The sequence below is a fragment of the Corylus avellana genome, chromosome ca3, assembly GCF_901000735.1.
Source record: "Corylus avellana chromosome ca3, CavTom2PMs-1.0".
Classification (NCBI taxonomy): Eukaryota; Viridiplantae; Streptophyta; class Magnoliopsida; order Fagales; family Betulaceae; genus Corylus; species Corylus avellana.
Genome location: NC_081543.1, coordinates 38,218,801 through 38,288,473, shown reverse-complemented (window position 1 = coordinate 38,288,473; position 69,673 = coordinate 38,218,801). Strand labels below are relative to the sequence as shown.

At 35.9% G+C, this 69,673-nt stretch overlaps 8 protein-coding genes, 1 long non-coding RNA gene and 1 pseudogene across 11 annotated transcripts in view; 7 read left to right on the top strand and 3 right to left on the bottom strand.

The window, feature by feature from the left end:
- Positions 1-1,790, top strand: part of LOC132175318 (probable serine/threonine-protein kinase WNK11) — a 1,846-nt gene extending 56 nt beyond the window's left edge. The window contains exons 1-3 of the mRNA XM_059587211.1: positions 1-74; positions 463-966; positions 1,128-1,790. The exon at positions 1-74 is cut by the window's left edge and continues 56 nt beyond it. Of these exons, the coding sequence (XP_059443194.1) occupies positions 463-966; positions 1,128-1,520 (897 nt within the window). The 5' untranslated portion in view covers positions 1-74 and the 3' untranslated portion in view covers positions 1,521-1,790. The remainder of the gene's footprint in view (positions 75-462; positions 967-1,127) is intronic.
- Positions 1,791-4,754: 2,964 nt separating this feature from the next.
- On the top strand, positions 4,755-7,443 carry LOC132174600 (probable inactive receptor kinase At2g26730; annotated as a pseudogene).
- Positions 7,444-11,844: 4,401 nt separating this feature from the next.
- On the top strand, positions 11,845-15,837 carry LOC132175858 (heterogeneous nuclear ribonucleoprotein 1). 3 transcript variants are annotated; one of them, XM_059587933.1, is made up of 5 exons: positions 11,845-12,098; positions 12,237-12,358; positions 12,649-12,870; positions 13,200-14,397; positions 15,301-15,837. In XM_059587933.1, exons 3-5 carry the CDS (start codon positions 12,649-12,651, stop codon positions 15,312-15,314), a joined length of 1,434 nt encoding a protein of 477 aa, XP_059443916.1. In that variant the 5' UTR covers positions 11,845-12,098; positions 12,237-12,358; the 3' UTR covers positions 15,315-15,837. The 3 variants fall into 3 exon arrangements, with proteins under 3 accessions (XP_059443916.1, XP_059443913.1, XP_059443914.1); XM_059587930.1 differs by having other exon boundaries at positions 12,644-12,870; XM_059587931.1 differs by having other exon boundaries at positions 11,845-12,358; positions 12,644-12,870.
- Positions 15,838-19,611: 3,774 nt separating this feature from the next.
- Positions 19,612-24,699, top strand: LOC132175145 (protein TORNADO 1). The gene is made up of 3 exons (XM_059586988.1): positions 19,612-21,341; positions 21,470-22,708; positions 23,176-24,699. Exons 1-3 carry the CDS (start codon positions 19,836-19,838, stop codon positions 24,562-24,564), a joined length of 4,134 nt encoding a protein of 1,377 aa, XP_059442971.1. The 5' UTR covers positions 19,612-19,835; the 3' UTR covers positions 24,565-24,699.
- A 342-nt stretch (positions 24,700-25,041) lies between these two features.
- LOC132174917 (uncharacterized) lies at positions 25,042-27,806 on the bottom strand. The gene is made up of 3 exons (XM_059586670.1): positions 27,704-27,806; positions 27,518-27,626; positions 25,042-26,588 (listed from the first exon to the last, which is right to left on the bottom strand). The coding sequence occupies exon 3, from the start codon at positions 26,563-26,565 to the stop codon at positions 25,270-25,272; it is 1,296 nt and encodes a 431-aa protein (XP_059442653.1). The 5' UTR covers positions 26,566-26,588; positions 27,518-27,626; positions 27,704-27,806; the 3' UTR covers positions 25,042-25,269.
- Positions 27,807-36,753: 8,947 nt separating this feature from the next.
- On the top strand, positions 36,754-43,097 carry LOC132176341 (kinesin-like protein KIN-12F). The gene is made up of 17 exons (XM_059588520.1): positions 36,754-37,169; positions 37,259-37,321; positions 37,434-37,559; positions 37,869-37,952; positions 38,065-38,190; positions 38,283-38,342; positions 38,430-38,483; positions 38,567-38,659; positions 38,792-38,887; positions 39,143-39,291; positions 39,595-39,744; positions 39,971-40,100; positions 40,202-41,164; positions 41,252-41,347; positions 41,431-41,514; positions 41,604-42,386; positions 42,573-43,097. The coding sequence occupies exons 1-17, from the start codon at positions 36,879-36,881 to the stop codon at positions 42,822-42,824; spliced, it is 3,600 nt and encodes a 1,199-aa protein (XP_059444503.1). The 5' UTR covers positions 36,754-36,878; the 3' UTR covers positions 42,825-43,097.
- Positions 43,098-43,742: 645 nt separating this feature from the next.
- On the top strand, positions 43,743-46,185 carry LOC132175159 (chloroplastic import inner membrane translocase subunit TIM22-2). The gene is made up of 5 exons (XM_059587005.1): positions 43,743-43,987; positions 44,746-44,810; positions 44,941-45,013; positions 45,088-45,141; positions 45,725-46,185. Exons 1-5 carry the CDS (start codon positions 43,810-43,812, stop codon positions 45,982-45,984), a joined length of 630 nt encoding a protein of 209 aa, XP_059442988.1. The 5' UTR covers positions 43,743-43,809; the 3' UTR covers positions 45,985-46,185.
- Positions 46,186-49,465: 3,280 nt separating this feature from the next.
- LOC132175393 (probable cytokinin riboside 5'-monophosphate phosphoribohydrolase LOGL9) lies at positions 49,466-52,302 on the bottom strand. Its single transcript, XM_059587335.1, has 4 exons — positions 51,836-52,302; positions 50,554-50,682; positions 50,157-50,341; positions 49,466-49,935 (listed from the first exon to the last, which is right to left on the bottom strand). Exons 1-4 carry the CDS (start codon positions 52,037-52,039, stop codon positions 49,539-49,541), a joined length of 915 nt encoding a protein of 304 aa, XP_059443318.1. The 5' UTR covers positions 52,040-52,302; the 3' UTR covers positions 49,466-49,538.
- A 1,359-nt stretch (positions 52,303-53,661) lies between these two features.
- LOC132175009 (small ribosomal subunit protein eS8) lies at positions 53,662-56,738 on the top strand. Its single transcript, XM_059586800.1, has 5 exons — positions 53,662-53,767; positions 53,868-53,940; positions 54,715-55,048; positions 55,911-56,086; positions 56,489-56,738. Exons 1-5 carry the CDS (start codon positions 53,764-53,766, stop codon positions 56,562-56,564), a joined length of 663 nt encoding a protein of 220 aa, XP_059442783.1. The 5' UTR covers positions 53,662-53,763; the 3' UTR covers positions 56,565-56,738.
- Positions 56,739-61,133: 4,395 nt separating this feature from the next.
- Positions 61,134-61,863, bottom strand: LOC132175011 (uncharacterized). The gene is made up of 2 exons (XR_009439383.1): positions 61,675-61,863; positions 61,134-61,582 (listed from the first exon to the last, which is right to left on the bottom strand). It is a non-coding gene; the product is annotated as an uncharacterized LOC132175011 (long non-coding RNA).
- Positions 61,864-69,673: the final 7,810 nt, after the last annotated feature.

Below are 69,673 nucleotides of genomic sequence, written 5' to 3'. Positions count from 1 at the left end.
TCTGTAGCTTTTTTGTTAAAGCAAAGCGGTTGAAGTTTAAAGCGGAAAACTTTCGGCGTTTTACCACTTTTACGGTAAGAGTTCTGGGCTATTCTATTCTGTTCTTCATTGCTTCTTCATATATGTTCTTCCGTTAATCAATCAAACGCTTCAAACCCATCAAAGATTGAAACTTTGTTGATTTTTTTGTCAAACTCTCATCTGGGTGTGTAAGATTTCCACTTTTTTGTACTTTTTTTTTTCCAGAAAATTTTATGTTAAGGTTTATGGGTTGAATATTGAAACTTAATTAGAGCTTTGATAAAATAAAAATAAATAAAAAATAAAAAAAACTGAGTCTGTTGAGTGTATCAGTTTGAGAATCTGGATCTTTATTTATGGTATGGGGTTTCAAATTTCTTGTCCCAAAACTTGTGCATATGTAGTGTTTGTTTGAATTATTTTGCATGTTTTTCTTTGAAGATGCCTAGTGTCAACCCTGATCCATCTGATAAGGACTCGGAGCAATTCGTGGAAATTGATCCAACGGGCCGCTATGGCCGCTACAACGAGCTGCTTGGGTCTGGGGCAGTGAAAAAAGTGTACCGTGCGTTCGATCAAGAAGAAGGCATAGAAGTAGCATGGAACCAAGTGAAGCTAAGAAACTTCACCTACGATCCCACCATGATCGACAGGCTCTACTCCGAGGTCCGGCTACTGAGAACCTTAAAGAACAAGAACATCATTGCCTTGCACAACGTGTGGAGGGACGGGGAAAACAACACCCTGAACTTCATCACCGAGGTGTGCACGAGTGGGAACTTGAGGGAATATAGGAAGAAGCATAGGCATGTTTCGATGAAGGCGTTGAAGAAGTGGTCTAAGCAGATTTTGAAGGGGTTGGACTACTTGCACACCCATGAGCCTTGTGTCATTCATAGAGATCTCAATTGCAGCAATGTCTTTGTCAATGGGAACGTTGGTCAGGTATGCACCTACTAACATTTTTAGACCATGTAGCCAAGCAATCAAATTTAGCCTTAATTACTTTCAATTTAAGCCTTTTTCTACGATATGGTTTAATAACAAGAAAACTTTGTCCTTTAATTTGGTGTTTCTTACTTTTTGAATTGGTTTTGTTTTGATAGGTAAAGATTGGTGATTTGGGATTGGCAGCAATAGTGGGGAAGAGCCATTTGGCGCATTCGGTATTGGGGACGCCGGAATTCATGGCACCGGAGCTTTACGAGGAGGATTATACAGAAATGGTGGACATCTACTCGTTTGGAATGTGCATACTAGAGATGGTGACTTTGGAAATTCCATATAGTGAGTGTGACAACGTTGCTAAGATATACAAGAAGGTGTCATCTGGGGTGAGGCCTCAAGCATTGAGCAAGATCAAGGATATGGAGGTGATGGCATTCATCGAGAAGTGCCTCTCCCAGCCGAGGGCTAGACCTTCTGCGGCGGAGCTCCTAAAGGATCCGTTCTTTGATGAAGTTGATGATGATGAAAATGATGAATTCTTTGCTTCATGATGAGCAATATTGTTTTCCAAGTGTGCTTAAATTTACAATTTGTTGTTTCAGTCTAGTTCTTTTTCAATTGTATTTGTTCATTTTTATTATTTGTGGTTTTTGGAGGGGCATAAGGAGGGTGGGTTTTGGCTTTGAAATCATATTCATTTTCTTTCTCTTTTAAAATGGAGGAATTGAATATTAGAATAGGGGAGGTGTTTAATTGGGGATGCTGTTGTTTTGTACATTGGATTTGATGTTTGAACACAACAAAAGTTGAAGTTAGAAAAGATTGAGTTTACTACTAGTGTTTGCTGCTTATTTATCTTAAAAGTTTAAGTCGACAGAATGTGGTAAATTTAATTATTCAAACACTCTTCTTTACGTGGGGACTTCTACATTGATACCACTTTAAATATCCTTAAAGTTTAAGGAGATTTAAATGGAGCATATAGCCCCATTATTTTGATGTTTTCTTGAAACAATTTTCCAAAGTGGATTTCAAGCATGTTTATTTTAAGAAGATACTGTTATCACACTTATCACAATTCAAGATTTCAACTTAATGGAATAAAGGGCAAAAAAAAAAAAAAAAAAAAATTGAAGTCAATGGGTTGATTTGGTTCTAAAGACTAAACATATTCTTTTGTATCTAATAAAGTGCCAACCTAGAGATTATGACATTCAGAAGCAAGTGGCCTTTGAGATTCAGTAAAGTGGCTATTCGCATGGGGCAAAGAATAATGACTAGGGGAAGTGGGGGTGGCCCAATGGCCTTGTGGGTGTGCTGTTGCCTCACTGGCATAGGCAGAGTCCTCTATTTTCTTAAAAGAAAAAAAAAAGGGTTGAGAATTTGGCATCAAACTTTGTCAATGCTGATAGGTTTTATAATATCTTAGGCCTGTGGACTAGATACCTCATCCATCAATTAACTGACTCGAGAACAATTGCACGGTACTAATGTTACACGGGATCCCTTTTTTTGGCACGTTAGCAACCGTCTCCATGATTTTCGGCACGAGCCAATCGCATGACAAGAGTTGTGGGATGTATGGAGTATTTGCGATTGGGAAGGCACATGGTAGACGGTTATAATGGCAAAATCTACTATAAAGAGCGGCTTAGGTAAAAGAAGACTTTTTTGTCTTCTTCCTTTTGCACACTATCTCTGCTTTTCTTAAGAATATCTTCTTTTGAATTATACTGATCTAAGCATCGAAAGAATCCCTGCTAGCCCATGCCAACAACTCTTAACTCTTTTGCTAAGCTCTTCTTTGTTTGGAGGTACTTTCGATTGTTATCTTGACAGACAGTCAACTGCCCTAACATAATGTATAAATGTAGTGCTTAGCAAAAAGAATAGGTTAAGAAGTATGAAACAAATTAGGAGAAAGTCTAAGTTTTGTAATAAAATAATCGAATATGATTAGTGTGCAAGTAACGTGCTTTACGCGTAAAGAAGCGAAGGATTATTTAAGCATAAATTGTGATAATTAACAAGCCTTGTATAAAATAAATCATTTCCTCAAGTTTTTGTTGGGTGTGCTTACTACAAAAGAAATCATATATTTTAAGAGTATTAGGTACGTATGAATGAGTGTTCAAAATGTATTGATATGAATTATAAGGTTAAATATGTTAATATATTGATTAAATTTATTCTTTTTTATTAGTTTATATTAAATTTTTAGAATAAATAAAGATTTAATATGATATCAGATTTCAAACCCTAACTCTACAGATTACTCTATTTTTAGTTAAATATTTGACATGTTCAACCTCACTTTATTGAGAGAAAGTTAGAGCTCATAAGAATGAGTGTTAATATATTAAGGAAAGAATGCTCAATTGGACCATTGGTTCCCGAGGTATGGTTTTTTTATCAAATCGTTCCCTAAAAAGTTGAAAATTGATAAATTTATTCCTTAAGATTCAAACATTATCAAATAGATCATTTTGTCTACTTTCTATTAAAAATTTGGGAAAAATGTAAAATTAGTAAATGTGGTTTACCTGATTTGCAATTAGCTCATTGTAGTATCAAAATAAATTCAAAAGCCCCTGAGGTATGCCAAAAAAATAATTGAATCTCTAAAGTCAAATTATGTTCACTGACTTAACAGATTTTGATAGCTTGAAATGTTAAGAGCCAATAAAATTGTGATATTTGTCATATTTAAATCAGTACCATACTAACGAAATATATTAAATTAGTGGACGAAATTTAACTGTAGAGACTAAATTATTTTTTTGGCATATCTCAAGGACTTTTGAGTTCATTTTGATACCACATGTAGTTAATTATAAATCAAGTAAACCACAAGGACTAATTTTACATTTTTCCCTAAAAATTTAACCGTGTCATCACGTTATGACCGCAGAAACGACATGATATACCTAAGTGTGAAAAAGATGTAGGATACATAAGGCGACACAAATAAAGAAGATGGAGTGGTTTGTCTCAACATGGTTGACGTTAACAAGAAGGAATTACAGAAATCACAATCTGAGTGAATGAACAGAACAATGAGTTACCTCTCACGACATTGACAAGAAACAATGGAAAGATAAAACAAATGAAGATTAAAAAAACTGGACAAAAGGGCCTCCATGTGGCCGTAAAGATTGAACAGAACAATGAGCCAGCAATCTTTGACAAAAGGGTGAAGACAAATTTATATATATATAATTTTAATTTTTTTCTTATCTTTTATTTTTATGTTTTTTTATAAAGCCAGACATGTGTCGTTATCTTCATTTATTACAAAAGTTTAAGTCAATAGTTGAAATTGTGGGTACTGTTGAGTCAAAATTCGAACACTTCTGTTTTGATACTATGTTAAATTACTATGGATAAAAAAAATTGAATTTAATCATTTAATTAATACTCTGACAACCTTTTAATGCGGTCTTTAATACATGTTATACTTGGTCTGAAAACACTAGACATAGCAAACAAAAAAAGGAACCAAACAAAGGCATAGATGGCAACTGGCAACTTCGAAAGTGCCACTCTTTTAAGTTTAGAAGATCCAAGAAAAACATAGAATTCTCTGAATACCGTATCAGTATTTTGCTTTGATGATGTCATTTCTGATGTGTCTGCTTATTCAAACATCATCTGCTTAATGTCATGACTGTATACATGAATGTGACATCACATAGAAGATAACTAATTAATGTATATGTATGAAACATTGGTGATGTCGCATACAGAAGAAAAGATAGTCATAAAAACATTGGAAACTATGAAGGAAGATGTCCTCATCTGATGTATCAAAACAAAAGGAGGAGCAGCAATATATAATGATTCGGAATCTGTGATTTGAGATGTCTTAAAGAACAAAGAAAGAGTTTTGATGATCCAAAATAAACATCACAGACTAAAATATGCAGAGCCAGAGGGTGTTCAATCTGTTTTTGAAGAGGGTAGTTGTATGCATTGCTGTTCTTCCTCTCCTGATGGTGCTCTCTAATGGAGGTCAGTTATCAGAATCTCAATCTTTGTTCAGTTTCATTAAAGCTGTTGATCCACAAAATGTGCTGAGAATTGAGTGGAATGGGTTGCTGCCACATCCCTGCATGCATGAGTTGAAGGGTGTAAAATGCAATTTACAGGCTACTGCCATAGAAGAAATCTGGCTTGAAAATTTGAATCTTAGTGGCATAGTTGATGCTGTTACCCTTTGCAGGCTCCCAAATCTGCAAGTTCTAAGCTTAGCAAAGAATCACATCAGAGGAAACATCCCTTACTCAATATTGTACTGCACAAGGCTGACTTATTTAAATCTAAGCAACAATCTTCTGAGTGGAAGGTTGCCTATGGCTGCTCTAACAGAATTGAAATATCTCAGGACCTTGGACATCTCTAACAATCGTTTTACAAGCAGCATGCCATATTTGATGCAGGAGCTCAAGAATCTCTATACATATTCCTTGAAATCAAGTGCATTACAGAAAGTTAGCAGTGGAGACAAGGTAGAGGCAAGGGAATTAATGGACACACCTTCAGAAAGCCCAAAAAGTAGCAGTGAAAACTCAAATAAACACTACTGGGTAAACGGGGGGATTCTAGTTCTTGTCATTGCATTCTTTCTGTTTTGTACCTACTTAGTGAGAAAGAGGATCAATTTAGCCAAAGAGAGGGAGATTCTGAAGGGCCTTCAGGACTCTCCTCCTCCCAAAACACCAACCCCCAAGGCTAAAGAGGAAGTTGAGGCAGTCGAAAGGCGGTCAGAGCTTGTGTTCTTTGTTGAGGAGCAGGAAAGGTTCAAATTGGAGGACCTCCTTGAAGCCACAGCTGACTTGCAAAACCAGACACTTTGCAGCACCCTTTACAAGGTAATACTTAAAAACAGTGCCCTTTTTGCAGTCAAAAGATTGAAGAAATTGCAGGTATCCTTTGAGGAGTTTGGCCAAACAATGATCCAGATAGGGAACTTAAAGCATCCAAACATTCTGCCCCTTGTTGGTTACCATTCAACAAATGAAGAAAAACTTTTCATCTATAACTATCAAAGCAATGGGAGTCTGCTAAACTTGCTAGAAGGTAAGTTGAGATCTAATACTTCCAGACATGGCAAGTCATCCTGTGTAACCAAAGCAGGTCATAGTCAGGCTGTCCATCACTCAAACACAAAAGAGAATTTGCTTGCCTTTTGGCTTGCAAACACATACACACCCACCACACAGCTGCACTCATGCATCAACACAAAATAAAACTAGAAAATTTTCTAGGCCTTTGAATAAGGAGTTGGCCTATTCTAGTTCTGAGAGCATTCATATTTGGCTAGTTAAAGGTTATTTTAGCTAACCATGATGCAAATTTGGGTGAAAAATCACCAATATTGATAAAATTTGCTGAGTTGGATGTAAATGCTCTAAGGCTTTTAAAATATAAAATAGATCTTCTAAAATGAGTTGTAGTGTCCGCGTTCGTTCTGATCCCAACCTAAGCTCAAATCTTGGAGTTAAGGAACTTGATTTTTGGCAGGAAAATAAAGAATAATGTTAGAATATTAGTAAAATAATTAAATTAACCATTTCTTATCAGTTTAAGTTTTTGGGATAACTGGTAATTTAATATGGTATGAGCCAAGTTCTAAGTTCGACGATGCATGTCTCTATCATTTATTCATATTTCAATTAGATATTTCATGTGTTGGCCTCCTATCAACTTAAGTTTTGGGATAATTGTGATTTAACAAATAAAATAACTTTTGACAAATTCAGGAACTCAGCAATCAGATATGTCTTCAGCTCTGCTAACATTTTTGGTCTCTGCAGAATATATTGAAGATAAGCGGGACTTCCCTTGGGGACTTCGGTTGTCCATAGCAAGTGGGATTGCAAAGGGTTTGGCCTTCATCTATCAAAGTTCTGATGAGCAGGAGGAGATAATCCCCCATGGGAATCTTAAGCTATCAAACATACTCCTGGATGAAAATAATGTACCACTGATAAGTGAATATGGGTTTTCAAGATTTCTTGACTCCAGCAAACTCTGTGTCTTGAACCCCATTAGTGGTTATACAGCTCCTGAGAAAAGCTTAACAGAAAAGGAGATGTTTTTAGCTTTGGAGTGATTCTCCTGGAGCTACTGACAGGCAAAACTGTGGAGAAGAGTGGGATAGACCTTCCTAAATGGGTGAGGGCTATGGTGAGGGAGGAATGGACTGGAGAGGTCTTTGACAAAGAGGTGAGCAAAGCTGCAACTCACTGGGCATTTCCCTTGCTGAATATAGCCCTCAAATGTGTATCACATTCTCCTGAGGATCGGCCAACCATGGCAGAAGTTTTGGAGAAGATTGGGGAGGTTGTGACTGTGCAAGGAGACCATTCTAATTCACTTGATGAATCTTGTTTTGGATCCAACCAACATGATTGCTGTGTTCTTCACACTATCATAACTGATATTTGGGATAGTCCTGGATCAAATTACTGAAGCTTTTGGTTATGATCTACATATATATTTATCATCTGCATGTTTTGTGTTACGTACGTCAATGCTTTTATATACACTTTAACGTGATACATTGTTAGGTTTTGAGGGAACCTAGACCCTTTAGATTCGTTGAAGGGAACCTAAAACCGTTTTAAATATAAAGTTTGGATTAATTTTCTTGTTGTTTTATTCATAACATAATGTCCTTTAAATAGGCAAACTATTACAATATTTTAGAGGGCTGAATCATCAACTCTTATTAGAATACAAACTAGGGCTGAGTCATCAAGACTTTTTCATGGAAATAAATAAAGACAATATCAAATAAAAATAAACACAATAAAATATTCTACGGTATTTATATTTTAATATATCATAATATTAATAAAACTCTATTCTCGTAACATTTTGTTTCTTTTAATTTAGAAGAACATAAGCTATCTCTCAGTCAAGCACAATGCTCAATTCATGTTAAACATTAACATATCAGTCTAAGTTTCCACTACATGATTGTGGGAGGTATAGCCAATCTGCCAACGTATGCATTAAGCATAGTGTAATGCCTTTTTCTTCTCTTTTTTCCAAGCTATAGTCCAAATGTTTATGAGTGCAGTTTTCTGCAGCAAAAAGAGAAAATAGAGGAGAAAAAAGGCTGCTGCAAATCTGATTTTTCTCCTTTCTGTTTCAACATTGGGAATTTATACATTGAAACACACCAATTTTTAGCCTAAGAATTGGACAACTCCATATCCTTAACTCATAACACAAACATATTCCAAAAGCTTAAGTTGATAGTTAATTATAAATTCTAACGGACAAATATGACAGTATGAAACAAGTATGCTATAAATGAACCATCTTATGTCAAGGACTTCCTGCAGAAGAGAAAGCAATTCTCTTGATCATGATCATCTTAAAAACGTTACAAAAGGTGGCGTTTGTAGTAAGAATAAAAGCATCTCTCTTCCCCCAACCAACAAAGCTGCCCTGTCAGATTCTTAACATACTGTAAGGAAATTGCTCACAAACAAAGTCATGGTTACCCTTAAATTAGAAGCCAACCCTAATTACACGGTGAGGTTTCCTCATCCACATGATCTTGACTAATAATTAATGGTTGGGACCTGCTGTGGTTTGGATCAGGAATTTTTACATCATCTTCTCCATTTCAAGTAAAATGGTGAGAAGTCATCTTATAATCAGAATTTTGTTTTATTACTTCTAACGGGATAGATGGTGTGTCTCATTATTTAAAATTTTTTAAATGTCGTAGCTAGTAACATATTTATCATGTAACAACATATATACCATTAGATTTGTAAAATTTAATTTTAATCATGAAATGAGTACTCTTCCCCATTTCAAGTGAAATTGAGAGAATCACGGGCGAAACCACATTGGGTCCTATAAATTTTTTTTTTCTTTTATTAAAAAAAAAAGTGCCCTTTGAGGGATCCTAATACTCAAGAATTCTTATTTCAACCATTCAATTTAAAAATAATGGTCTGGAATTGAGAAAATCTAGATGGTAAAATACCTTAAAAAATCTAAGTGATAGAATACCCTAAAAGATGTTGATCCCTTTTGGGTGTGTCACATCTTAACAATCATCTTGGATGGTATTTTTGTTAAACCCTAAATACTTACTCAACACACTAAATGATATAAGATGGGGACTCCTTGTGCCACCTCACTGTTGGGCTCCACCCCAACAATTATCATCAGTGCTTTATTTTTTTGCCTGAAAAGACAATCTTAGTTCTTTTAATATTTCCTTAAATCTGTTAATTTTGCTGGTTAGACCATAACCATCTGTTGCCTTTTGTTATATATATATATATAACAAAATATATATATTCCAATTGGATGAAATTGCTAGTTTCTTCAAGAAGGAAAGACTAGAGATTACCTCATAAAGGAGGATTTATTTGTAGCTATATTTGTGTTGGATCATATATCATTTGAACTTCTTTTTGTGTTATGCAACTCACACCCTTTCCATAGCAAATGGAACCTTTTTTATTTTGGGTAAATTCCACTTTACTTCCCAAACTTACACTCCATTTTCTCTTTGACATCTAAATGATGAATCACGGTAACTCGAGCCCACGAACCACCAAAATGTTATGAGTACGTTACCACCTATGTGTCACCCTTGCTAACTTCGACTAAAAAAAAAAAAAATCACCCCAATAGTGACATGTGAGTCGTAATTCATCCACCAATACTAGCAGTCAAATCGATACAATGAGTCGTAATTTAAAAGTTTGAAGTAAAAATGAGATATAAGTTTTGTGGGGATAAAATGTAATTTACCCATTTTTCTATTGCAATACAAGCTAGCATACACAAGGAAATTAATTACCAAAACAAGATTTGTTGAGGATTAAAGGTTTTGAGAAAATTCGGAAAGAAATTGCAATAATGAGTTGGCCCATATATAGGATTTTGATATTTTAAGAATGCCCATGTCCCCATATGTAGGATTTTGGTCCTATTATTCTTCTGGTTGGCTTCTTGCCAGGGAGGTTTTGTGAGTTTATAACGAGGTTGTTGTAGTTACCAACTCCCACTCCTTACGTTTCTTGGTTTTGGTATCAACGTCCACCTTCCATCTACTGCTTCTAGTTCTAGGCTCATGCCAAAGCCACGCGGTCCAACGGACCGAGACCTTCAGTAAATTTGTTGTCCGAATTAATTGCAAGCCAGGTACCAAATTGCCGAGGATCTGAATATGTGGTCAACGGGATTATTTTTAATGACAATGTTTTCGTCCAAACGCCAAGACAAGGTTTTTGTAATCCAATCTATTAAGAATATGTGATTTTCACGGACATTTTTAAAATGCATGTGATTTGTTAAGTGGTACCTGTATTTGGTATAGCCTTTAAAACGTCTGTGACAATTTTTCTTCTTTCACCAAACAACAAATGGTAATTCTCCAAAAGTAACTTTCAAAACGTCATTAACTTTAAGTGCAGTTCAAATCCGAAAAGATAAACAGTCAAAAAGAGAAATAGAGTGAATGGTCAACTTTTTCATGTTATGGTTAATTTTAATTTTTTATTTTTTCATGTTTTGTGCCCCCAAATTATCAAAATTTAACTACAGGCACCAAAGAAAGCATGAAGCAAAAATGGAACTTTTACTCAATTTCCAAGTCTCCAAAAGTATGGCCCAAGACCAAAAATGCAAAAGTCATACATTGTGTTTGCTTTTACATAAACAAAAAATATGCCAAACAAATCAAATAATACTGATATGGGAGTAAATAATCAAGGCCCCACTCAACACATAGAGTTTAAAAGTCAAAGAGCCGCGTGTCTCTCAAAATAGCTATTGCACAGCTACAAGCTTATTACTTGACAAATAAATTGATATGAATTTTTAGCAATTTGTCGCCTAAATTGCTAGCATTCTAGACAGCAAATGTGAGAGAATTTTATGGGCCTACTTGCCCAAATAAGTCTCAAGTTGCATGCTCATCCTTTCGGACAGCTGACCCCGTAGAAAATTTCTCACATTTGTTAACAATCTGAGCAACAAAATTGCTAAGAATCGATGTCCCAAATATACCGACAAGGCGACAACACTCACCAATGACCCCCTCTAATAAGTTTTACATAAACATGGTCATCATTATCGATCTCTTCATCCCTAAAACTCTCTATATTTATTTTTACTCTTATAATTCTTTATTGAATTAACTATCAGAGGCTTTCCAACCTCCCCAGGGTCAGCGTCTTTTCAGTGACCTTCTCCTTGTTCTGCATGAGCCCGTTATTCAGTCTGATCGTGCCAAAATATGGATCAACAAAGTACCAAGTTAAATGCTTATATGGTCTGGTTACATTAATTTATAAAGAATAAAAAATGAGAAACAATTTAAACTTTGAACCTATATTTGTTCAACAAAAATACAGAGAGCCCTTGAAATGTCATAGTGGCAATAACCAAATCAATTTCCCATGTCATTAGGTCCATTATTAACTGTCTACAATTAGGGAATATTGTTACCCAAGTTTTTATATGATTGATTGACATTCAACCATCTTTTAGTAAATCATCACCCTAATGAGATTTTGCATTCAAAGCAAGTAAAAAATCAAATGAAATTTATAAATACAAACATTTATAATTTCTTTACCAAAATGCAAATGAGATATTAACTTTACCCAAGTTGTCCAAAATAATATAAAAATGCTGAGGTCCAATATAATGGCTCTAGCCTCTAGTAATGCATTCCGAGCAAAAAATACTATTTGAAAGGCTTATATGGGCCTGGTTACAACTTATTACAATGTTTTCTAAATAAACAAATAAATTTTTTTTATTTGTTTTTTTTTGGTTAAAAATCATCATCTCCTGTCATTGCTCTTGGCTCCTCCAAATATTCTTACACCAGAGGATTTTGCCAGTCCCTCTCTCTCTCTCTATTTATAAATTGTCTCTCACCCATCTTCAGCTAGAAATTCCATTTCTTTTGATTTAATTAAGGGAAGTGGAATAACCAACAAAAAGATAAAAAAGACAGAGAGAGAGAGAGAGAGAGAGAGAAATATAGAGGATGAGCACATCCTCTGTTTCCATTACCATTATTCCTCTTCTTAGATCTTAGTTTTCTCTCATTTACTCATCTGGGTTCTCCTCATATGGTAAAATTCTCTTTGTTTTCTCTCTTTCTCTCTTTTCCTTGATCTCTCCTGGAAAATTGATTTTTTTTTCTAATACGGGTCCCTGATCCACCTGAATTTTGTAATTCTTTGCTCAATTTTGATATGTTGGGTCATTAGGAATTCTGGGTCCTGTTCTGATTGTTGCACCAAGGATCCGATGGTACTAAATCGATTTTGATAATACCCACTTCGTGTTTGATCGGGGCACCAACCGGGTTCTCTCTGAATTTTCATCGGAGGTGTGTATTTTCTTGCTTGGTTGTTGCTTCCGCATTTTGATCATGTTGTGTTCCTATTTTTGAGAAAGATTGAATCGTTTTGGTTGTGTAAAATTGTAATATTTTTAACAAATTACTTAATTATATGATTTTAGATTGGTTCTGATGCTGAAAGTTATGGATTCATTGTGAATTATGAATATCTTTGATGGATTGTTCAATTTGAATTGATTTGGGTGCTTTAATTTGAGTTTTGTAATTGTTTGAGTAGTGGTTAACGTGGTACATGATAATGGTTGATTGTAGAAAAGATGGAATCAGATCTTGGAAAGCTCTTCATTGGTGGGATTTCTTGGGACACAGATGAAGAACGTCTTAAAGATTATTTTAGGAAATATGGGGAAGTGGTGGAGGCAGTGATCATGAGAGATCGTGCCACCGGTCGTGCTCGCGGCTTTGGTTTTGTTGTCTTTGCCGATCCTTCTGTTGCTGAAAGAGTCATCATGGATAAACACATGATTGATGGCCGCACAGTGAGTTGTTTCTTTGCAAATACGTACTTTTTGCGTCGTGGATGATTGGCATTCTGTTAGTTTTCTTATTTTATGCTAGAGAATGTTCAATCCTTGATTTCTAGGACTGTTCCCAACTAGATTCTGAATCCACATTCTTCATACTGAGTTGCAGATTAGATTCATTTGTTATTGCTCTCTATCTCTCCGACTAAGTATCAAAGAGTTTGAGTCTTGCTGTAGATTTGACTTACTGCAATCTGCATTGGACAAACTTTACCCCTTTTGCTAATGTGAAACCAAAAATGACATGCCATTGTTTAATTTAGATACTGGTCTGTCAATTTCAGGTTGAAGCAAAGAAGGCTGTTCCTAAGGATGATCAGAACATTTTAAATAGAAACACTGGTAGCTTTCATAGTTCTCCAGGTCCTGGACGTACCAAAAAGATTTTTGTTGGAGGTTTAGCGTCTACAGTCACAGAGAGCGACTTTAAGAAATACTTTGATCAGTTTGGCACAATTACCGATGTTGTAGTGATGTATGATCACAACACCCAAAGACCAAGAGGTTTTGGCTTCATCACCTATGATTCTGAGGATGCAGTGGATAGAGTGCTGCATAAACAGTTTCATGAACTGAATGGTAAAATGGTTGAGGTGAAGAGGGCAGTCCCCAAAGAGCTATCCCCAGGCCCCAGCCGAAGCCCTCTTATAGGATATAACTATGGTTTGAGTAGGGCCAATAGCTTCCTTAACAGTTATGTCCAGGGTTATAATATGAGCCCGGTTGGAGGTTATGGAGTCAGGATGGATGGTAGGTTTAATCAAGTTCCTAGTGGTCGAGGTGGGTTTTCCCCATTTAGTACAACTGGTTATGGAGTGGGTTTGAATTTGGAGCCAGGGCTTAGCCCAAGCTATGGTGGCAATTCCAACTTTGGCAATAGTCTTGGATATGCACGGATGCTGAGTCCTTATTATAGTGGTAATTCAAATAGGTACAATACACCTATTGGGTATAGTGGGGGTAATGGAAGAAGTGATTCTCTTATAAGCTCAACGACACGGAATGTATGGGGAAATGGGGGTCTTAACAGTGCTGCAAACTCTTCCGGCCCTGGTGCCTACTTGAGCTCTGGAAGTGGGGGTTTTGGAGTTTTTGGAAATAGTGGTGCAAATTGGGGCCCTTCTGCTGCTTCAACTCAAGGTGGAGGGAGTCCTCCCGGTTATACTAGTGGGAATATTGGTTATGGCAGTGGAGAGAGCAACTTTGGGTTGGGTGGGGGAGGGTATGGACGAAACAGTGGCACAGGTGTAGCCCAAACATCATCATTTGCTGCATCAACTGGAGGATATGAGGGGTCCTATGGTGACTTCTATCGGAGTGGTTCAGTTTATGGTGATTCAACTTGGCGGTCTGCTACCCCCGAGCTAGAGGGCTCTGGCTCATTTGGTTATGGGCTTGGCAATATATCTTCAGATGTCACAGCCCAAAGTTCTGAGGGTTATATTGGAAGTTACAATGTTACAAGTAGACAATCGAATAGAGGTAACCCTTTGGCTTCATTAAATGATCTTTGGTTATCTTCTTTGCACTTAGTTTGGTTTGTAAGCAAAAAAACGCAATGGAAAAGAAATCAACAATCTATAAACTTGAGTTTTAAGTTATGCTTGTTGACTTCAGAAGCAGTTCAATTTCTGGAAGTTGAAAGTAGACTTGGTCTAGTATTTACTATACAGTGATTCATTGGCTCATGATCCTGATGACTGCATTGACTTACCTTATGATCGTGTCTATTTTCCTTGAGTCCAATCAAATCAGCCCTTAATTATAGTTTTGCAAAAAGGATTCTGAGGCTGGAGTCATGCATGATGCTTATATCCTTAGATATTATCTTATAAAGTAGCTCTTATTAATTTCTGCAAGTTTTTGCTAGAATCCAGATAGATGTTTGGACTTGCTTACCCCATGTGCCCCTTCAATGCTTAAAATTTGATTCTGTAAATGTTTATGAGAACTTGAACTTTTGATGCTAAAACGTAGAAGCAATCTGCTATTCAAGTTAAGTTTTTTTCTTGCTCATAATACATACTCACATAAATCTCTCCCTCTCTCCCCCCCCCCCCCTATTACAGAAATTTAGAAGCTGATGTTTTGCATGTCCTAGGCATTGAGTCCTGCACTTCCTCTAGAAAGTAGTATACTCATTATACTTACAAATTTGATGCTATTTTTCCTCATGCTGCACAGGTTTGCTGATCTAGTGCTATATATTTCCCAGTTCTTGTTTTATTAACAAAATATGCAATTGAATATTTTGATTCACACAAAAGTATACAAGAAAAAATAAGTTTCTGCCAACTGTACAATTGTAAAAGTTTGCACTTGGGTTTTTAGCTCTATTTTTGGCTTATATATATATATGCACTGATATGACATCCCTTGCTTCAGGAATTGCTACGTAGGAGATTTGTTATATGGACATCATATGGTAACGGTAGGTGAAGAGAAACTGGTCAAACAGGTGAAGGCTTGTGAATTTCATACATCTCCCTTATTAAGATATTTTAGCTTACAAGGAAGCTGATCATATAATGCTAACGGGGTTCCTTGATTTGAAGTATACATATTCAGAGAGAGAGAGAGAGAGCAGTTACAAGGTATTTTGTGTAAGGTTTGGGATTTCTTTTTTTTTCTTTTTTTTTTTTTTTTTCAGAACTTAGGTTCCTTTCTTGGAATTTGGTTGAGGTGTAAAATCAGATTGCGGGATATATACTCAGGAAGATTGGTTCCAACTAATGTATCGTGCATCTCTGGTGAGGCGCACCAGCGGTAGTGTGTTAAAAAAAGTAGAGTATTAATTGTTTTTTTTTTTTGGAAATTTTTTCACTGCTGTAATGCCTGGCAAAGTTGCCGGTTCTTGTCCTTATATTTCTTCCTCTGTTGGGATTTGTTTCTCTCAGCTTGTATGTGAGGTTCAGTTTGATTTACCAAGTGTGAAACATTAGAGGGATACCCTTCTAGGATCCCCATCAAATAAGTTACTGAATATTTTGATTTATTTTTTAATTGAACATTTTACACACAAGTTTAAACTTACATGAATGTTTCATTTAGCTCCTGTTTTCTACTGGTGATATTCTGATCAATCTGCCTCACCATTTGAAATTTTGAATGCTAAAAGCAAATTTACAGCTTTTAATTATAGGTGTATCTTTTACAGGTTTCCCTTTTGGTAATAGATTTTCTGTTTCTGATATTTTGAGTTTACTGTAGCTTGTATGTGGTCATACTCACTCTTATCCTTCCTTTCAAGATTAGGATATGCTTTGCTTTGCTTGAGCTTTCATATCACTTTCATTAAAACTTGCATGAATGCAATACATGTGGTCCTCTCTCTTTCTCTCTCTCTCTCACACGCACGCACGCACATGCACGTTAGGATTTGATGAACTATTTCATGGTTAAAATTTAATGTTGTTGCATCTAACGTTGCAAATGATATTACTTGATTTAAATTTTTTGCATGGTGTACCAACATATTTATCACGTGGCATTATTTACACCGTTAAATACAACACCGTTAAATCATAGACCAAGAAATGATTTGTGTCATTTTAGTGTGAGTTTAAAAGGAACTTTGACTAAATTCATGAAATTTGTGGTTCACCTCCACGTTTGGAACACAAATTTCTGCCGACCAACTAAAGAAATACAGGCCCTACTGTGTACAATGTTGAAAGGCATGCTTGAATTGGAGACATGATTGTCATTGATGGTTAATGTGGATAATTTTCGTTGGGGTTGTCATTGTAGGTGGTCCTTAAATGTTTTGGTCTACATGATTTGATTGTACAATTATTCCTGCTCTATTTTCAACCTCAAGAACCAAATAATGTCTTATTTATTTATTTATTTATTTCTCTAAATTTCATAAACGGATCCTCATGAAATTTAACTGCTAAAAACAGAATAAGATACAGCAGTCCCAAATCATGCTGATAAAACTTTTTGAACAAAAGGGTAGAGAGGGAAAAAATAAGGGGAAAAATATTTTGTGTTAAATTTCTAGCGGTGTTGTTACGCCATACTTAATAAGAAGGTGACATGTATCTCCTTTAATTAAAAAAATAGGACTTGGCTATTTTGTCTACTTCCATCCTTTTTTTTTTAATATATATATATATATATATATTCAACCATTGAATTTTTAGGGCTCACAGCTTAACCCATGTGGGTTTTACAGATATAATAGTTGATCTTTTTTTTTTTAATTAATTAATGGGAAATTGATGTGAGAATACAAAATGACATTTATCTTAAAAAAAAAAAAACATTTGCTAATAGAACTTTTATTTTGTGTTTATTAATTAATTTTGTGAAAAATAAATTTTAGTTTTTGTTTATTAATTAATTTTTAATAAAATTTAATAAATATAAAAAGTTCTCATATTATTATTTTTATTTTTTAAAAAAGTGTGTTATTGAACATATTACATATAGATGTCTTTTGTTGATGGACATGTGGGTTTAAAGGGCCCACTATATATGGACAATAGACATGAGGGCCCATTGCCTGCCAAGGGGAGCAGAGATGCCATTTCTAAGTTGCTGCCAGGAAAGCAAACCCTTGTTATGGCATGATTAATTAGCCAAAGTTTATTAACTCCTGGGGGCTAGGGATCGTTTATTTGTTAGTTGTACAACACTTTTTTTTTTTTTATAAAGAAAAAGACACCCATCATTTTCATTTGCCCTGTACGATTGAATACGACAAGTCTATGAAGTTCTTCTCCCACTTGAAATAAATTCTATAATTAGTTCTATAATTTGTATTTCACAATTATCGCATAATAATGTTAACATTTTACTTTCAACCAACTTTTATATTAGTTCTTGTTTAAAAAAAAATTAAGAGTTAGTTGGAATTGCTACGCCAGTATTGTAAGATAAAAATATAGTTTTTAATATTTCTCTTTCATAATTTTGCCTTCTTGGGTATCTATGAACGTTTCATACTATGCAAATTGTTTGAAAGGAAAAACTACACTTACCTTCCTCTAATTATCAAGCAATTTGCAATATTTTCGTTTAGTATTTTAATTTTTACAATTTACCATATTCGATCTACCACTTAATTTGCAATATCTCATTCAATTAGAATCTTTTGTTAACTCAATCAGCAAGCGCATCACCTGACATAAAATATCCTTACTACAAGATAAAATTCGTAAAAATACAACTATACCCTTAATTATTAAAAATTAAAAAAACTCGTTGGGAGGTGAGAGATCCACTACCAACTGTAGGAGGCCTTTTTCCCCTGAATTTTTGGCTTTTTGCTTTTTTGAATTTTTGATCTTCTGCAAGGCTATTTTGCCATTTCCAATCACGTGAAATGTCCATTATATCCCCATCATTGGAATCTAGCAAAAAATTCAAGCAGAAAGAGGACATTGCCAAATTGTATGGTAGAGTGGTAAGATACATTGCAAAAATGAAAATATTAAGAAAATATTGCAAATTGTGTGACAGTTAAGAGAAGTAAGTTCCTTTGGTAACGCTTTTTGCTTAAGCCACCAATAAATCAAAAGCGTTAACAACTACTCAATACAAAAAATACTCAACACTACTTCTACCTTGACATCAAAGTTCAACCAAAAAAAAAAAAACACCCTTCAAAAAACTTTGCCAAACGAACTCGAATCTCTTTGTTTTTAACTTATGGGTTCATATTCGGCGGAAAATAATAAGAGGATGATTAGTCCAAGCATGCATCAAATTCAAAGTAAACAGAGATGATTGAGATTCCTTGAAGAGAGGTTAATTTGTCCAACATACAGTCTGGCCACCACTTTATAGGATGCCCCACTCTTTAGTCTTTACAATGGGAAAAGAAAGAGTAGGATTTATAGCATTGCAAAAAGGTCAAAAAAGTAGACACCCCTACTTTGTCACCATTGTAAACTTGACTCAGGTCAAGTATAATAGCTCAACTGTTCTTAGGGGTGAGTTCCCACCTGAACCCCCCTTGTCCAAAAGAGCACGATGATCAGTTCTGAGATAACCAATATGGGAGGTACTTTGTGCTCCTATATTGAGTTTGAGTTTGAGTTGTGTTGATGCATATGTATAAGACTGTATATAAATCAATTATAGACTGGCTCATTTAAATAAACAGATACGACTCGTTAACCATAACCCTTTAAATTTGTGTTAGATTCGCCGGTCGTGTTAAAAATTGTCAACTATAAATGTTGCATGTCGGGTTCGGGTCATGTTGAGGCATGAGTATAAAAAACTAAGAATATATAAGTCAATTTTAACCCGATCCTTTTAATTAAATAATTCAGACCATTTCATTCTAATCCGCTAATTTCGGGGTTAAGTTTTTGGATTTTGTCAAAAATTGCTAGCCTTATAACCAATCAATGAATTCGGATATAGTTGACTGTCGGTACTAATGCACCATCATGAACAAACAATTAAGTGCAAAATATAGACAGGAAATATTTTGTATGAAAGAATCATACCTTTTGGGAGAAGGGTTTGGAGGAAATATTTTGCATGGAAGAATCATACCTTTTGGGAGAGGGGTTTGGTTTAGGGTTAGTGAAGAAAAAAAGGTTACTTCTGCAGAGGGTTGCTCACAGGAATACCTTTACTTTTTGGGAAAGTGCTCAAAGGAATGCCTTTAGAAAGAAGTTGAGAATATGACATAAAATAGCATCTATGCATGAGAGGCATCATCAATGCTTTCTGTCATGGATAACATTGTCAATATCAGATGCAGAAGGAACAATTCGGACAATTCAGCCAAAAAAAAAAAAAAAAAAAAGAGAAAAAGAAACGCGGCATGCATATTACTATACCCAACTTTCAATGCCCTTGAATATATTGATGATGAAAAGCTCTTAGAGATGATGGCTTTCTAATCCCCCACCAAAGCAAACCAGTTTCTCTTGCCTTGAATTCTCACTGTAACAATGCCATCAAACGAGAACCTCAGAGATCTCCAGTGGGTTCTGCATGCAATCGGATCCGAAAGCATCAGCCTACACAACATCTCCTTCTACCTTTCTCAACCAACTTCAGGATGTTACCAAGAAACAGAAAACTCTGTGAACATAAACATTTCCAAGGACAGCCTTCAACAGTTCTCCCACCTCCTCACAGTACTAGGCACAGCCAAAAACATCCAATCTCTGAGAAACTTGGAGTTCCACCGGGTTGAATGGGAACTACAGCAACTACTGAATCTTGGGGTGTTGCTTGAGAATAGCTCAAACATCAAGCAACTAGTGTTTCGAAGAAACCGTTTCAGGAAAGAACATTTATCAGAGTTCTCTGAAATTCTGAAGAGAAATAGAGTGATCAAAGAGATCATGTTTTCTGAATCATCTATTGGCTATGTTGGAGCCGGGATTCTTGCTTCCGCTCTTAAGGTGAATGACAGCTTGGAAGAGTTACAGATATGGGAAGACTCAATTGGGTCAAAAGGGGCCGAGGAGCTCTCAAAGATGATCGAAGTAAACTCGACACTGAAGCTGTTGACAATTTTTGACTCAAATTCAATTACAGCAACCCCACTTATATCTGCAGTTTTAGCAAGGAACAGGACCATGGAAGTTCATGTTTGGAGTGGAGAAAATGGAGAAAAAAGTTCAAAGGTTGTCGAGTTTGTTCCTGAAAACAGCACACTTCGAATTTACAGACTCGACCTTTCAGGCGCCTGCAGGGTTGCTTGTGCTCTTGGGTGGAACTCAACAGTGAAGTCACTTGACATGACCTGTGTCCGGCTAAAATCTCGGTGGGCTAGGGAGTTCCGATGGGTTTTGGAACAGAATAAGAGTCTTAAAGAGGTAAACTTATCAAAAACTTGCCTCAAGGATAAGGGAGTCATATATGTTGCAGCTGGACTCTTCAAGAACCAGAGTTTGGAAAGCTTATATCTTGATGGAAATTGGTTCGGCGGCATTGGTGTGGAACATCTCCTCTGCCCTTTGAGCAGGTTTTCTGCCTTGCAATGCCAAGCCAACGTTACTCTGAAGTCTGTAACTTTTGGAGGCGGGAGAACAAAAATAGGAAGAGATGGGCTTGCAGCCATTTTACAGATGCTGACAACCAATGAGAGTGTGACCCGGCTGGGGATATATGATGATGAGAGTTTGAGACCAGATGATATCGTCAAAATCTTCAGGAGCTTGGAGAGGAATGCCAGTTTGAGACACTTGTCTTTACAGGGCTGCAAAGGGGTTCAAGGAGAGTTGGTGCTTCAGACAATAATGGAGACACTACAGGTGAATCCTTGGATTGAAGACATCGATCTCTCAAGAACCCCGCTGCAGAATTCGGGGAAGACAGATGGAATTTACCAAAGACTGGGCCAGAATGGGAAGACTGAACCTGAACCAGATTTGCTAAAGGATATGCCATTCACAGAGCCCAAGAGTTGTAGAGTTTTCTTCTGTGGGCAAGAATATGCAGGTAAGGTTGTGAACTTTCAATAGGAAGAGTCTGAGTTGGTTAATGAACTGAATTTTACCTCCATGTTTTCTTCTAGAACTCAAGAAATAGAAGTGAAAATAATCAAAATTTTGTATTTGCATTTGCAGGTAAGACCACACTGTGTAATTCAGTATCACAGAATTTCTCTTCCTCGAAGGCGGCCTACATAGATCAAGTAAGAACTTTAGTTAACCCAGTTGAACAAGCTATTAGAACAAATGGAATGAAAATAAAAAATCTCAAAGATGAAGGCACAAAGATTTCAATATGGAATCTTGCCGGTCAGCATGAATTCTATTCTCTCCATGATCTCATGTTTCCAGGGCATGGGAGCCCTTCGGTCTTCTTGATCATATCCAGTTTATTTAGGAAACCTAACAACAGAGAACCAAAGACCGCATCTGAAATAGAAGAGGACCTTCAGTATTGGCTCAGGTTCATAGTTTCCAACTCAAAAAGAGCAGTTCAACAATGCATGCTACCAAATGTAACTATTGTCCTCACACACCATGACAAAATCAATCAACCGTCACAAAACTTTCAGGCTACTGTAAATTCAATTCAGAGACTGCGAGATAAGTTCCAGGGGTTTGTTGACTTCTATCCAACTGTATTCACAATCGATGCAAGATCATCTGCATCGGTCAGTAAACTCGCTCATCACCTTCGGAAGACAAGCAAGACAGTTCTCCAAAGAGTCCCTCGAGTTTATCAACTTTGCAATGATCTGATACAGATTTTATCAGACTGGAGATCAGAGAACTACAATAAGCCAGCAATGAAGTGGAAAGAGTTTGATGAGCTATGCCAAGTTAAGGTTCCACCATTAAGATATCGATCAAGACATGATAATAAAGAGAAGGTAGAAATGAGGAGGCAGGCTATTGCTACTTGTCTTCATAATATGGGAGAGATCATTTATTTTGATGATCCGGGGTTCTTAATCTTAGATTGTGAGTGGTTCTGTGGTGAAGTGCTAGGCCAGCTGATAACATTAGATGCTAGAAGGCAAAGCTCTGTGGAGAATAATGGATTCATCAGCAGGAAAGAATTGGAGAAGATTCTAAGAGGAAATTTACAGAGCCAGATTCCTGGAATGGGTTCAAAGGTATTTGAGAACTTAGAGGCTAGTGACCTTGTGAGGATGATGCTGAAACTGGAACTCTGTTATGAACAAGATCCATCAGATCCAAATTCTCTGCTACTGATCCCCGCAATTCTGGAAGAAGGTAGAGAAAGGCCACAGAGATGGCAGTTAAGCACACCTGACTGCCTTTATGCAGGACGGCATCTTGAGTGTGATGATTCAAGCCACATGTTTCTCACACCAGGCTTCTTTCCTCGTTTACAGGCAAGAAAATCTCTCTCCATCACCACCGTTCTTTTTCTTTTTCATTCGTTACTTTACATTTTTGTTTTAAAATTCTTCCTCAAACTATCTTGTTTAATTCCTTCCGGTTACAGTTTATCCATGAATCCTTTAAAGTAGAGAATATAATAGCCATAGACAGACAGAAAGCTTAACCTTTTCTCTAATGACTTCATTATGAGTCTACTTCTATGTGACTTTCAGATAGCATTATTTATACACGTTAGAGCTAAGGTAAGACAATAAAGAAAATAAGAAGAGCTTTTAAATCATAGCAATTAGCAAAGCATCACTTGAATTTTGCTTTTAGATTGTTTCCCTTTTCCCTTTAGTATCGAATGAGCATCAGAGTATCAAATTCTAGTTCTTAAGCTACAATGAGATGAAATTCCCCATAATTATCTGTTGGCTCTATTTTCTACTCAAAATTTATTTGTTGGCAAACGCAGGTGAATCTTCACAACAAAATCATGGGGTTAAGGAACCAACATGGAGCAACTTACAGTCTTGAGAAGTACCTCATCTCAATAAGTATCAATGGTATCTACATCAGAGTAGAGCTCGGAGGAAAGTTGGGTTACTACATTGATGTCCTTGCATGCTCGACCAAGAACCTGACAGAAACCCTTAGACTCATCCAGCATCTAATAATTCCAGCAATTCAAAGCCTCTGCCATGGGATCACCTTGACTGAAAATGTCATGCGGCCAGAATGTGTGCGAAACCTGATACCCCCCAGATATAGGAAAACCCAATTTGTGTCTCTGCAACAATTGAAACAGGCACTACTCTCGGTTCCTGCAGACGGCATGTATGATTATCAACATACCTGGAGTTCAGTATCAGACTTGGGCAGACCTATTCTACAAGTAGGTTTCGATTTGGCTAGAGAGCTACTATCAGATGATGACTTTCGGGAAGTACTGCATCGAAGATATCATGACCTACACAACCTTGCTGAGGAATTACAAGTCCTACCCGAAAACAACTCAGATGGACCAGATCACACTTTATCCACAAGTGATGAACCTGACAGAGTTGATCCGACTTTTGGTGGTATTGCCAAGGGAGTGGAAGCAGTATTGCAGAGACTGAAAATCATTGAACAAGAAATCAGAGATTTGAAGCAGGAGATCCAAGGGTTGAGATATTATGAGCACAGACTCCTCGCTCATCTTCATCACAAAGTGAACTACCTAGTTAACTACAATGTCCAAGTGGAAGAGAGGAAAGTACCCAACATGTTCTATTTTGTCAGAACAGAAAACTACTCAAGGAGATTGGTCACAAACATAATTTCTGGGATGAACGCACTCCGGCTTCACATGCTATGTGAGTTCCGACGAGAAATGCATGTTGTTGAAGATCAAACGGGCTGTGAACTAATGCAAGTTGATAACAGGGCTGTAAAGAGTTTGGCTCCATACATGAAGAAGTTCATGACACTGTTAACATTTGCTCTTAAGATAGGAGCCCATCTAGCAGCTGGGATGGGACAACTGATACCTGATTTGAGCAGGGAAGTTGCCCACCTGGCTGACTCTTCCCTTCTTTATGGGGCAGGAGGAGCGGTTGCAGCTGGGGCTGTGGGGGCTGCAGCCATGGGACGTGTGCAGGGGAGCCGGAATAGAGGCTCAAGGGATATTCAGCAAGACCTAAAAACAGCACAGCAATGGGTCGTGGACTTTTTAAGGGACAGGAGGTGCTCGACTGGGAAGGACATTGCAGAGAAGTTTGGATTATATAGAGTAAGGTACAGGGATGATGGCCAGATTGCTTGGATTTGTAGAAGGCATATGCACATCAGAGCAAATGAAATAATTGAAGTCCCCATTTGAAATTACGCCAAAACCTTGAGTAGAAGGGGCTTATTTTCCTTTTCATTATCCATCTTGTTCCCTACTGAAAATAACTTCGGATTGTAAAAGTGACTTCAATGCATTTTTAACGTGTATGGATCTTGGTTTGCAGTATTGAACTTTCTCCTTCAAAATTTTATCAGCCAACATTCAAAAGATAACATGATATTCGGTTTCTGGATAGACATATTTGAATTTTATAAAAGATTTAACAGACTGGTCAAAAGTTATGGAATTTCAAGTATACACCTGTCTGTCAAACTCAGATGAAAATATGGACAAACTTATAAATATAATCGTGTTAAATGGCCGAAAGCACATCATGGATGCTTTGGCCTTACTAACTTTTAGCTTTAAATCACCATGTAAATGTGGGACCAAAACATCACTCTTGATGCAATACATTATTAAACTACAGTTAGATGGAATTTGATTTCATAATTATTGGCAGTTGAGGAAAACAAAATCAGAATAGTTCATATATATGATAGCAGCTGCGACAGAACAAAGTGTCTAGAGGGGGTACAAAGGTGTCATGATTTCCTGCCATCTATTACATCTCAACATACAAAGGAAAACATCACACTACATAACACATTATTACACTTCAGTACTAGGTAATTAGTCTTCATTCTAAATCTAAAGTCACCTGTCTGTCTTCCTCCGCACCACTGTAACAAAAGCTTAGAAGAAAGCCCTACTGCCATAAAACACACGGGAACCAGTATTCTTTGATGCCTGTAATTTCTGGTCAGAGCTTGAATTTCCTGAATTGGTTGGTCCATTGTCAAGGTCCAAAGGTAGCTTCATCTTTGCCAAAGACTCAGTAAACTGCTGCATGCTTTTCATGTACATGTCCACTATGTCCTGCTGCACCACCTTTTGTTCTGGCTCAACATTGACTGTGACGACAGGCTTTGTCAATGCATCAGTTGGCACCCCACCAGAGGAATCACTCTCACCATCTTTAACACCTGCAGAACTCTCTTTTGGGGCAGAATCACGTTCCTGATTCGGAGATTTTGATGCTTCTGGAGCATCAGAAGACTCCGAGCTTGCCGGGTCCAAAGGAGAAGAAACCCCATTAGTTGACACACTGCTCAGAGGAGAATCAATCTTTGGATGCTGGATAGATTCAACTGTACCAGTTGAGAAGCTTTCTACAGCATGAACACCCACCTCTGAACTGTGATGGTTTTCAGCATCAGAAGCTCCCAAGCTCTCAGAGCTCTCAGAGTCCAAACTGTTACATGGTAACGCAAAATACTCCGAAACCATCAACTGATCTTCATTATCAATCTTAGGATCTGGGAACTCAATCTTATCAAAATCACTTGGGTGTGACTCAGATATCTCTGTGTCCTGCTCAGTTGCATTCGTGGCCATAGCAGTTGGCATTGCAGGAATAGCCATTACTTCCGGCGAAGCCCCACTATAGGAGAGAGACAATTGAACAAACCCCGCCGGGGAATGGAGCAGATCAGTTGAAGATAAAGAGAATTCTTTCTCCAACTTCCCATTCTGGAGAAGGACTTCAGATAATGGCACTAAAGCGAACCCCAACAACTGATCTTCAAGATAATTCCTGACCCTGCTCAACATCCATATCTCACATTTGAGTGAGGAATCAACAGTCCAAACATTGAGACGGACATTGTCGTTGAAGACTGGATTCCTCCCACCACCATTAATGGTTTTGGTGGAGACTGTGTTTTCAGGATCACTAGTCAGGCAAAGCTTAGCATAAACATCTTGCTTGTGGTATATGCAGATGTTGTGGATGTCCCTAGCCTGATGTACGTAGACATCAAGAACACCAATGCAGTCCTCTATGTTTGACACCAGAGCTTTCTTGCTGTTGAACTCAATTCCCTTTGATAAGGGACCAGGGCTCTGTACGAAGAAGTCGGATTTCCGCATCTCAGGCTCAGCGACGAGGGAGTTCTTGAATGGCGAGACAACAGATTGTGGGGAGTCCATGATATCCCACCCAGAAGTTAAACCTGGAAAAGCACAAGACGATATATTTGCAAAAATAAACGACCTCAAATTAGATAAGATTATACTCTCCTAAACAGTCCAAAAAAGACAAAAAGCTCAGATAGAAAACGAAAGTGAAGACAAATATTGATTCTTTGAACTCAAAACCAAAAGCAAAGAACCAATCCCCAAATCAGAAACTCTTGATCTGGTGTAAACCTAGGAAATCAGATCCTAAACCTAGGCAAATTTGTGAACCGCCCTGATGCATAAAACCAAAAACCAGACTGAGAATTAAACAAAGTGAAACCCAGCCTAAGCTAAAACAAAAGTACAATTCTCAAGCCAAGAAGCCAACACATGAACTACAAAACCTAGCCAGAGCTACAAGGACAAAAGCCAGTTCTGAAAGACAATCCCCAACCCAAAACCACAATTGAGCTGAAACTTATAGCTGTTATCACAAAACCCAAAAACACAGAACCCCAGACGTGAAACTTTTACATCAATTACTGGGAAACCAAACCCCCAAAGCACCAAAAAAAATTAAGCTTGAGCACAAGAGAACCGAAATTACCAAAACCCCTAAAAACTGAGACTTTGGAAGTGAGCAAGTTCAAAACCCAGACCCCCAAACTTTAAAATAAGCAAGACCCTTCAACAGTGATCCCCCCAGATGTGAACAGATTCCAATAAAGCTACCAACTTTTCCTCCACAGAAACACTATGACCGGAATCCGAGGGAGTGAAACAAGGAGAGCAAAAAGAAAAGGCACAGTAACCCAGATCGTGTCACAGAATTCTAAAACATACCCACTTGGAATTTCTCCTTCAACCCTCAACAACACAAGAAATACAAAGAAAAGACAGGAAAAAAAAAAACTAAAAATCAACGGCACAAACAGATAAAAATAAAGATAAAAATCTGAAATGGGTACCGTCTATTTCTTACCTTTGGCTCTAAAGTCAACCGAATTGTCTACAATCTGTGGCTCTAGGCGAAGATCTGCAAACGACCCAGTTCGTAATTCGAGCTTGTGTTGGAGAGCTCACACCGTGAACTGCTTGTAAACGGAGGAATATAAAAAAACAGCACAAAAATCTATTACACTCAGAATTTCAGGTGAGTGTGCCAAACCTTTGTCGGAAGGTGAGTATTAATATGCGTATTTGCTGAGTGCGTACGTCTATTTATGGGATATTTGTGTGTGCGCTTTTCATGGAATACTATCTCCGCCTTTTGGCTAAGATCAATCAAGAAAGTGTTAAATATAATTGGGATTATATTTTTATTTGTTTTTTTTGGGGATGGAGAGGATGCGGTTGCAGATTCACCGCCCCACGCGTTGGCCTCAGCCGGACCAATCAGAGTGGCTGTTGGTGCGCTTTGTTGGTGGGACATTGAAACATGGGTCACACATTACATATACCGTTCCGACTCTGCAGTTTGTCATATTCTCAGCAGGCTATCTTTTCAGGTTGTATTTTGGGCTTGCAATCATGTCGTGTGGACATTTTTTGATCAGTTTCATGGGAAAATTTTACTTTTACTTTAATGTTAATTCTCAAGTTTTTCTTCAACAAAATTGAGTAAATGGAAAGGATTTGGCTTTAAGGCTGCTACTACTCTTTGAGGACATTATCATTGAAGTGTGATGTCCTTTGAACTTTATATTGCTCCTCAATGATTTCAACATGACTTGGGTTTGTATCATGTGCACCTTGTGTACACAAACACAAGTTAGGGGTATTAGATATGTCTCCAATTATTGATGTGACATCCCGTTAGCTTGTATTAACGAGAAAAATAAAAATATCGTGTAGTGGATAAAATTTTCTTTCAACTTGAATTGGAATAAATTCTTTTAATTCAGTCTATTAAAATAATATTTGTCTTTAAAGCATATGATTTTTACGTGCATTTTGTGAGAATGGTATGCTCTAAAGGAGAGAATACAATTTTATAAATTGGGTTGAAAATCATTAATTTGAAAGAAAAGTAAGAGATTTGTCCATTTTTTGCTAAACACGTGGTTGGAGGAAAATGCCATTCAAGCTACATGAAGATTTGAACCGACACAATATTTGTAGAGAGGTGTTATTGAAAATGCCTCATGCTATTTGTGAATATTATCATTTTTTTTTTTTAACAAAGAATACCTCTATACCCCTTTTAAAATCAAATATATATATATATATATATATATATAGCTTTGCCCTGGTATCACCCTAGGCATTTGTTCTTAAAATAAACGGCCAACTCTGCTTTGCCTCTTCTTATCATTAGGATGAGTGGCATGAAGGAGTCAATTATTAGGTGGATTTGGACTATTCAACTCTTCTTTTAATTTTGAAAAAGAAGTGGCAAAATCCTATCCAACTAACACAAGGCTCCAACGGAGGAAAATAGCAAAAAGACAAAGCCTTTGGGGGTGAGAGATGGTTCATTTACTATTACTATTACTATGATAAGGTGGTACCACACTACCGTGATATAGAGGTCGAAAATGCAGACTATATGCATATTTTGCAAGGATTTTTATACGCATAATAAAATAAAATAAATCTTTCTTATGCTGCAAACATCGTATTGGTGGTTAGGATTTACAATTTTTTACATGATCCGTGAACTTGACACGAAATTATAAAATTAGGGGGTTTGCCATAAATGGGTTCAAGTCATTAACGGATTGACCTGCTTGACCCATTTGGCCCTTTTGTCAAATTATATATTTCCATATAATTGTGATCGTAATCAAATAAATATGTCAACCCATTTGTAACTCGTTTATTAAACATGTAAAGCATGTTGTGTTGGGTCACTTGTAGGTCGTGTTCGAGTTTAAGGGTCTGACACATTTAGCTAAACGGGTCAATGTTGGGTTTTCCCTTATTGGGTTGGCGGGTCAAGGGGTTGACTTGAACCCGACCCACCACCTCGTTGGGTGATTCTTCTCTCCATTTCCCTGTATGATAATGTGCTTGGCCCACCTACAGTCAAAAAATTACTTGGAGATTTTTTTGTGTAAAAAGTAATTGTGAAGATTGCATGATTTGAGAGAGAATGATAGCCAAACAAGAAATTAACGGATTATGGTTTAGAGATTTGGCATGTTTAATTAAATTGGTCAGATAATAGTTGACATGTATAATTTTATACACCTACATTGACACAATCTGAACATGTCACGCGAACACAAATTACCAGTTTTACTCAAGACAATCTTTAACGTTAATTTTTACACATAATTTTTTTTTTTTTTTCTTTTCTTTTGGAGATAAGTCAAACTCATGTGATAATATATATGTTTTACAAAAGGTAGGCAGAATCGTAGATGCTAGATTAATCAAGAGAACCTAAAAGAAAAAGGAATGTGGAACTTGGGAGAACTCGCACTTTATAGTAGCAAAATTTCCACCATTAAAGGGGTGAGAGCACTTAGCTTTATTTATTTATTTATTTTAATTATTTTTATTTTTATTTTCACTCTTTTTCAATGGGCCCTATTGTGTGCTTCTCCCAAGGTCTTGTTTGTACTGTATTATTCAAACTAAAGTGACTGTTGCAAAGCCAAATAATAGAAATAAAAGCCTAATTATATGGTGGGTCCTTTTGCTTTATTAATTCAAATGACTTTGGAGGGTTTCATAACTACACTATTCAATGATCTTAACTCCCCTTTTGAAATCATACAAATCCATCTAAAGTGGACTTTTGAGGAGATGGCCTACAAAGATGTAGACCCCCTTAGCCATGAAGGGCCCCTTCCTTTCCCTTTTCTCAAGGTGAAGGCTTTGGCCTGATCAGAGTCTCCCATGATAGGGATGGAGATGACTCTTTGATCCTTTTCTTCTTTCTTCTTTCTTCTTTCTTCCTCATTGTCTTTGTTTCTTTTTCTTTTTCTCTTTCTCTTGTGAGGGTGATAGAGAAGGATGAGGGCCATGAGGAACAACAGTGAGGCCGTAATTAGCGTTTACTTTTGAAGACTCTTATTTTGTTATTGGATGAACATTCAAGCATGAAACAAAAAAAATATGTGCATGCTTTTTACTGTTTATTAAGGGTTAAATACAATTTTGATCCCGCTCTATTTATTGCTTTATTCGAAAAGTGACGAATTTAGTCCCTTATGCTTTCCACATCTATCAAAATGATGATCATTATATATATTTGCTTTCGAAAAGTTATATAAGATATATAAAATATTGTTAAATGTCCATTCTTACTACACTAGCATATCTCTTAAAATAGAAAAGAAAAAGGGAGGGGTTGTTGTAGGGCAAAAATGCCTATACTGGTGGCGGCGAGATTCCCAACAACCTAGCCTTACTCTCACAAAAGTGATTCACGGGAGACCCTACCCTGCGGAAGTGGTTACAGGGGAGAAGTTCTTCGTGGCCCACCCAAAAGGGCATAAGATGGTGAGTCACGAGGATCCCCCACCCTGCTAAAAGGTCACGATGAGGCTATTCCACTTTTGCAGGGTGGTCATGAGGGATCCACATTCCCATGACCCACTTGAAAAGGGCAGGAAGTGGTTGTGGGATGGGGGAGTCACCTGCGACCCACCCTAGAAGGCGAAAGGGGGAGGGGAACTCTCACACACCCTACGACCACCTCATCAAGATAAGAGGAGATGGTCACGAAAATGATGGAGTCTCCTGCTACCACCCCCATGAACACGTTTAACTGCGGAATTCTGATGGGATCATGACCATCACGGCTTTAAAATGCGTTGTTATTGTTAAGGGTGTAGTATACATTTAAGCACATCCCCATCTCCATACCCAAGCAATGTGGGACGTCACCATCACTCCCTCTTAGGATCCAGCGTCCCCGCTAGTGACCCTTATGGGATTAGCCCATTCTTGGCGTCCGTCTTAGTGAGTGCCCGCTAGCTACCTTCATGGGCTTGTGCACGTTTCTTTCATCTCAGGTTGGGCAATGATTCTGATACCATTTGTAACACCCCACCCCAATAACACACAATATTGTCCACTTTTGGCTCTTCTCGAGCCAAACTTCCTAGGAGGCCACCCATCCTAGTACTACTCCAGCAGAAGCATGCTTAACAGCAAAATTCTGATGGGATTATGACAATCACGGCTTTAAAACGTGTTGTTGTCATTAAGGGTGTAAATATACATTTAAGTACATCCTCATCTTCATACTCAGGCGATGTAGGACGTCACAGTCCTCCCGTGTCCTACCTCGGAGTGAGGGTCTCCGCAACCTACCTTCACAATGATAGGGTTATGTCGTTTGGAACCTCACCATTGGCTATGGAGGTGATATTTTTTACAATCATTTTTTTTTCTTTTTTTAATTTTTTAAGTGATGTGTTTGTACATGCGATGTAACAAAAACTGTGCTAGTAACTTAGTGTTTTGGACGACAAATAAACATAAGGACCATTTTGATAAAAGTGGAAAGTACTAAGAACAAATTTGTCACTTCTATAAAATCAATAAACTTTTTTGGATAAAATGACAAACCACTTAGATGTTATATTTAACCCTAGTATTAATTAACCCCTCCACTAAACTAGTTCCAAGTCTAGAAACTATACGGTGTCCACTAAACTAGCTTTCTGTTGAGAGAAATTATGATGTGGTCCTTTGAAAATTCTTTCTTAGATGGTGGGGATAGTTGAAGATCAAAATGAAGCTTCTTTTTTTATCCAATTTTCCACGTGATCTTAGAAAAACACGTATAATCCAACCAATGGGCAAACGTCAATGATCATAAACTTGGCCTCTAGTCCGGGAAGATTCTCGAGATAGATAGAAATTTTCAATAATTTTATTATTTGAATTGTTAGAAATAAAGTATTGAGTATCCACATTCCGAGCGATTTGATAATGACTTTTTTTGTTAAACCATTCCCCTTTTTATTTTTGTTTTATATTCTCAAACTATAAACGTTAGGGTAATATTATGTACCAACTTTTAATCCAGATTTTGTCTTTAGCACGTAGCATTACGCAATGATATATATTACATTTTTATCATATAATTATTTTACAGTGATATGTAGCCGTCCCAATGTGTTATAATATATTTCCAAATATTTGATTACGATCACAATTATATGGAAATATATTCCAACACAACCAAAATAAAGAAATGTCAGCAAATCTTGACTCTTCTTGAACTCGTTTAGCAGGTGTCTACTGAGCATCATCTTGGTTTGAAATTGTGGCAATCCGTGAGCTTTTAAATCCCTATTAGGTATTATTTAAATGGTGCTTTTGACTCTTTTACACCCTTGCCTCCTTTATTGTTCACCTAATCCCACATTCCCTGATCTTAAGAAGCACATACAAATATTGTAAGTAGCGTATACAATTTTAATTTGATCTTTGATGTTGAGAAAATTAAAATCATGCCCTTAAATGATTAAGAAAATCATAATTAGGTCCTTTAATTGACAAGTGGATGTGTCAAAAAAAAAAAAAATGTTAGCAAAACAATTTTGATTGACATGATATACATCATATGTGCACTTGTTCATGATGTTGATAAAATGATCGCACGCTATACACCAGAAGGAGAAGCTAAAAGGCCGAAAGGTTAGAGAGGTCCACCAGGGTTTAGGTAGAAGTGGTAAGGGTAATGGTTAAAGTAAATCGACAGGGTGGATTACCTTATTGGAATATGTGTTGCATTTTAGTGGCGGTGACATAGAGATCCGTAAGTTTTATGAACGGAATATAGACGGAGGTACTATTTTCGTATTTACCCTCTATCGAGTTTTATGGTGGGGGAGAAGAATTTGCAATCTAGTTTTATCTGAAGTATCATGTAAGTACAGCAGGGAATTAAACTAGATACCCTATGCAATTTGAAATATGCTATTTTGGAAAGAGAATTCCCTAGTTTTTTCTAGCCAATAGAAAGTGGAAAAAGATTTCCCTGTTGAAGATACTTGTCCAATCTAGCAAATATATGACCCCTACCGTGGAATAAAATCATATTCGATTCAATCGAACATGCCAAAAGTTTACCTTTTATTATTATTATTTTTATAAATAAGGTCTATGGTCAGAGAAAATCTAGAAGAAATGACAATCTTTCTGTTGAATACAGAGGGAGGATGAGGAGATAATTATATTGACTCCAGAATTGAACAATGGGCTCAGGCCTAAATCCTAATGGTGGAGAGGCCATGGAGATGTTCTCAGTATAATTATGGATCGAAATCTTCAGAAATTTTCTTTTGAGAGAGAGAGAGAGAGAGGTGGTGTGAGACTTGAATGCTTGAGTCTTGCATCCTTTGCAGTTTTAGGCCTTTCCCCCCATACTCGTCTTGTAATAAGTACTGTTATAATATAATTTAGTTAGTTGAAAAAGTTATAATACAGTTTAGTTAATTGAGAGTTAGTTGAAGTGTTAGTTGGGAGAGGATGTATAAATAGCCTGAATGAAAATGTAATTAGTATTTTGATAGTCATTTGTTCAGTTATGAACAGAAGGAGTCGTCCTCGAATATTTAAGGAGGTTTAAGTATCTTCGAAATATCTAGTTCAATAGTCAATTCATTCATTCATTGAATTTTTTCTCTCTTTCCTTTCGATATTTGCATTCATTAATAGCTGTTATAAGAACAGAACTGTTACACCTCTTCTCTCATTTCTTGCATAAATTATGTGAAATTTGGACAAATATTCCTGAGATGCTCAATATGTGGACTCAAGATGGATACACGAAACTTGTAACCCTTATTTTCCTATTTAATTAGGGGAAAAAAAGGGGGGTGGCTACACGATTTATGTCCAAAGTCACTAGAAACTTTACTTTATTCCCCCAAAATTAACTCCAAACGTTACCTTGTTATTTGAATTTATCTGCACAAGCATGAACAGCTTAAATACTTCAAATGCTTAAGCACGTGTGAACTGAGGCTTAAGCGTGCAGCAGATTAAGACTGGCAATGAAAAGGAAACATATATATAATATTTGGAGAAAAGAAAGATGGAAAACAGCTGGTGGCCTTTTTGAAGGTCAATTGGGCGGCTTTAATTTTTGAACAAAAGGAGGGGCCCGAAGAAACAATGCAATAGACTCTTGTGGCTTACCAGTATACTCATGAGGTGTTTGCTAATATGCTAAAGAGAGCTTTTCGGAGAAGGATTAAGGTCCCCTAGCTGCAAGGGATTGCAGGGCTACAATTTTTAAGATTTATTAGTATTAGAGAATCAGTTGGTTACACGCTAAATTTGCAAAGAGAAGAAAGGTTAAGCATAAAGTGTTCGACTGGAATCAGCCGAAGTCACTCCAATGCTTATGTTAGTACTATTGTACTGATTTCGAAAGGTAACTAGTGAAGAGAAATTATTAAAAAAAAAAAGTGTTTGGCTATTATGACGTGTACATGGCGAGTGATCCCTTTCCCTTCTCTCTATGGAGTGCTTTTTCGCCTTTCATTAGTTAAGAAGAGGGTTTATGAAATAACTGATTTGATTATGTGTCTGTACGCCTGCCCATCTTAGCCTAATTGGGTTCGATCAATTTATAGAACTTATCATAAATGGGCTTATTTGGGCTTTAACCAAATGGGCCGTAGAGGTATGCTTCCAAAGTTTTATTCTTGGGTAGACCATGTTCATTTAAAATCACCTTTCTAAATTTTACACATAAATTATAAATAGTAAAAATAAAAAAAGCTCTCTATAATGACAAATATGTTCAATTTCTGTAGGGTAAATTGTGACCGTTGTGAGTTTATAGGGTCCCTCATGGATTCATTCAGCTGGTCATCACCTAAATCGTGCCGTTGGTTTAATTAATAATCCGCTCCGACTTTTGCCCCACCGGCCACAACGGCTAGTTTTTGAATCTTATGAGGGATTAATTAATTTGTTCCTGCCTGCCTGCCTGCCTGCCTTGAACCATTCATCGATTATCCAGAAATTCTAAATACTTCAATTTTATTTGACTTTTATTTGAAGTTTACTTATTTCCCCAAAAATATTGTACGTAATTGATTGCATAAATAATGAATTAAACTTATTTTTGTTACGGATCACCAAAGTTTGAAGAAATCTTAAAAGTTCCTAATTTTAGAAATTGTTAATCCCTTTTTGTATTTGAAAACATGTTTTCCATGCTCTTTTAATTTTAGAAATGCTTCTAAATTTTAAAAAACAAAAATTATTTTTCGTGCCAATGACCACACAACAAGTTCTTACATTTCAAAAATTATTATGTTTTGTATACACATGAATATTTGAGTTAGGATCATTTTAGATTTTTGCAGGTAAATAATAGAACCCTTAAAATTGAAACTTCACGATGAACATTATTATTGAATGGAGGGGTATCCAGAATGGGTATGCTGAAAATTACGTATCCAAAGTATCTTATTTTGGGTATACGGACGGAATAACAGAATGTGTTTTCCCTCTATGTTTTGACAAAACCCTAATAGTTACGTCTAATCATTTGATTAAAGTATTCCACGGATCATGATTTTCTATAATTTCTTTAAAATTGTAGATTTTCAAATTATGTAATTTACGTTCTTTTTAGGTATCGAAATTTAAGTCCGGCCTCCCAAAAAGCTTCGTATTCACTTTTGTAGAGATTTTTTTCTTCATAAAAGCAAATGACAATTTTTTGTTTAAAGCTTTTTTTAGAACATAGAGAATAAGAACCTGATGAAAATCTACTCAATTGTAACATATCACATTTTTAATAGGTGCTATTTTTCAAGTGTTTCGATATCTAAAACCGATCAAAATTATGTAATTTGAGAATCTACTATTTCTTTCAAATTGTAAGGGATCCTAATCCATGCATAACACCTGCCCATTAGGAGTAATGCCTCAAGCGTTAATTTAAATTTTTAGCTTCACCATCAATGGGGATGAAGCTATTGAATGGGTGAAAGTATTCAAACAATTATAAATAAGTAAGATTATCTCTCTGTTTTTTGTGCATTTTGACCGTAGATTTTTTGGGTATTACTCTTGTAGCGTGTATGCAAGTAAACGTTGGAAAAATTTTGATAACTCTATCATGACGTTGAGGCTTGTTTGGGAAGAAAAAAAAAAATCAAAATTAAAAAAAAAAAAAAAAAAAAAAAGAGAGAGAGAAAGATGGGAGGGCATTTGAATAATTTCACAACATTTGAAAGATGAGAGGGCATTTGAAAACTACTAGAAGATTTAAATCCCACAATAAAGAATTCCAAATTCTCAACGGTCATATCACCATCCTCCTCCAAAACGCTCGTCTTCCACTTCCCTCTCAACCAACATTTGAATCCAAACTCTCTCTCTCTCTCTCTCTCTCTCTCTCTGAGTGAAGCATGAGGCCCAATCAGAGCACAGAGGCCACGGAGAGTCGGTTCCTGGGGACCATATCGACCTCGTCGATTCGGAAACTCCTTCCCAGATCCATCTCCAAGCGCAAATCCAACTTGTCAAACCCTAAACTCTCCAATTCCAACGCCGAGAACACTCCGCCAGCCGATCCGAACATCCCGACCACCAATATCCAGGTCTCGCATTCGGTGACCGAATTGTCACCGTCCAAATTGTCGGCTTCGGGGTACCAGATCGCTAGCGAAGCTCCGGCGCCACCCGATCTGCCAGTACAGGTAGAATTTTGAAATCACATTTTTTTTTCTCCACAAAAAGGTATTTATTTAAGAAATAGATATATAAACCTAAAAAGAAAAATTTTCAGGATGAGATTGAAGAATCGGACAATCAGTGTGAATTATTGGCACCTCTGGAGCCACCGGTAAAGGTACGGGATCTGAGCTTAGTCATGAAATTTCGATTTTCTTTTTGAATTTTAATTTTACTGTTGGGGATGATATTGATATAATATGATAATTGTTATTCTTTATCTACTATAGGTTGTAGTGAGGATCAGACCTGTTAATGAGGGGGATCGGACAGTAAAGAAGGTCTCTTCGGATACATTGTCTGTTGGGGATCGGAAATTTATGTTCGATTCAGTTATTGATTCCAATGTGAATCAGGTATGCTAATTGATCCCGGCGTTTTGATTTAATATTTATATTTCATTTAACGTTGAGTAATGCCTTGCTTGAATCCTCAAAAGAATTAGGAAATTTAGAGAAGTTTGAAGTCGTAATCTTAGATTATTTGTTATTGGAACACTTTGGATTGTGAAATTTGGATTGAGTTCAAATTTTTGAAACTACAATAACATGAATTTGAGATATAAAATTTGATTGTTCCTTCTGTTTTCATTAGCTTTCTTAGTGACCAAACGAAAGGCAAGACCCTTTTTCATTTATAAGATTTTATTTGTTGGTTCAAAACAGGAAGATGTATTCCAGTTAGTTGGAGTCCCTTTGGTGAAAAATGCTTTAGCTGGTTACAACGCTTCGATTTTGTCATATGGACAGGTAATTTATAAAATGTGTTTCATCTCTTGACATTTCCTTGGAGCAAAATGATTTCAATAGTTTATTTGTCAATGTCACTAGCAATATAGTAACTTTGCTGAATTCTCACTAGACTGGAAGTGGAAAGACATACACAATGTGGGGTCCGCCAAGCGCCATGGTTGAGGATCCCTCAAGCAGTAGTCACCAGGGCATTGTTCCTCGCATCTTCCAAATGTTATTCTCCGAGATTCAGAGAGTATGTTTTGCTTCTAAATTTTGTACTGCAAGTGAAAATAAGCAATGTCAATATGTGTTTCTTGACTGTTTGGTTTGAATTGTTATGTATAGGAGCAACAGAACTCAGAAGGAAAACAAATAAATTATCAGTGCCGTTGCTCTTTCCTTGAGGTATTTCTGAAAATCTACTAGTGATTTATGCTCTTCTTCCCTCACTTGCAGTAAGATATTTTGTCTAATTGATTTGTTTATCCACAGATATATAACGAACAAATTGGGGATTTACTAGACCCCACTCAGCGAAACCTTGAGGTAGAGACTTGCTATCCTTTATATTTTTAGATGTGTCGCTAATACTTGATTGTAATAATGGGTTTGGTAAAAAATTGTTCCAGATAAGTGATGATGCAAAAAATGGCTTGTATGTTGAGAATTTGACTGAGGAATATGTGACTAGCTTCGAGGATGTAACTCAAATCCTCATCAAGGTATGCAATACCTTTTGAGAAGCCTGCTTCTCTTCTTGCAGTGAATATATTGGCATAATTCATTGCTTTACATGGCTCAAAATTATTGTTCTTTCATGCTTTATTTGGTTAACGTGTCCACATGTGATGCAGGGACTTTCAAGTAGAAAAGTTGGAGCCACTAGCTTAAATTCTAAGAGCTCGAGGTCCCATATTGTTTTTACTTTCATCATCGAGTCCTGGTGTAAGGTATTGTTAGATATTTCCGTAAGTTATCAGTAAAATATTTTATTCTGTTAAAGAGATCGTTTGTTTGTGATAGAACTGTTCATGAAATGACTATTCCCTAGGGCCGAAGTTGGTCTTAACATTTAATGAAATCATATGAAGCTATGCATCATTGTACCCGTTATCCATGTTAGAGTCCTTGACTTGCTCTTACCGTTGTTATTATCCCTTTAATGGTTCCATTTTACATGTATTTTTTATCAACTCATGCCACAGGGAACCTCGTCAAAGTGTTTCAATAGTTCAAAAACAAGCAGAATCAGCCTTGTTGATCTTGCAGCACTTGATAGAAATAAAGTTGATGATGGGGGTAGACAAATTGTAAGGGAAGGCAAACATTTGAAGAAGTCCTTGTCACAACTTGGGTATGATGATTGATGCCATGAGCCTTAACTTATATATTTTTTTTTCTTTCTTTCATTAGATCTCTTTTTTGCAGATTACTGCTTAGATGGTGATTCTACCATTGCAATTAGTCTATTGCCCTTTTTACTTATTATGCCGAAAGTGCTATGATTGGATAACACCTTATTTCCAGTCATGCTGAACACAAATGTACAATGAAACAATGTCTTGCTAGTTATGCTTGGTTTGAATTGCTTGAGTTTGTCAACTACTTGACGTACATAGCCATGGTTCATAATCACTGTTTTCTTATATTGGTGCAGGCACTTGGTGAATATTCTTGCAAAAGGTGCTCAGTCTGGAAATTCGGGAGATATTTCATACAGAGGTTCCTGTTTAACACATTTATTGCGAGAATCACTTGGTGGCAATGCCAAACTCACAGTCATTTGTGCCATCTCCCCAGAAAACAAGTATATGACTTGAACCTTTTATTATTATTATTTTTTGTATCATAGAATCTCAGCAACAATTATGTGAACCTTTACAATGTTTACAGTTTGATGCTACATGCTAACCATTATTAGATTAAATCGTTTTCATACATAGGAATTTTAGAACATATTTTTAGCATTCTCCTGAAACAATAATTGAGGTTTGGTCTTTTTCTGAAATAAAAATTATGCTTTTTGATTGCAGAAATAGCAGTGATACACTGAGAACTCTCAGATTTGGACAGCGAGTAAAATTTATTAGAAATGAGCCGGTAATAAATGAAATTAGAGAGGACGATGTTAATGATTTGAGTGATCAAATTCGTCAGTTGAAGGTATTAAGTTTTCCTGTAGGAGCTATAATTGAAATCTTATTTCTGAGTCTGTTGCTAGCAGCAAGCTGAGGTTTAAGAAATTTTTGTTTTTTCGGTTTCAGGAGGAACTTATACGAGCGAGGTCTAATGAATGTACATCAGTGGGGAGCCAAAATGGATATTTTCAAGGACGAAATGTCTTGAATCAATTGAGAGTAAGCCTTAACCGTTCTTTGATTCTAACCCCCACAGACAATGATTCTGATGAAGAGGTAGTAAATGTTGATCAAGATGATGTTAGGGAACTTTGTCAGCATCTAGATAAGTTGCATAGTTCTGAGGAGAGTATTAGAGACACATCTGTTAATAGGGATTCCATCCAGTTTTATTCAATGGAGGAAAGCTGTGAGGCAGACCTGATGAATTCAGAAAGTGAAATTGAAGAAATCAGTATGGCCAATGATGCTTCAGAAGATAATTTTGTGAGTGCTTTCAACACCTTAACAGATGTTGATCATGCATCCAGAAAGAGCATTTCAATTAGTTCGTGCTGTCAGTCCCCAATTCTGCAAGACCCACCATTGTCTGAGTCTCCGAAAATTGGAAATATCCAAAGGAAAAGCATGAATATGTCAAGTCATTTAGCAAGTCACAACAGTGTGTCTGAAAGTTCTAAGTTCAACTTGGATGTGTTAAGACAATCACTTAAACAGAGTGAGAACATCCGATCTTCTTTGCGGTCAAGCAAGTCATGTACAGGCCCCACTGAGACCTTGGCTGCTAGCCTTCACAGAGGCTTGCAGATCATTGACTATCACCAGCGGAGCTCGGCACCAAATAAATCTTTGGTTTCCTTCTCCTTTGAGCACTTGACATTGAAACCTTGTTCAGAAGTTGATAAGGCCAATGCTTCTATTCAGACAATACCAGAAGAGAAATCATCTTTAAATGGACCATCTGCTTCTTTCCTTTGTGCATCTTGCCGACAAAGAATATCCGAGAAGGATTCCAACGACGCCCAGGATAGCTTGAAGACATGGGTTTTAGCAGTCAATGAGGCAGAGAATCCTACCCAAGTGCCTAATGTATGACAAGACTTAATTTCCGCCAAGTTTAATTAACCCTAATCTTTTTTATGCATTGTATTTAGTTTTCTGTTTCTGCTGTTCCAGGAAACTGGGAATGCTATGATAAAATCAATTAAGCGAGAGGAGCTTGAAAATGTTTGCATGGAGCAAGCTGCCAAAATTGAGCAGTTGAATCGACTGGTAATAAGAATTTTCTGACCTCTAGAAATTCTTAGGATGTTTATGATGTGGATTTTGTAATTGACAATCTGAGATTGCCGCAGGTAGAGCAATACAAACATGAGAAGGAAGAAATGCATGCTCAAGAAAGCAGTACATTTTGTCTTGAGGCTTCAAAGGATGACAAGGTCAGTAATTGTTTTCCCCTATCAAATCTCTCATTTCAAATGTTGGGAAATTCCTTCTTACGAAATTCTTGGTGTGGTGGTTTGTGCAGCTTGTGAGATGCAATTCTACTGAGAATAATCTGCCAGAGATGATAAAGGAAAAATGTGAAGTAAAGGAAGTTGTGGAACCTGGGTTTGGGAGCAGATATTTTGATCTGAATGAGAAGGAAGCACTTCTTAAGGAAATTGAAGGGTTAAAAAGCAAGTTGCAGTCATATTCTGATGCTTCTCATAACAAATCTGTTGAAAAACTAAGATCTTCTTTGTTGTCCCGATCAATCCAATTACGAAAAAGTGGTGTAGATCATCTAGATACTAAGGAAGAACTAGAGAGCGAAAGACAGAGATGGACAGAAATGGAGAGTGATTGGATTTCTTTAACTGATGAACTGAGAATTGACCTTGAATCCCACCGCCGACGTGCAGAGAAGGTGGAGATGGAGTTGACATTAGAGAAGAGGTGCACTGAAGAGTTGGATGATGCACTTCACAGATCAGTCCTTGGGCATGCTAGAATGATCGAACACTATGCTGAACTACAAGATAAGTATAATGACTTGGTTGGAAAGCATCGTGCAATTATGGAAGGGATAGCGGAGGTGAAGAAGGCAGCTGCAAAGGCAGGGAAAAAAGGTCATGGCTCTCGTTTTGCTAAATCCCTTGCTGCAGAGCTTTCTGCGTTGAGGGTGGAGAGGGAGAGGGAGAGAGAAGCGTTGAAAAAGGAGAACAAGAGTCTTAGAATTCAACTTAGAGACACTGCAGAAGCCGTTCATGCAGCTGGAGAACTCCTTGTTAGGCTGAGAGAAGCTGAACAAGCTGCATCAGTTTCAGAGGTAGCTAATTTTTGCTTTTAAATTTTTTTGATAGGCGTGTCAACATTAACTTCATTCATATACATTCATATACACTGTTAAATATACCAGCTTTAAATCCTGACCATGAAATTGAGAGAACCGGATTCCAAGTATAAATAGTTTTCTGATTCATTACTCGTGCTTTCGATTTTCACATCAATGCAGGGGAACTTTGCAAAGGTTCAAGAAGACAACGAAAAGTTAAAGAAGCAAATGGACAAGCTTAAAAGAAAACACAAGATGGAGATGATCACCATGAAGCAGTATCTTGCAGAGAGCAAATTGCCTGAATCTGCATTGCAACCACTATATCGCGAGGATTCCGACATAGCACACAACAACACAACAACCCCATATTCAGATGATGATCAAGCATGGAGAGCAGAATTTGGAGCAATATATCAAGATCACTACTAATAATATTCTCCTTTTGAAGTTAAATTCAGCCACTGAGAGTTGGAGGTGGATGTGCATTGTTGTGTGATGGGTGGGCTTGAGTCAGACCCTACTCGGGTCCAATGATTATACACAATTCATTAATGTATGTTTGGTATGCTATTGATTGAATATTTATTCTTTACTCCTGATTGTGGATGCTTCTTTGGCTACTCATGTTTGCAGCCTACTTGATAGGATTTCTTAAATTTTTGTCATTTAAAAACACATTGCTGTGGTACCTACACCTTCATCCTCATCATTATTCTACTCTGTTAACGAAGCAGTCATTCTTGAAATAATAATGCTAAAAGTTATATTTTTATTTCACCTTGCTTATGTGACAATGTTAATCAGCCATTTTTTGTTTTTTTTCTTAAAACAATGATTGGGCTGATTGGTATTGCATATTGGCAAGAAAAAAAAAAAAAAAAAATTTGTGTGGTAAAAAATGTGGCTTCTAACATTAATCCTTTTAAATTAATTGGATCAAATTTATGCATCTCTACATTGACCACATTTGATAAGCTTGGGATTTAGATGGTAAAAGGTTTTAATTTTTTTTTTTTTTTTTTTTTTTCCTTTTAAGTAGTCAACTTTGGCCAATTTTAGTTGTTCATTAGTTAAAATTATGAAGTTTAACCCGTTTAATTAAACTGGTTGCGTTAGAGTTAACTTGCACAGTCTTATACTCATACTCTAATACGATCTAAACTCACTACGTGACATAAGGGCTGTCAATTTTTAACACAACTTACATATTCAATACAAAATTAGGATATTGAGATTAAATGGGCCATTAGTGCCATCCAATTGCCATCCCTTTGGGCTTACAGCACCCACCAGGCTATACGGCGTCGTGTGTAAGATATCTAAAGATTCTATACAAATCAGATTCGATACTCGTCTAGTCGTCTGCTCAGGGATAGAGAGCGATACACAGAGAGAGCGAGAGAGAGAGAGAGTTATGGCGACGATGGATTCTTCGAAGAATGAGTCTGATACGGAGGTGGAGACCAATTCAAACCCTAATCTTAATTCTTCAGACGCATTGGTACCTGCCCCTAACCCTGGCGCTGTCTGCCTCGTTAGGTTCGCCAGCGATTCCATTGGTGGAGCCTTTATGGGCTCCATTTTCGGATATGGTCTCTCTCTCTCTTTCTCTCTCTCTCTCTAATCTTGTGGGGGGTTTTTGAATAGGATTTTGGGTTTAGTAAGATTTTTTTTTAATAATTATATTTTTTGGCTAATTTATTGGGAAATGGAATTAATTTGGTCTCATTGCTGATAGAGCTTAAATTTATGTGCTTTAAGTGGATATAATTGCAATTATGAACTTCGGTTCGTGATTTCTTTTTTATGATGGAATTTGATATTTCTTTTGATCAATATTAGGGTTGGTGTAGTTCTTGCAGACGGACTTTTGAGTGTGTGTTAGAGACATATCTGAGCTGTTAATTTTTTTTTAGCTTTTATAGTTTTAGTTTCTTTAGGTTAACTTGAAGAATGATGATACGTAATTTGGCAATTAAGTGAAATTATGTCACAAGTTCCCACTCTGAAAAGGGTCAATGGGTACATGTAATTGTATGCAAACTTAGGCTGCAGATGCTGTGGGGAGAGAAATGCACCGGATTTTGAAGGGGAGTAGTTATAGTTATGGGATTCCTGGAGGATTCCTCTTTCTAGTATTGGGTTCTGGGCTACATTAACAAGATGTTGGAAGAGGGGTGATTGGTGAAGGCAGATAGCCTTATTGGCTCGTGGTTTTTTTGTTATCATCAAGGCATAGTTGATGATCGGTTTTGTGTGTAATAAGACATTTTTTATTCTCTAAATATGTTACATAGAAGTTTAGAACCTTTTGTTTTAACTCATATGAAGGATATGATATATGTTCCAGGTGCGGGACTGGTTCAGAAGAAAGGTTTCAAAGGATCTTTTGCAGAGGCGGGATCTTCTGCTAAGGTATAAAATCCCAGAATTTCACTATAATTTTATTAACTTGATTGAATTGTTGGATAATTTTCTACTTTGGTTATGACTTATACATTGGATTTGTATTAAGGCTTCTATTTTCTGTCCTTGTCCTTCTCAGACATTTGCAGTTTTGTCTGGAGTACATAGTTTGGTTGTCTGCATTTTGAAGAGGCTGCGAGGAAAGGATGACAGTATGGTGCCTGAGAACATGTACTTTCACCTGATACATTCATTTTTCATCTAATCATGTATTATTTGTCTGCAGTTATTAATGCTGGAGTAGCAGGATGTTGCACTGGTCTTGCTCTAAGTTTTCCAGGTATCTAACAATACAGCTTGAATATTTAGTTTCAAGCAACTCATCCTTCTCTCGAAAGAATGAGCTTAGCTTTATCTTGGATAGTCTTGAATCATAATTGACTTTTATGAAGCATATTTGGCCGTATCATAGAAATTGTATTTATGTTTTTTTTTTTTGTGTGTGGATGAATCACATTGTATTTATGTTGCTGAATACATCCTCTTTCTAATTTGCTTAAATTGTACCTTTCCTTTTGAAAGAGGGCCATGTTGTTGTTGTTGCTGGGGGTGGGTGTGTGACTTTGTGTTGGGAGAGGAGGGGGTCCCTTTATGCACCTTTGTCTCCTCATCTTGTCAATCTCCCTGCTTCAAACTGTCCTTGTTGCTGTACCTACAAGTTTGAAATTCTTAGCTATGAATGGTTGGCTAATGCTAAATAGATTGCTGTTAGTTAGGGGTGGTTACTGGTTACTGACCCGGAAATTCATCGTAAAATAGAATAACAGTGTTAGTGTATGCAAATTTATAGAATTCCTAGGTACAATTTGATGTACGTGTATGATAGTAATTGAGCCTTATTTCCACTCTATATGATTCTGCAGGCGCTCCCCAGGCTCTTCTACAAAGCTGCCTCACTTTTGGGGCGTTCTCATTTGTCCTTGAAGGGCTTAACAAGCAGCAGCCAGCACTTGCACAACCATTTCCTTTAAGAAAGAAAAGTGAGCACTATCGTGTACGTCCACCTTTGTCACTGCCCCTTCAACTTCAGCTCCCTCTTCCAGATGAAATGAAAGGGGCCTTCTCCGCATTCTTCACATCCTTGAAGAACCGCAAGAGGATTGCTTTTCCCACAGCTCGCTAAGAAATTTTGGGAATTTTTTTTTTGATCGTCTGCATATCTCCTTTTTGTTGGAAAGACATGGTTATGATTTATTTAGCCTGTAGATTTGTAGTTGCAATTCTAATGTTCACTGCAAGTTCAGTTATAAATCGTTGATCCTCAAACTTAGTTTCTCGATTTGGTGGTTCAAAGTAAAATGGAGATGATTTATTTCATGGTCAATATTTTGTTATGTTATATTTCAAATTTTAAATGATGTGACAATAAATATTCAGTTAAATCTGTAAAATTTAATCTGAACCATGAAATGAAGATATGTGAAATGGAGAGGATCCACACACAATTCATATTAGATTTCAAATCTATATAAGTTGCCACATTATTTAAAATTTTTTAATGACATGACACAATGTTAGATGTAACAAAACGCAATTTTGACTGAAAAATAAATCTTCTCCATTTCATCAATTCTTAAGTGGATAGGATAATTTATTACATTACTTATGATAACCATCTATCTTGTATGATTAACCACGTTACTTATGATTAACATTTTTTTTTTTTTTTTCATTATGGCAGTTGTTTATGAACAATTGAAGAAGACATGTACTATTCATTCATCTCTTTTTCAAATTCATTATTGGATTTGTAGGACCCAGATATGGTTCTTATAGATTTAGTAGTGAAATTGAAAAAAAAAAAAGAAAAAGAAAAAAGAAATGACACCAAATACATATCTTATTTTAATCATAAGTAACCATCTATCTTGTACAACCAATTATCTTTATAAAAAGTAGAGTTTTTTTATTATTATTATTATTTTTAATTGAAAAATGTTTACTTTTCATTTTCTTGCACATCTCTTATTTATTTCCTTATAATAAATATGCAAATCTACCATTGGATATGGGAGAATCTTCCATTAAAAATGAAAGGAAAATTATGAAATAAGGAGTTATACAAAAAATAGTGATCTAACCCCCATAATTACCCGAGTATCCTATATTCCTATCCTATAAGAAGAATGAATCAAAATTAATGTTGAAGTTGTGACAACCTTTTTGGAGTGTGGCGTGAATGTAATTAATGGTTTCTACATTTGGTTGCTCAACGTCAAGGACTTCATGATTTCCTGGATTTTAATTAGATTCTGTTTGTTAATATTTTTTAGATGGTGATTTATGTCTAAAAAATGCGACATGGAGATGAAAAGTAGTTTTGACTATTTTGTGAGTGTTTATACTATGGGTTTTTGTTAATTTTTTTTTAAGAAAAAAAAAAAAAAAAACAAGAAAACCTTTACAAATACAAACATTATGTTCAATGGTCTTTCAATTAATAAGTTATAGCTAAGGGTATGTCAATTTGTGAGAGTATTTTCTCGGACTAGGCTTTTTATGGTAATTGAATATTCACATTAATTTCTTGTTAATCCCAACCCCACCTCCCCCCCCCCAAAAAAAAAGGAAAGATTTGTGGAGGAGGAGATCGGTTGAAAATCAATTGCCGCCAATTCTCCACACCAAATGAATGCCCATGCAATCCTTAAAGATTTACACTGCAGAAATCGAAAATATTATATATCTATCTATGATTACGTGCAATCTTTGTAGATTTGTCATGCTGAGGAAGAACATGAAGAATGTAAAAATTAAAAAGAGTAATTAATAAGTTAACCATCAATGTTATGATATATATGACTTTTACGTTTTCTAAACCCTAAATTTAAAGAGGGAAATCCGAAATTTCCTTAATCAATTTAACCCTAAATATATTAGGAAAATATGGTTTTGTTATATTCAATATATCTGCCAAACCCTAATTTTATTTTTACCCATTTCAGGACAACCCTTCTTCTTAATCTCTTGCCTGCAGAAAGTTTCATTTTCTCCTTCAACAAGGAACGCCATTTTCTTGATTAGGGTTTTGGATCAAAGAGTGAGAGACACATATTTTTAGTTTAGTGGTCTCTGCAAAAGTTTGATTCAATGGAGTCGACATTTATGGTACTAATTTTCAAGGTTTGATGGTTTATTGCCTTCTTTCTAACTACTCCTTTTGATTTCCTTTTCTTTCTCTTTTTTTTTTTTTTTTTTTTAACAGAGGTGTGCTTTGAAGGTGGATACCCAAACTCCTGGATGGCAAGCGTCAATGGACGATTTGTTAAGTACCGTAGAAGGTATTTTCATCATTCTCCATTTTCATTATGCATGTTATGCTAGGGCTTGATTGGCTGATAAGACGAGTTTCTCTTTGATTTAACAGTTTCAAAACATATGCTTTAGAAAAACTCATGATTTTTAAAAACACAATTAAGTGTTTGATAAAATCTGTAAAAGATTTTGTTTTTAAAATATGAAAAACATGATTTTTAAATACGCACACACCTTGCATCGAACCTGTAATTTTTTTTTTTTTTTTTTCAAACGCACTCTCAAACAAAACACTTTGGCATGCGAAATCATGGGGCTAAACATACCATAAATTGATATATTTATAATGCAACCAAAGGTATTGTAAATTAATATATTTATACTGTTGTGTTTTATTAGATGTATCCTACAACATTGATTCCCTGCAAGGATTTGCATATGTTTCGGGTAATATAAACCCAGGCAGATTTATGAGAAGGCTAGCGAGAGCAAAACAAATGGAACTCTGTTGGGCGGATTCTAGACAAATAAATAAGAACAACCCCACAGTGCAAGAACCTGGTTACTACGATGAGTATGGTCAATATAGAAGATTAGACTATGACTATGCAAATGGCAATCCGATCGTGCAAGGAGGGGGTTACTACGATGAGTATGGTCAATATAGAAGATATAATAACTATGCAAATGGCTATAATTTAAGCCATCGATACGGAGCACCGGGCTATGGCTATGGAAATAATCAATATGGAAGACTACCCTATTGGGATGAAAACTGCCCAATGGGGGCAGCGGCGGCAGCTCAATCCTCTCCGCATGCATTGCCGCCGGTGCCTGACAAAAACCCACCACTACCACCACCATCTCCGGTGCCGGCGGCTCTAAGAAAAGGCGAAGACAAGCGGATTAATTGCTGCATGATGTGAAATATTGGAGTATGCTTGTCTTCCGTTTGTGGTTTTTGATGAATCGGGGGTCATGGTATGAACTTGTAATCTTTATCTTATGTCTTTGTCCAAGTAAGAGTCCAGTTTATCTAGTTTACCAAGCATCTAGTGGCAGTTTATTTTTCTTGTTGTCTAAGTAGCAGTTGTCTAGTAGGAGTAGGAGTCTCAATTGCCGTTGAACTCTTGCTCTACAACGTGTATAAGATGAGTGCAAAAGGAATAAAGAAATAAAGAAATGATTGTTGTGAGCTACATTTTCTGGGTGAGCTACACTTCTTTTACTTGCAGGTTATTATTTTTAATTTAATTATAAGCTTAGTTGTGAGCTAAATTTATTTTTTCTTTGTAAGCAGATTCTGTAAACTATTCCAAGCAAATTATCACAAAGTATAGATAGCTTTTCCCATTCCATGCTTAAATGATTATTATTGAAAAAGGAATCTCATAACAATTAGTTCATCATCAACCCCAAAAGTTATGAAGAAACTGACCCACGTGGACTTTGCAGTTGAGTCTCATGCTTGGCTTTGTCACTGAGGGGGAGACTATAAAATTCTGCCAAATAAGCCAAAGCCTCTGAGTTATTGCTGCAGACCTTCCATAGTGATGCAACTTCTCCATTGGACAAAGCACCCCAATCCTCACAATCATCAAGAAAGTCTAATAGCTTCGAATAGAATGAGTCATAGTTCATTAAAAGGAAGGGAACGGGAAGCTCTGACCCAATCCTTTCCAGTTGAATTAATGCTAATATCTCAAACACCTCGTCTAGAGTACCAACACCTCCAGGGAGAGCAACAACCGCAGTTCTGTCAGAACTGCTGCCCCTAACTGCAGCATCCACCAACCCATGCTTCCTCGCAGAAAAAAACCTGCAGTATTGAAAAGCAGTTCATTCAACTGAGAATCATCAAATTCTGATGACAAGGTGGCAAGTTCGTTTGGTAAAACTTTTTAGATGGTGTTTTTTGTTTTTGGGTTGTGATGTGATATAAAAATGAAAATAGTTTTGAGTTATCTGTTAATGCTTTTGTTTCTTTGTTAAAAAGTAAACAATTGTCATCAAAAGTGTTGCCAAGCAAGCCCAGTATACCTGCAAGTAAAGTAAGCTTCTGAGGGAAGATATGGATGAAAGTTTGAGGCTGTCCATTCACCGGCTTCTTTACCTATCTTAAACCCACCAACTGGTTTTCCTGCTTGTAAAGCACCTTTAGTAGCAGCATCCATTAGCCCAGGACCAGCCCCTGACCATGAAGTGCAGCGCAAAAGGTTGGCAATCTGTTCTATGGAAGGTTGAAGAAGCTCATAAGAAAAGAAACCGCTCAGTCAAATTGGAAAATTGTATTTTCAGGATGCAATATGTGGTTGTGTGCTGCTAAGTCTTAACAGTAATTCTTGATGCATGTAAATATATGCGTGATTCAGATACAAATATCTACAAGCATGTGTGATATGGAAAAGCAAAGGAAGCAATATATAAAGTCACTTGCCTCTCTACCCAACTCTTGTGCTTGCTTGTAATGTGAATGACCAGGTCCCATCCTGGAAGAACCCAAATACACAACTCCCCTCCCAAGTCTGTGTATGAGTTCATAGCATTGTTCTATCTCTTTTCTGACCTTTCAAACAATTAAAACAAGTTAGCTAGTAAGCCTTTTAAAGTATTCATAAAAAAAATTGCAAAGCATTTGAGATTCACAGTTTTTTGCTGTGGTACACAAAACTCCTGGATTAAAGAAAATGGCTGCAACCAAAAGAAGTTCCAAATCCTGGCATCAAGATCTATAAATTACATAGTCTACTTTCAATTCTGTAACACCCCGCCCTCAAACAAAACTCACCCCTCAAATTGGTTGATTTTGGAAAGAAACAGTTACACTAAGATGTCCATCAGATTGCCATTACCACCAGCCAGAACAGAAACAGATGGAATTCAGATCTCCAACCTCCCTAGTATTAGGAAATACAAGCTTTTGACATGAACTGGTCTCAGATAGCTAAGCATGAACTGGAGTTTAAAAGGAATTCAAAGATCTTATTTTTTGTGTATAAGAATGCTATTTGTGTATACCTAGACAAGCTGTTTATCTGGTTTGCAAGAAATATTAGGAGATTGAAGTCATATGTTAGGAATTCAAACTCATATGTTAAGAGATTGAACTTCTATTTGTTTTGGTACAAATCAAAAAGTAGGAAATGTGATGCATCCACTTATGGCTGCATGGTTCGAGTTATAAACCCAAAGTACACTCCAGAGTCCAGATAACAACCCATCTCACTTATTTTGTTGTGCAAGCATGTGTAAGAATTAATCTAGACAACAACAGCGTGATTCTGAACTTATATGGCTATACATATACAATTATGAACTCACTTGTTTCTGTGCCAAACACCAAACAGAACCAAGTCTTACTACTGTTAATAGTCTATTATTGATTGGAATATCAGGAAACACTCATTAGTGTCACCAATATCTAATTTTTTTAGTCTAATTCAACATAGTTACTCCATCAAAGCAGTCAATAGAAAGCTGTACTTTTCCAACAGATTTGGTGTTCCCCTAATTCTATCAAATGGCAATCAAAATCTACAAGCTCAGAAGGGGAATTAGAAAGTGGTTAATTCCAATGAGGTTTGTTGTCCTCTTGAACACCAGTGAATTCACGCTTGCAGAAAAACGAGTGCTTCAAAATATTCATAAAAAGGGGTAAAAAGAAAAGAACATTCCACACTCCACAGCTAAACATTAGAGAAGATCAAAAGTGGGTTTACCTCATTTGGGCTTGTTCTCTCCTCAAATCCAATTGCTTCACGCTTGCTCAACAAAACCTTTGCTGGATGAGACCGATCCTCTTGGAACTTGAAAGTTATGGTATGTCTTACCGTTTCACTAAAAGATTGAAACTTTAACCTCCTTTGATGATAATTTCTCACCGAGATTTGAGAACCCAATGAACCCACCATTGAGAACCCCATCTTCAAATCCTCCAAATGTATCAAACACTGAGACTTTGCACAAAAGGGTTGAAATTCCGAAGTGGGTAAAGTGGCATCAACTGCAATAATCAGCTTTTGTATGCAACAAAATGTGAGTCCGAATAACAAGCTGTGCTCTCTCCTTACATTTGCACAAATTGTAAGGACAATTTTGATCAGAATTAAGGAATAGGATCCACCAACTTCATGCTGAACCAATAAAAGTGAGACCGTCTGACACTTCGATGTTTACGTTTACAAGTAGACACGGGCCACACACTTCACGTTATGGGCTGGCTTTGTTTCTGTTCTTAATAACGGAAAATATAAATTTACTCTGCGCAATTTTTTTTAAGTTTTCTTGTTTTCCACTTCTTTTCGATATTTAAAATAGAATTAAAAATTAAGATAGTAAATTGAAATTACTAAATTTATATTTTTCCTCTTCTTAAATGAGCCTCTTAATGTAATTATTATTATTATTATTATTTTTTTAATTTAATTTGGGAAGGGAAAATTGAAAGATTACAAGAAAATAAAAATAATGGCGATAGAATTTTCTTAAGAACAATCGAGAAGCGGTTAAGATTGTACTTTAATGTAATGTTAGTCTTTATATGTGAACTTGTGAACCATTGTTTCTTGAATTATCATATTTAGTTATAAGTTTTTATCTAATTTGGATTTAATCTTTAAATTTTTAACTTTTGTTCATGTTGCAATTAAAATAGGAAAAATTCAAAACCCTACTCCATTAAGTACATGCAGATAATTATTTTTATTTTAATATCCCACTATGCCAAAAGAGAAATGCTATTTTTCTTTCTCCGGTATATTTCTCGTCCAACTCTATCCATGTTAGACAAAAGTTGAAGGAAAACTCATGGCTTTGAGTTATTATATGTAATTAGATAATTTATTTATATTGACTTTATAAAACAATAATCTTTGAGTCATACTATTATTCACACTTATATTTTATACCGATTAAGGGTTCGTTTGGAATTGCGATTTCAATAAGTGCGATTTTAAAAATTGCGTTTTTGAAATCACTATTTTTTTAAATCGTAAAAGCGTTTGGTAAAACATATTAAAAAGTATTTTTTTTATCAAATATTTGTTATACGAAATTAAGATTTTGGTTTAAATTTGTACTTTTTTTTAAAAAAATAAGCACCCCTTAACCTACTTATAGAAATCACATTTTTTTTTTTCTATTTTAAATCGTAATATCAAACGCCTTACGTTTTACGATATCTTTTAAAAATACAAATTATTTTTACAAAATCATAATCCCAAACGCACCATAGTATAACGTGTGTTTAAGTAAGTGAAAAGTCACTTAAAAGTTAAAACAATAAGCGTTAAAAAATAAAATAATTCTATAGCACTTCTCAAAAATAAGTCATTGATAGACCCAAAATACTCAGCCCAGTCTATGCATAAGGGCCTAATATGTAGGCCCAAGAGTGCCTGTAAATCACAACCGTTAAAGTGCTAATATGCCACCTAATCCAACGTTCTATATTTTATTTCCGCAAACAACTAGATCTTCACTATTTTGCCCTCAACACCTAAGCGACGTCAAGGACACAATAGTAATTGCGCAAAACTAGGGTTTAGAGATAAACCTAGCTCGCCTCTCTTCACATTTTCTCTTTCGAAGACCCTAGCTTTTGGAGGCTTGTGGGAGACAGAAACAGTAGAATTCCCACTCAGCCAAAATGGGTATCCCTCAATTTACTCTAATTTTTGAATCTCGTTTCGATTTTTTATCTTCTGTCTCAATATTTTGATGCTAATTTGGAGAGATGATGTGGATTTGTAGGTATTTCTCGTGATTCTATGCACAAGAGACGTGCTACTGGAGGCAAGAAGAAGGCTTGGAGGAAGAAGCGCAAGTAACTTTGAAATCCCATATAGTTCCTTAATTTTGTTCAAATTATTTTTCGGGTTCATTTATGGTGCTGTTTGGTATGTGAAAAATTTGGAGAGCAAAAATTGAAAGGACGCTGTAAAAACCTCTGATTTATGTTATTTTTGTATGGAGAAGAAACTAATTTGATTGTTGTACTTGGATAATCTGGGTTTTAGATTTCTCTTATTTTCCTGTTCTCTTAGGTATCCAAGGATAATTAAATAGTATGTCCATAAACTTTAAGCGCTTTTGATGAGGCTTATTGGTTTACATGTTTTTGATTTGTATGATTAATGGGTATGGTTTGTTTCGGATAGAAAGTAACACTAAAAACCCGTAAGCGTCCAAGGCTTATCAGTTTGTCTTCGCTTCTACTCTGGTTGGTGGATTTGTTGTATCTTTAAAGGAAAGTTAGCTCCTTCTCCCAGTATGCCAGAATTTCTTGAAACTGCAATATATTTTACTCTCGTGATTAATGGGGCAGTCTTAGTTTTGATCTTTAGTTCACAAAATCTCTTTCTTACTTTGGACATATTGCCATAATTACCTAGACCTTAATCTATATAGCCTGGTTTGTTGCTTTTTCATTGTACTCTTTAAGTCGAAATGTTTAAGCCACAACTTTCTGATTTGTAGCCAGTCCTTTTTCTCTGTAATTGGGTCCATTTTGTGTTTGCATTTTAAAGGAAAGTAGCATCTCTAGTTGTGATATTCTCATTATTGTCATGGTAAATGGGTTTGTCTTTTTTCTTTAAAGGTACGAGCTTGGAAGGCAATCTGCAAACACAAAGCTGTCAAGCAACAAGACGGTTAGGAGGATTAGGGTACGAGGTGGGAATGTGAAGTGGCGTGCACTGAGGCTTGACACTGGAAACTACTCGTGGGGTAGTGAGGCAGTTACCCACAAGACGCGTATTCTTGATGTGGTCTACAATGCATCCAACAATGAGCTGGTTCGTACCCAGACTTTGGTTAAGAGTGCGATTGTTCAGGTTGATGCTGCACCATTCAAGCAGTGGTATCTCCAGCACTATGGAGTTGATGTTGGTCGCAAGAAGAAGACTATAGCTTCTGCCAAGAAAGAAGGGGAGGTAGGCAATATTTTTCTTGTGTGTGTAGTTGTGTACAGTATCTTATTACAAATATGGGTACAACCTGTTTGTTACCTTTTTCATTTTATTTGTTGGATTTTTTTTCTTTTTAATGGTGGGCATGCACCATTTTCTGTGGCTGGCTTTAGACACTGTGTGGTGGAAGTTGTTATGAATGTATATGTTACATTTTCAGTGCTAGATATATTTTGTATGGTTTTTCCCCTTTTTTGCAATTGATGTCGTATAAAAGTTTTTTATTGCTTGATATTGAATGGTTCTATTTTGATTATTCTTCGGATGGGAATGGGCGGTCAAAGACTGACAAAATGTATGAATGGGTCTTATATGTTAAAGTCTTATAATTGCTTTATAAAAGTGTGTTTTCTGAGACCAGTGACGGCAAATGACATGTCAACTGATTTGCTCATGTCATTTGTAATTTCTTATCTATGTGAAGTATGAATTGTGCTAGTAGATGTTGGCTGTTCTTGTTTATCATGTCGTATGATTGTATGCTATGATCTTGATTGGAAACGGATATTGAAGGCCAGGAAAATTGATAACTTAGTTTACCAAACTTGGAAGGTATTATAAGATGATGTGACCTTGGGTTATGCCATGATATCTGCTTTTGGATATCCACTTTATATGAGAAGAATATATACCTTCTATCTGAATAATATCTGTTTCGAAGAGAGAAAATAAAAAATAAAAAAAAATTCTTCAGTACACTGTTGTCTATATATGAGAACAGCTCATCTGGTGGTGGTTGTTTTTTTTTTTTCCTTTTTTGAACAAAATTCGAAATTGTCTTTTTGACATGTCTTCCTTTTTTTATGTTGTTCCAATTGCTTGATAGGAGGGTGATGCTGCTGCTACTACTGAGGAGGTGAAGAAAAGCAACCATGTCCAGAGAAAGTTGGAGAAGCGTCAACAGAATCGCAATCTTGATGCACACATTGAAGATCAATTTTCTGGTGGTCGTCTATTAGCTTGTATCTCATCACGACCTGGTCAATGTGGTCGTGCTGATGGGTATGTCACTTCGCTACGCTTGTATCTTTTTAGTTACAGATGTATTGTAAGGCATATTCTTTAGAGGTTTCTACTGGTTGTTATCTTGTTTAAGTCTGCAGATTCACAATTTCATCCGTCCATGAACAAATGTCCCTACAATGTTTTATTTCATATATTATTTAAGTCCTTGTTTTCTATGCCTCCGAATGCTCTTCCTCCCCATTTAAATGCAATTAGGTGTATGAAAAGCTAATTGTAACCCCCAAAGATGCATTTGAGTTATTTTTTATGAAACGTTGATGAGAGTTTTCATTTGCCATTTAAATTTTCTTGGACATGCATGGAAGTTTTTACTTTTGTTTTTTGTTTTTGTATTAAACATCAGGCACTTAACTGTTATGTGAAATGGATTTGCAACAGATATATCTTGGAAGGCAAAGAGCTGGAGTTCTACATGAAGAAGCTCCAGAGAAAGAAGGGCAAAGGAGCTGCCTAAAATTTTGTTACCTCAATCTCATTCTTGCATATCAGAATTTTATTTTTGATGACCTTTGTTTCCTCTCCAGTAGACATTGAGGTTAAGCTAAGATGAACGATTTTTACCAAAAGTTTATTCTTGTTTGACTTTTGACTTGATCAGATTATTATTAATGTCCTTTGTTGTGGTTAATGAACTTTATTATTACTAGTTTAGTGATATTTATTATTAGGTAAATGTAGGTCTAGAATGTGTTTGGGAGCTTTCCATCCAATGTAGTTGGATGGTAATGGTCGGATGTATAGTGCAGGAGGGTGAAGTGAGGGGGAAGTGAAAGGATGGAAAAGTGAGAGATCAATCTTCCCTAATTGTTTTATTATGAGATGGAAGAAAAAGAGAAAGGAAGGAAAATGGTTTGGTATCTTTCTATCATATTATTACCCGATTTAAATGGTTAAGAGAGTAAATCCATAAATTATATGAAGAATGACGACCCAAGAACATAATTGAGTCTCTATTTTGTCCCTCTTCAAGGAATTGATTTAAGTGAAGATTAATGTTAGAAATTATATTTTTATTTAATAATTATCTTACAATACTAGTTCCAACCATTCCTTAGATAAGTTTTTGTTAAAATAAATAAATTTTAAAGGGTTGGGATTGAGAAATTAATATTATGGAATAGTTGTCGGATAAAAATGTAGATTTTAATAGTAAATTACTGGTTGGCATCATCACCCCTGCATATGGCATAAGTTGCATGCTCGTGGTAGTGTATAAAAAGAAATGTTAGGGGTCAATAAATTTTTCATATTTGACTAATTCTTTTTTACAAATTTAATAGATCAATTATTAGATTTGTGAGGTTCATTATTGACTTATGTGAATTTTATAAATCTAATGATTGATTTTTAAAAAAAGATAAGCCAAATATTAGGAAAATATTAACCCCTAGCATTTCTGTGATTAAATGTCTTGCTTATTTGTGGTTAGGAGGGAAGGAAATGCGAATCGTTTTATTTATTTAATTTTGATTTTTTTGCCAGTTTTTGAACACATGACACTTATTATGTGCTAAATCTCCCATTTTCTACAAATTAGTCTCCCGTGAAAATGCAAAAGTTAGGACAATTGATTGGATGAGCCAGAAATTTAAAGCCAATTTTCTCGTGAGCACAATTTGTAGACTTACTTTCAGTGTGATCTATAGAATTTGGAAGGGGAGAAACTCGAGCATCTTTCAGGAGGCTGTGAATGTTAGAACATATTTCATGACATTATGTATTGGATCAGTGTTAATTATAATGCCTTTCACGATCCAACACTTTCTCAATAGAATATATGATTGCCAAGATCATGAGGTATTTCAAAGAATGTATTTAAGACTAGGTAGATTCCTTTGTCTCTCTTGTTTTGAGTTATACATGGGGGGGCTCAAAAACTTACGAGTGCTTCATTCAAATGGAGGGCCTCCAATTTAAAAAAAAAAAAAAAAAAACCCCAATTGACAAGAAAATCAATTATATAAGAAGAGATTAATTACATCATAGTTCAGTGAGAGCAATGGAATCTCTCTCCCAGACCACTCCTCTAGTCAAGCTGCCCGCATAGTTGAGCCATTGAAAAGTTTAAAATGAGTTCTACATACCCCAGAAGACAAAGGCAGAGAGATGGGAGAGAAAATAAACTAGATGGGTGTACCATACTTCTTTCTCAATCGATCTTTGACGAAATCGTTGCGAGCTTTAGTTCGAGCTTGCTGCGGGGCGACATTGACATAAGAGAGATGCACACCGACAGCAAAAAGAGCAGCACCAGAGACGAAGCAGGCCACAGTCATCGCCAGTTTCATGGGTGTTGAAGGAAAGCACATCACCATCTGCTAAATTTCGTACATGCAAAAGGAGAAAGATTTGATCGAAGATAACCAATGCCACATTCGATGCAACAAATATATATATGTGTTAAAACCATGTCATTTCCTTGAATTGATTGAATAAACATGTATATTGACTACGTAATAACACATTCGTCTCGAAAACTACCAAATACAAAACCGATTCATTTGAAACAGTATAACCAAGAGAGCTCAAAAAGCTCACAAGAGCTCATACATAGCTCCACCGGTCAAAACCCATATGGAATGAAACATTAGAATGGAAGAAGAAAGACATGAACTTGTAAGCGGAATTTAATCAAACACATAGCAAGCAATTTATATTTTTTCTAGAAAACCTCATAGTCGAACCTATTATGATTCCACAATTATCAATTCAAGCTGGAAACGTTATTGAAGTTGAATTTGATCAACAAGGTAAGCGGCGAAAAAATCTATCCAAGTACATATACATATACACAAAGCAGCCAAGGAAGGTTTATACCTCGGAAAGATACGCCGGTGACAGGTTTTGTTCAAGTTGGCAGAGATGGGTTAGACTGTTTGACTTTGAGCGAGTTGGATGTTTTTGTTTAGGCAGTTCGAGTCTTCCGGCCCATTTGGTAAAGTTTTGAAAAGCCTTGGATTTTGAGAAGTGTTTTTGAAAAACTAAAAATTGAGAAATATATTTACAAAATAAAAAAAATAGAAAAAAGTAAAATAATAATAAGGATAAATGTATAATAAATCCCTAAGTCTACCCTCCAAAATTTAAATTTCTCTAAGTTTTTTTTTTTTTTTTTTTTTTTAAAAAAAAATTTAATCCTTAGTTCAATTGAAATGATAATAAAATCTCTGCCATTAAAATTTTTTAACAGACGTTAGGGCAACTCAAAACGCACCGCTTTACCCCAATATTAATTTTTTATTAATTTAATTTAAAAAATTAAATCTAAAAATTAAAAATTAAAAAAAAAATTGAAGGGTGGCCAGGAGTGGAATTTTTTTATTTTTTATTTTTTTTTTAATTTTTTAAATTAAATTAATAAAAAATTAATATTTTAATGGGATAAAACGGTGCGTTTTGAGTTGCCCTAACGTCTGTTAAAAAATTTTAACGGCGAAAATTTTATTGTCATTTCAATTGACCCATGGACTAAATTTTCGAAAAAAAAAAAAACTTGAGAAAATTTTTAACAGCCGTTAGTCAAATTTAAAACACACCGTTTCACCTCATTAAAATATTAATTTTTTATTAATTTAATTTTAAAATAAATCTAAAAAAAAAAATACCCTAATAATAATAATAATGTTGCTTCAATGAGAAAAAACATACCACTCCAACTTCTCCCATTCCAATTTGTAAACCATAAACTCATTATTGTATGGGAAAAAACATCTATTAACCAGCATAAATCCCCAGAGAGCGATTCAACCAGATAGGAATATGCATGAGAAAGAAGCTTGTTATTACTATTATAAATTTTTCCAGTTGGGATTTGTTTGGCACGAGGAACAAGACTCAACACAAATTGTGTAAGGTTCCCGAACCAGTCAATTGCATAGAATCTACCACACTTGTAGCCTATAATATCAGTAACCATCCCCAGCTTATCAAAATCAAAAAGAGTATCAATGGGTGTCTACTCTTCATCTCCTGGTTTCCAAAATATCAATTTTCCAACACAAAATGGGCCCTCATGAATAGCTAAAGCAATTGAAGTTGGATTTGTGTGGTTAGATATTGAAAAAATGAACCTAAGTTCCCAGCAATTAGGAGAGTGCTCAAATATGAGTGTAGGGAGCCGAATTTGAGCCATTGACAATGGGTTGTAGAGACAGATATGGTGAGCGTGATAGTTGGATATGGTGATATCCATTGCCAGCCAACCATGACAATGTTAGACAATATTTGAATGACCCTAAAGTTAGAAATTTGGGGAAGATTAAATTAGCCTAATTTAGGGATTTAATTATGATTTGATCACTCTAAATTAGGAGATTTGATTAAGATTACATTTATATATAAGCTCTATAAATAGAGCATTTTGTATTGAAGTAGAAAAGCAAAATGCCCTACATGGGAGGCTAGGATTTAGTTGTAGGGCTAGGACCCACATATACACCCTACACATCCAAGGTCAGACAAAAATGGAAGAAACAAAATCCACTAGTGGAAGGAAAACCGACTAAACAAGAAACATAGCTGATTACTTCAAAACCCACTACAATACCAACATGTAGAAATTAACCAAGATACATAGCTCAGAAGCTCACAATTGCCCATACATTTATTCCTACCACTACTAGTAAACTGTAAAAAACACCCATATCATATGGAAAGAAAAATTGGAATCCAAGAAGAAAGACAAGAACGTCTAAGCGGCTTTCAATCAAACAGATAGAATTCATTTATTTTTGGAAAACCTTGAATCATGATCTATGTGGTCATACTTGTATGTGGTGCAACTCATTGCCAGCCAACCATTCCAAGAGTAGAGGCTTCTGGGCAACAAGGGCTGCCCATCTCTTCTTTATTTGTGGGTTTACTTGAATTTCTCGAATAAACATGTACATTAACTACCGAATCATATATTACTCCTACCATAACAACAAAAAACAGAGCTGATTACTTCAAACCCCACTACAATACCAACATGTAGAAATTAACAAAGATAGCTCAGAATCTAACAATTGCCCATAAACCCATATGGAACGAAAAACTGGAATCCAATAAAAAAGACAAGAACGTCTAAGCGGCATTCAATCAAACAGATAGAATGCACATATTTTTTGAAAACCTAGAGGCAGTTACAGCTACTACAAAAACAAATAACGCATACTTATATTTGCGTTGTGAACCATCGGTAGCATTGTTCATCATCGTCAAAAGGAATAGAGAGAGCGACTGAACCGACAGTCTGATTTGCGATATCGTATACCCCCAACTCCTTTTGCTCTACTGGCATACTGAAGGCACCATCTGCGAAATAGATGCAATTAGGTTTGAACACAAACACAAACCCCAAAGAAACCCAACTTCGTATTCTCGATTCTCCACTCTCCCTCTCCCAAAGCACGCTCCTTCTCAATCACAAACACGGCACCAGATGACGCGGGCACCGCCGGTCAGTTCCGAGTCGACATTCTATAGGAATCGCTGCCATTCATCCAGGAAGGGGATTTTATTTACAAAAAAAAAAGTAAATAAATAAAACAAAACAACAACCATCAACGAGAGAGAGAAATTACCAAGAAAGGGGATTTTTCATCTGAGAACCTTCAACTGTGAGAAAGGGGATTTTCATCTGAGAACCTTCAACTGTGGTCTGTGAGAAAGGGGATTTTCCAGACGGCCGTTCAAAATGGTTCCCACAAAACTATGAAATCTAGGGTAAAAAGAGGAAGAAATTTTGGATAAAAATAGATGCCCGCCCTTCTGAAATTAGTACTCCCGCTATAAATTTCATTACAATTAATTAGCGACGACCTTTGTGGTCGCTAATATGGATTCTAATTTTTTCCTTTAACTCATTAGTGACGACAATCGTCGTCGCAAATAATAATTTTATTTAGCGACGACATAATTATGATCTTAATTTTTTCCCTTTGTTAATTAGCGACAACACTGTCGTCGCTAATGAATATTATTATTAGCGACGACGATTGTTGTCGCAAATGATTTAGACCTGATCACAATTTTTTTCGCACTGCTTTTCCCGCCAGATAAAATCTATTATTTCAGCATTAGCGACTACCCATCAGCGACGACATCTAGTCGTCGCTGTTTTCAAATCTTTTTTGTGAAATTAGCGACGACAATAAATTGTCGTCGCTGATGCTGATCAATAGCGACGGCTTTTGGGTCGTCGCTAAAAATATGGTCGCTGTAGACCAATTTTCTTGTAGTGGCTATCTTTTATTTTTTGTTCTTTTGCATTCTTCTTTTCTTTTTTCTTAATTGAGAATTAATATTATATTAAATTGTTAATCACATGCAACTATAGGATTGTAGGAACTACAAATATAATAGGTTAGTCATATAATTATTTAAATCATATATGATAATTGATCGAAATTTAAGGAGAAAATCACGACCTTTAATTAATTTACGAAATTGAAACGCAGGTGTGCAATTCTTCTTGCAGCATTTTCCCACAACGTTGATATATATAATAAAATAAATAAATAAATAAAACGACCACGTTTAAGCCTTTTCATAATAGGTCTGCAGTTACTTACAAATAATAATAATAATAATAATAATAACAATAATAATAATAATAATGCTTGCCAGCTGATTTCACCCACCATGCAATTAGCTCCACGTGTCCAACTTGATCGAATAAGCTGCAGACCTATTTTCACTTCCTTCCTACCTTTCTCTTTTCGCAAACCAGGCGTCGATCTCCTCCTTCTTCCTTTCTTCTCGCACGAGTTCCATCGCTTAGCTAGTTAGGTTTAACTCCTCAAACTAAACCCTACCAAAGAAACGCCTTACCGCAAAATGGACGACCTTTTTTTGGCAAACGCGGACCTAGTGACGATGTTTCATCTAAAAACGATGCCATTGCTGGCCCATTACTGGTGGCTGCACAACACGCCAGCATTTGATGTTTTAGACGGCGTTTTATAGAAATGCTGGAATTGGAAACGCCGGGAGAACCTGTTTTTTTTGTAGTGCTACCGACTGGGCAGGCAATCTGGCGAACCAATCCTTGGCAACTCCTGCCAAGGTGAGGGGGAATATCCTGCATGCGATTTCATCTGGAGTTCTATAAAGGGAAAAATGAGCGCGGATGCTTTTCATATGCTCAGCAGGGTCTCCATTACCGTCATACTTGTCGACACGAGGCATCTTGAAGTTGTCAGGCAAGGAGCCCAACACTCGATTAGTGAAAGGCAAATCGGTGTTGTCCATAAGCTCTCCCGCACTACTTTTCTCCTGCTTGATGGCCAACTGGCGAGTTAGCTCCTCATACTTCTTCTTGAGATCTTCCATATCAGCATTAACTTGGCTCTCATTCTGCCCATCATTGTGATCTTTTTGGCGAGATTGCTCCCATCGAGGCCTAGTATGCTAAGACCTCTCTGGGTTCTCCTGCTCACGATGTTCCTCATCTAGACAATCGTATGATGGCTAGCTTGAACTGAACTCGCATCCTCTTCGTGATGCTGGTCTGCAATCAGCTTTCCCCCGCGGATCTCTGCACATCTTTCCTTCTCACACCTCTCTTCACGCTTCTTTGCCCGCCTTTCCTCCCGCTCTTGGTCCCTCTGGCTATTGTGGCCTTCAACAACCGTTAGCCTTGTGGCGAGGTCTTCATTCTGCTTCTTTAGGGCATTCATAGATTCGGTCATCTGTTTTATGAAATCGACTAGATTAGGAGTTGGCACGTTGGAGGTGCCTGCTTGAGTGGAACGGGTGGTCACCATATCGGATTAATGGATGGTAAAAACTGATGAAAATCAAGTTCCCACAAACGACGCCAAACTGTTGAAGCATAGTTTTCTTGCTAGTGATGTGGCACACCTGCCGAGTCCGAGTCGACTAACACTCAAGAGCTTTGACTGCACAACAAAGAAAAAGAGAAGGATCGAAGAGACCGGAGGTGAGCTGGCGGGGACACTCCGATGCCTAAGTCAGAATTTGAGAAAGAGAGAGAGAGAGTATAAGCAACAAAGAGAAGTTTATGGGCCAAAGTTGCGCTTACCGAAATGTGAAGAAATGATTCGTCTTTTATAGGCATGAAGTAGTGGAAGTTCCCTAACCGATGACTTACTCTTCCCTAAGTTTCTGCGATGCAGTTGCTAACAAGGGATTCAAGTAGTTATCCTTACCGAGATCTTAGGGGATTAAGATCGTAGGATTTGATGGTTACATGTATCACTTGATTTGAATATTTGTATGCGATCATTGGATAGCATATTTGATTTGTATTTTAAATAGATGTGATAGATGGATAAGATCGCTTATCTATTAACAGCTGTATCTCTCAAGACATCCAAGTTATCCTTGCTACTGAGACCTGTGTGTCCTGAGTTAGTCTCGGACTTAACGGTCTCGGCTTCAAAGGTCTCAGATTTTATGGGTCTCGGATTTGTAGGTCTGGGAAGCTAGGGATTCGGGCCTGGTTACTTGAAACCTTGCTGAGCTTGGATCTTTCCATGCTTAGATTGGGCCCGAGGATTGCCGGACATTTGATGAGTTGATCTATGACCCAACAGAAAATACAGCCTCTCGGTGGATAACATTGTTGATGCGAAGCTAGTTGATGTTAATGGCAAACTTCTTAACAGAAAATCCACGGGAGTAGATTTGTTTTGTGCTATTCGAGACAGCAGACAGCGAGCTTCGGCATCGTTGTTTCATATAAAATCAATTTGTTTTTAATTAAGTTTTTAATTTTTTTTTCTCAAAACGACGTCGTTTTGGGGTATTTTTTAAATTTATTTTCGTTTTGGGGTATTTTTAAAATTTTTTTTTTTAAAAGGGCATTTTAGTAACTTAACCTTGCCAAAACAATGTCGTATTGAATTTTCCATCCTATTTGACAGTGATGACTATCAGAGTGGCCAAATTGCAACTGGTTAGTAGTTTTGGGGCTACTTAATTACTTTTTGAACACTGAAGAGCTAAATCGTAAATAGCTAGTAATTTATAGGGTTAAATTATATTTTTCCCTTAATTTTTTTATTTTCAGCTGTTCTAGAAATGGTATTCATGTTCAAAAGTTAGAATGCACAGCCCATTCACTTTTGGGTTCTATACCTGGCCCTTCTATCCCAACGGATCACAGGAATGCATGTTGCTCAGAGAAATATCACGAGAATGTAAATTGGTACAGAATTCAAATTTTTGATATACATACATAGATGCCAGATGGGCAATTTTAGAAAGTATTTATACAAGAAAGGACAGGTATTAAAGGAATAGCTAATTCTCTTTAGTTTTTTTTTTTTTTATTTAGGAAATCAAATTACTTTTTACTTCTCTATTTAAATACACTTCATAATAGATTCTCTTGTTTTTTCTTACATCATTAAAATCTTATTTCTTTACAAAATACAACTTCCCAACTTACCTATCACATTTTTTACAAAATTTTAACACGGCCTCCAATGAATAGTTAAAAAAAAGGAGAGAGGTGAGAGAATAGAGAAATATTTTAGGTTAAAATAATCGATAGGGAAACTAAAATGTTACTAAATGAATTAGGTAGCACTTTTAGCATACCCAGTGTTTAGGAAAACAGTAAGGAAATTTCTGCACGTGACTTTTTGTGTTTTTTTTTTTTTTTTTTAAAGTTTTATTTATATTTAGGGAATGGTACACTTCCCTAAATCTCGTTTATTTTCTTAAATATAGGAAAAAAAATCTTTTCAAAATTACACTTTTTTTTTTTTTTTTTTTTCTCACAAGAGTAAACACCTGTATATCATATCAATGATTTTTTATTACTAATCAAACTAAAAAACTTACACAAAACATTTGCCAAACGGAACTTATGAAGATCGTTTTGTGGTAAAAAGCACTCAAAATCGTTTTGAAGATATCAATATCCTCAAAGTTTAGATGAGTGGAGCACCAAAGTATGTCACCCTGGAAACAAGTCAATTTAAGCACGATTAAAACTAGAACCACTCTCAAGAAAAAGAAAAAGAAAAAAAAAAAAAAAAAAAACTAGGTCAAGATCACCGAAGTTTACTTGAGTGGAGGCTGCTGTCCTTTGGAGCACCTACGTCACCCAAAAAGCAAGTCAATTTAAGCATGATTAAAACTAGAAACCACTCTTAGGAGAGAGAGAGAGAGAAAAAACACTAGGAAACGACACAAAACCGTCCACTCAGTACCCTGGTCCTCTATTATCCGTGAGAAATGTTATAAGGTCAATAAGTTCTCTATCTTTGACCCATATTCTCTTATAAATTCAATAGATCAATCATTAAATTTAAAAGGTCACTCATTAACTTATGTTAGTCCACATAAGTCTACAAATCTAATGATTGATTTGTAAGATGAGATAGAGAAAATATAAAAAAATAAAAAATAAAAAATAAAATAAAATATTGACACATAGCATTTCTCATTATCTATCCCCATATTGGGATAGGGTTAGACCAATGTTTATAGAAACTTAAATAAAATATATAGAGAGATAAAAGAATGGGAGGAAACACAGATTTTAAATAGTTCAGCTTATAGTCTACTACACATTAAAGTATTTTTGACTACATCTTTTCTTGATAAGTTTACAATACAAAAGACTATATATATTTATAGAGCTTATAGATTATTTGAATCCAATATAACCCGAAACAATTTTTTTTTTTTTTTAGTTCGATCTTATCAAATTATCCTCAAATTCCTAAATTTAAGAAATTTAATCTATCTCATAGGATTTCTGTTTTTATCAATATTGACTTCGGTGAATGGACAACTTGGTGGGGGCTTAAAGTCCTCACAAAGTCCTCCATTGCAATTCCGCAATGATTATTGGAGACTAGAAGAAGAAGCTCCCCACAATGTCCCTTCATATTATTAATATATTTATAATGTGATGATTTTATTGGAGCCTTGAAAATGAATATTTTTCCAACAGAAGTCCTCCCTAACAATTCCGCGATGTCCCTTTGACATTCATGGCCCTGACTTTCCCCAAAGAAGTCCTCCACCATAACTCCTCCACTAACTGACGACCACGTTGTACAAAATTTATAGGTATTTGTCCACTAATTGTTTGACAAAGAGGGTCGGGTCAAATAAAAAATGGTTCACAACGGCGGCTCAAAGAGCTTTGCTAGACGCCCACGAGATGGAATGTTAGTACGGCCTTATCTAGGATTGCAAACGAGCCATGCTACTCATGAAAATACTCGGGTTTGGCTTAATTAAACTCAACTCAATTATTAAATAAACCGTTCGAAAACATGAAACTAGATTTGATTATTTAACGATACACTCAATTAATGTTCATGAATCCGCTCATATATGGTTCGACTCAAGTGTTGGTCCCATCTCATATATATATATATATATTTAGCTCGTTTACACCCCTAGTCCTATGCATGGTTAATTTTGTTTTACAAGTAATATTAAGTTATTAATTATGTGATTTGCAAATGTGTTAACTATAATATGTAGACATTAGCAACTCGAGCAACGCTGAAAAGGACTGGCGCGTTCATTGTCACACATAGGCATAATGATGGCACCCCCATGTAATCATCAACTCCGTGATGATTACACGGAGGCAAAAATTGTATATGAGATTAATTTTTTAATTTATTGTTTAATTTTAATTGTTTGCAATTTATTTTAGTTATTGATACGACAAAAAAAGGGCAATCTTTTGACGTGGCAAATAGTGTCTATTTTTTGCCACATCAACAAATTTTTTTTTGACGTGTCACTCAACATTTATTGACATGTTGAATATAACATGTCAGTATTTGCTGACGTGTCTATATTTGACACGTCAGTAAATTTGAATTCAATTTAATTTTAAAACATTTTATTTAAATAACTTAATAATTTAATATTTACTTACGTGTTTAACTTTGACACGTCAGTAATTATTGACGTGTCACTTTGACACGTCAATAATTATTGACGTGTCAAGGTGACATGTCAATAATTCTTGATGTGTCAAGGTAACCCGTCAATAATTTTTGACGTGTCAAAGTGACACGTCAGTAAATATATATATTTAAAAATAATATATAATATGATCCCAACATTATCAGGTTTAATATTGTACAATATGATCGATCCCAACATTCAATAATATTTCTACGAAACAAAAACTTTACTTCCCCTTTATAACACTATACCCCATTTCAACATTCAAAAATATAAGACAATTTCTGATTGTTAGCCATGCATAACAAGAAAGCGCACATGCTTTAATTGGGATAGCATATATATATAGCAAAACCAAAAGGATATATAACATTTAAACATGCATGGTTCAAACCTAACCGATATATATATAATATTTTCCTCGTTCATTTGGAATCTCATTAAAATAATTAAAGTAACATTAGTCATATTGAAGTTTTGACATATATTCTTTAGGTTTGAACCATGCATGCACGTTAAAATGTAGTAGCTGTTGGTAAGATTGCACTCTCTTAACATTTCAATATCAACCGTTAATACTATTTGTTTATTCAAGTTATATTTGTTTATTTTTCTGTTGTAATCTCGAATTTTTTTTTCCCTTGTCTTGTTCTCATCTTAAGTTTATATATATATATATATATATATATATATATATATATTTGCAGTTTACATGCCATGAGTACTTCAACAAGACATGCAGCAACTATAAGCCTGCAGCTCAGTTCAAAGATATTTGTTCCTTGATCATTTAGTAAACATTTCTATCATTATGTTAGTTTGTATTAAGAAAATAAACATGATATAAATAAATAAATAAATAAATAAAAAGATAAAAGAAATTTTTGATGTGCCATATGTGGCACGTTAGAAATTTCTAACATGCCACATTTGGCATGTCAGAATTTCTTTTAATTTTTTAATTTTTTTATATCATGTTTATTAATATTATATATATTTCATCTAACTTTTATTTTTTATTATGAAGGATTTTAAATGAAAATGAGATTCAAAATCTTTCCAGATCTTTATTAAATAACTCTATTGTTGCTCTTGACCTTCCGATCTGGATTTCTTTGATTTATCATTCTCCATTCGCTTAGTATAGAAATTAAAAAAATTAAAATCTGTTTTCTGCTCTATGTTTTTTTTTTTTTTGCACGAAAAACACTATTTATTTGCAGATAAAACAAAGAAAGATGAAATGAAATTGTCGTTACATCTACTAGGTTTTCTTCTTCATGAATTCTTTCTTCCTCGTCTTTTTCTTCTTCTTTTCCTGTCAATCAATCGGACCATTTTACAAAGCTGTTTTAGTGTACAACAAACAGTTATATATAATACGGGCACGATGACAATTTGATATTTTCCTAAATATATGTCAAAACTTCAATATGAATAATGTTAATTTAATTATTTTAATCAGATTCCAAACGAACGAGGAAAATGTTATATATCCTTTAGGTTTGAACCATGCACGTTAATAAATTTTTATTTAGTATTAGATCAGTGTGAGTTAACCACATCTTACTTATTGAGTGAATTAATATCTTCATTCATCTTATTTACTCTTGTTAATAATTTTCACCATCACCTTATTATTTAGTTTGAATTTGCCAAAAAAAAAAT

Excerpts from the sequence above, each read along its gene's own strand:
- LOC132175145 (XM_059586988.1), top strand. The coding sequence starts at position 19,836 with ATGCCATCAAACGAGAACCTCAGAGATCTCCAGTGGGTTCTGCATGCA. Across the intron at positions 21,342-21,469 it reads GGCAAGAATATGCAGGTAAG|ACCACACTGTGTAATTCAGT; the intron begins GTTGTGAACTTT and ends TTTGCAGGTAAG. Across the intron at positions 22,709-23,175 it reads GCTTCTTTCCTCGTTTACAG|GTGAATCTTCACAACAAAAT; the intron begins GCAAGAAAATCT and ends TGGCAAACGCAG.
- LOC132176341 (XM_059588520.1), top strand. The coding sequence starts at position 36,879 with ATGAGGCCCAATCAGAGCACAGAGGCCACGGAGAGTCGGTTCCTGGGG. Across the intron at positions 39,292-39,594 it reads AAGTCCTTGTCACAACTTGG|GCACTTGGTGAATATTCTTG; the intron begins GTATGATGATTG and ends ATATTGGTGCAG. Across the intron at positions 39,745-39,970 it reads GCCATCTCCCCAGAAAACAA|AAATAGCAGTGATACACTGA; the intron begins GTATATGACTTG and ends TTTTGATTGCAG.
- LOC132175159 (XM_059587005.1), top strand. The coding sequence starts at position 43,810 with ATGGCGACGATGGATTCTTCGAAGAATGAGTCTGATACGGAGGTGGAG. Across the intron at positions 43,988-44,745 it reads GGGCTCCATTTTCGGATATG|GTGCGGGACTGGTTCAGAAG; the intron begins GTCTCTCTCTCT and ends TATATGTTCCAG. Across the intron at positions 44,811-44,940 it reads AGGCGGGATCTTCTGCTAAG|ACATTTGCAGTTTTGTCTGG; the intron begins GTATAAAATCCC and ends TGTCCTTCTCAG.
- LOC132175009 (XM_059586800.1), top strand. Across the intron at positions 53,941-54,714 it reads GCTTGGAGGAAGAAGCGCAA|GTACGAGCTTGGAAGGCAAT; the intron begins GTAACTTTGAAA and ends TTTTCTTTAAAG. Across the intron at positions 55,049-55,910 it reads CTGCCAAGAAAGAAGGGGAG|GAGGGTGATGCTGCTGCTAC; the intron begins GTAGGCAATATT and ends ATTGCTTGATAG.
- LOC132175393 (XM_059587335.1), bottom strand. The coding sequence starts at position 52,039 with ATGGGGTTCTCAATGGTGGGTTCATTGGGTTCTCAAATCTCGGTGAGA. Across the intron at positions 50,342-50,553 it reads CACAAGAGTTGGGTAGAGAG|ATTGCCAACCTTTTGCGCTG; the intron begins GCAAGTGACTTT and ends TCCATAGAACAG. Across the intron at positions 49,936-50,156 it reads GAAGCTTACTTTACTTGCAG|GTTTTTTTCTGCGAGGAAGC; the intron begins GTATACTGGGCT and ends TCAATACTGCAG.
- LOC132174917 (XM_059586670.1), bottom strand. The coding sequence starts at position 26,565 with ATGGACTCCCCACAATCTGTTGTCTCGCCATTCAAGAACTCCCTCGTC.
- LOC132175858 (XM_059587933.1), top strand. The coding sequence starts at position 12,649 with ATGGAATCAGATCTTGGAAAGCTCTTCATTGGTGGGATTTCTTGGGAC. Across the intron at positions 12,871-13,199 it reads ACATGATTGATGGCCGCACA|GTTGAAGCAAAGAAGGCTGT; the intron begins GTGAGTTGTTTC and ends TGTCAATTTCAG.